Here is a 70,020-nt window from a genome sequence, read left to right on the forward strand (position 1 = left end):
TCGATCCTGGGACTCCAGGATCATGACCTGAGCCGAAGGCAGTCGCTTAACCAACTGAGCCACCCAGGCGCCCCCAAATATATATTTATATCACGGTATCACAGGTCCTCATTGCAGTAGGTCTGTCGAATGAAGGCAACTGTCCTGAGCCTCACCTTGCCCCAAGAGCACCCAGCACTGGGCGCACCCTTGTGGCGGAGGCCATCACAGGCGGGCGGGGGTTTTAGAACCCCATCTCCATCTCGGCTTCCCGTAAGCCCAGCCTTCTCCTGTCGGTGAAAGGGGCATACTTGCACCCCTGGCCCTCAGGCTTGCGAGGGGTAAAGGGCATGGCAGAGAGAGGAAGAGGGGCGGGTAAAGGTGGCCCCCTTGGCCTGCCGTTGGGACACGAACACGAATGTGTGGGGGCTGGTGGGAGGGCCTGGAGGGATGGTCCTGAGGACCGGTAGCCGCCGCACCCCCCCACCCTGCGCCCCGGGCCCAGCTCCCCCTCCGCCTCAGCCAGACAATGGGCCTCCGGAAGGCGGTGACAAGGAAAAGCGTCATGGCGCTGGCCTGGCACACAGGAGGCCTGACACTAGGCGCCGAAGCTGGGTGGCTGGGCCAGCAGGGGCATGGGCGCTGCAGTTAGAGGGGGCTCTCTGCAGGAGTCTGGGGGCGAGCGGGAGCTCTTCCGGGTCCCGGACGCAGGCTCTGGGGACCGCAGGGGCCGGCTCCCGGGGAGCGGGGGGAAGGAGCGCGCGCAGCAGCCGGGAGGCCGAGCGGCCGAGCGGCGCGCGCTCCAGGGCCCGCGCGGTTGGTGCACGGGGCTGCCGGCGCCTCGCTCGCCCCGCCTGTGCAATGGGCGCGGGGACGCCGGGCCGCCGCGCCGGGAAGGGTTTGCAAACCGGGAAGGGCGGGCGTCGGCGGCCCGGCCGAGGCGGGGCGGGGCCGGGAGGCGGAGCTCGGCCTGCGGCCCCTCGGAGCCCCGACTCGCAGTGGCCGCGGCGGCCGGGGAGGCAGCGGCGGCGGTGGCGGCGGCGCGGCGGCGCGGCGGCGACAGTAAGTGCGGGCCGGAGGTCGGGCGTGGACCTGACCCCCGGCCGGCTCTTCAGGCTCCCGGCCGCCCCCTGGGCTCGCGCTTCGGCGGCCTCCCCCGAGGAGCCCTCCTGGGGGCTGCTCCGCGGGAACCTCGGGAGGGGGGCCCACCAGCCCCAGCCACCCCGCTGCGGCGCCCCTCACCTCTCGCTGTATCCCTCCCCGTCGTGCCCCCTCTGACTCCTGCCCCCTCCCCCCACGCCCTGCTAATTTTCCCCTTTCTGGGTCGCTATGCTCTTTCTCCCCTGGATTCTCTCCCCTCCTCTTCCTCCTCCTCATGGATTTCCTGACACGGGACCTCACCGCCTGGTTGTGGGGGGCCTGGGTATGGACGAGTCAGCCCAAAGTATCCAGAAGGTGGCTGACTCTTAGTTCAAACTGGGGGAGTCTGAGGCTGGGGGTGCCTCCAACCCCAAAGCCGATTCTGCCATGGTGTCTGGGTGGCACCCTGTGTTCCCCAGAAGTGCTTTCCCATGGGTTAGCATCACCAGCTCCCCTACCCTCATTTCACAGATGAGGAAATCGAGGCACAGTGGGGAGATTGACTGAGCCAGAGTCAGAAACCTCCTGGGAACCAGGCCCCCAGTTCCAGATGGTGGTCTGCAGCAGCCTGGGCACCACACACTTCTGCCTCTTTGTGGGGGTGCTGCCCCATCCCCCAAGTCGCCCAGGAAAGGAGCCCCGCCAAGCCTGGCAAACTCCTGCAGGTGACTGGAGTACAGGGCAGGCCACAGCCAGCCCACGCTGGGGACACCAGGGCTCTTTCTTAGCTTTCTTTTTCCTTTCTTTCTTTCTTTTTAATCCAAAAGCCAGCAGCTAGCTTTTATAAAGAGTAATAAGACTTTGCTCACTTCAGTGCCCTGGCCTGTGACCCAGGTTAGAGAAAATTTCTGGTTCCTTCTTCAAGAGCTCAGTCAAGGCTGAATGGCCCTGGACAAATAGATGGGTGGAGATGAGAGTGGGCCGGAGTAAGCCGGCCGCGGGCCCCTGCCCCCACCCCTGTAGCTGGAGCATCTGGAAAGAACCACTTGTCCTTTGTCTGTTGTCCTACATGGGTCATAGTTTTTACATTTCTAAACACTAATTGAGAAATGCGTGTGTGTCTGCACCTGGGCACGCACACTGCATGTGTGCTCACACTGGTTAGTTTGTCAGAGCTGGGCTTCCTGTGGAACAAGGCTAGGGAAGGGCGCTGCTCAGCCAGGGGAGTGGAAAATAGACTTGCTGGCTTGCACGCTCGGGCATCTGGCAGCCTCTTGCCTGCCCGCTCCAGGGTACATGCTGCCCCCGTAGGAGGGAATATCCTGGCCACCCAGACAGAGTCCATTCATTCAGCAAACACTGGTGAGGGTGCCCTGCATCCTCTTCACCTCCGCTCACAGCTCACTGTCCGTGAGGCCTTCTAGAAGGAGGTCTGTGCTTGGATCCAGCAGACATGGGTTCACATTGCCAGCCAGCCTCCTCTCCCGGGTGGGCCTCGGACTGCTTGGCTATGTAGCCTCGTCCTTGCCATTTGGCAGCTGTGTGACCGTGGCCAAATGACTGAACCTTCTGGAGCCTCACTCTGCATCTGTGAAATGAGCCTTAGAGTGGTACCTGTCATGTTGTGCTGTTGTCAGGCTCAAGTGCGAGGTGCAGACCTTGACATTGCATGAGCACCGGATTTCATTTTAGCTACTGGGAATTCTTACTATTTGAATGGGGGGCAAATCAACTGCCTTCAAGGCTTCATTCTTTGCCTCTGAAAAAAGGGAGGCACGAATTCCTGTCCTGCTTAATTCCAAGGAATGTTGTGAGGCTCTCCTGAGATACCAGAGAAGGCTGTGTGCCCATGTGACAGGGCATTCCCGTCTCCCCAGGGCAGGAGGGCCTGGCTGGATGCTGTGAGTCTAAGGTTCAGCCTCCGAGGGGGCTGAGCCGAGTTCATTTCTTGATGTACTTGGGGGGGTGGGGGGAACTACTGCAGGAACTACTACAATGTCCCATCCTCAGCTCTGTGGAAGTACTGCTCATTTATCAAGCTGCCGCCATGTGCTAGGTGCTATATAGAGCATGGAAGCAGGCAGACTACTTTGCAGCCATTCAGCAGCCAGCCAGCCAGGGGACAAGCCCAGGATGGCGGGGAAGATGCTCACGTTCCTGCAGCAGCTGTTATCACAGGCCAGGCACTGGCAGCCAGTTGCAGTTATATAAGCATAGTAAAAAAGGCCTCCCTCGGTTTACAGATAGGGAAATTGAGGCTCAAAAGCATGGTGACTTGCCCAAGGTCATGTAGGCATCCCAGAATTTCAGTTAAGTTTTAGGTGCTGTCACAGATTGGGAGTGGCTGTCTCCTGATGGGATGCGAGGGATAGAGGTGGGGACCCGGGCAGGAGCTACAAATCCAGGCTTGGCCATGGACCTGGTCTGTGACCTTCTGCTCTTCAGACCTTGGTTTCCCAAAAATTAAATGAGGGAGTGGACTATTCGATCTCTCAAACTGGCTTCTCCAGGCAGCTCTAGACACCATGGTTTTAGTTTTTTGTTTTAAATGTTATTTTATTTGAATGCCTTTATTTTTATTTATAATTTTATTTCTGAATACATAATCCCTTCACATAGTTCAGAATTCCAAAGGCACAAAAGAGGAGGCAGTGAAGACCCCTCCCTCCCCAGGGGCAACCACTCTGAAATTTCCCGTGGGTCCTTCCACAGGATATTCTCCTCCCCACCCAGCCCAGCCCTGTCTGCTTTTTTGCACAAATAATAACATATTCTATGCACTTTCCTGCTCCTTACTTTTCTCACATAAAGTTGAAAAGAGTTTGGAGAACATGCTTTGCCTATCAAGGGTCCTAATCCCTTTTTTTAAATGGCTGCAAAGACAGCTGAAGGCCTTGAGCTCAGGTTTGCCCTTCTGGATCGATTGCCGTAGGTCCCACTGCATCACATGGCCTTATTCCCGGCCAGCCCACAGCTTGTTGGCTACCTATGTTGTCCTGCATGGGGATGGGGGTGATGCTTTGGTCACTTATAGTTCTGGCATCTTGTCGTTCTCCCCGATCCTTAAACCTGAAGCTCTCGAACCATGCTGTGGTGACCCAGGGTCCGGGCAGAGTCAGCTTTGCGGGACGGGTGAGTCCCTAGCCGGACCCAGCCTAAGCTTCTGATCTCCTGCCCTGTCTCTGTGTCTCTCTGCTCCAGCCGTGGCCATGGCCTCCGAGGATGACTTTCATCACAGTTCAAACTCCACCTACAGAACGGCAAGCAGCTCCCTCCGCACTGACCGGGAAACACTGCTTGAGAAGCTGCTCGACCACCCACTGCCTGGCCTGCAGAGGCCCGAGGACCGCTTCCATGGGACCTACATCATCTTCTTCAGCTTGGGCATTGGCGGCCTACTGCCATGGAACTTCTTTATCACTGCCAAGGAGTACTGGGTATTCAAACTCCACAACTGCTCCAACCCAGCCTCGGGGGAGGAACCCGTGGGTTCGGACATCCTGGTAAGGGAGCGTTCGTCCTGGGAGCCGGGGAGCGGGTGGGGGCCGTGGGAGCAAGCAGCCTGGATGGGGCGAGTATACTTGGGTGTACCGTTCCAGGAAGGTTTGCAGCCTGCTGAGAATATGGATGCAAACCAGTGTGTTGTGTGGAGTACGGTAGAAAGACCTCAGTCCTGAGACATGCTTTGTGTGGTGGGTGAAGCCTCATGCTTCATGTGGTGGGGAAGACACAATTGCAGCCTCCAGCCTGCTTACTGTCTTAACTTGGGCAGAAGATGCAAGTGGTGATTCTCTGCACTGTCCTGTGGTGAGCCCAAGAACCCAGAGGTCATGACTCCAGGGATTTGAGAAGGCGGCTCTGATAGCAGGAAGTTCAGCTATTACAGAAAATTCCAAAAAAAAGCAGTGTAAAACGAGATGGAAGCGAATTTTTCTCTCCTGTTCAAGTCTGGAGGGGCCAGCCCAACGCTGGTACGATGTCCCATGTGGTCAGGAACCTCGTTGCTCCACCATGTAGAGCTTCCATGGTCAAGGTCATTTTGCAGTCCAAGATGGCTGTTGGAGCTCCAGCGATCACGGCAAGAGGAGAAGGAGAGGCATAAGAACATTCCTGGAAGTAACACACATTGCTTCTGCTTCCATGCCACTGGGCAGAACTCAGTCACATGACCACATGAGCTGCAAAGGAGGCTGCAAAATGTAGCCTTTATTTATTTATTTATTTTAAAGATTTTATTTATTTATTTGAGAGAGAGAGGAGAGACAGAGAGCACGAGAGGGAAGAGGATCAGAGGGAGAGGCAGACCCCCCACTGAGCAGGGAGCCCGATGTGGGACTCGATCCCGGGACTCCAGGATCATGACCTGAGCCGAAGGCAGTCGCTCAACCAACTGAGCCACCCAGGCGCCCAAAATGTAGCCTTTAGATGTAGTTGTTATCCCAGAGAACTGTGTGCCCAGCTAAAATGGGAGGTTGTACAGCTGTGGGAGACGGGAAATGAAGACTGGGGGATCAGTAGTCTTGTCACCAGGGGAGGGATCACTGTGACTCAGAGCATGTGGACTAGAAGGGAGGGGATCTTCCAGGTGGGAGGGAAAGCCTGAGCAGAGGCAGGATGGGGGGGACGCTCAGGTGTGTGAGGGGCAGTAAGGCACTGAGTTTTCCTGTATGGGGGGTACACGTAAGGGGAAAATAAGGCTTGAGATCATTGCCTCGGCCCTGAAGTCATTGCTTGGGCCTTGAATGCCAAGGTGAGGCGTGGACATTTTAGTGTTTAGTGACAACAAGCCCCCTCCCGCCACCGGGGCTGCTCACTCTGTGGCGTGACTTTTCCCTTGGTCAGCGGCAGTGTTAAAGACGGGAATTACTCTGCCGCTTGTTAAAACGTAAGGAAGGCTTAACTCAAGATTGTTGCAATAAGAAAGAGAGATCGGGCTCAACTCCAGATACCACAAGACATGTGGGAATTTATAGCCAAGGAGCAGGGTGAGAGCTCAGTGGATGGAAAATTAGAGGAATTAGTGGATGGAAAAAAGAGGAGCCATCAAGGGCAGGGGGATTCTTGCTAAAGGCAGGCCAAGGGCATTGCACACCAGGGGTGGGGGATGAGGAGCTTGCTCAGATATCGAGGATGGCTGCATATCAAGGGTGGGGGGCTTCTCCATAAATGGACTTAGCAGGATTCTTGCTAGGACTGGGCTGGGCAAGTAGAAGACAGGATGGAGGCCAAGGGCAAGGCCGAGTGGAGAAGAGAGCTCAGAGGTTTGGGTAATCTCTATCAGGAGCCTCAGAGTCCACAGCTGATCTAGGCTGGTGTCTGCTCTCTCTTGGAAGCTCATGGGTGGGGATAGTGTGCGCATCTCTGAAAGCATGCCAGGCTGGAGGGTTGCCAGCTGCCCCCTCCTCTAGGGGACAAGAAGAGGGAACCCTAGCAGACCCTAGCCATAGCCAGGCGTGTGGCTCACCACCCCTTGAAATCCCTGACCTAACCCCAAAGAACTTTCCCCAGTTCTGTAGGGATAAATCTAACACAATGACTGGAGCATCCCTGTTGTCTGTCTCTGAGACTGCATATGGCCACACATTGAAATCACACAGGGAGTTTAAAAAAATCCCAGTCTGAGCCCCACCGCAGCGCCTGGGATTAAATTAGCCTGAGGTGCGGAAGGGACAGAGGTATTCTAAGACTTCACACCCCCTCCCCTGGCCTCAGCCCCTTGGTTCTGACACCCTGCTAAGGCCTGTTTGTGTCAACTGAGGGACTCATAGACGCCCCCAGGGCCAGAGCAGCGCAGCGTAAACCCATTTCCACAGCTGAAGAGGTGTCCTGGGAAGGTGGTCCGGGACTTGAGAGCCTCCTACTCAAGGTGTGGTCCCTGGACCAGGCGTCACCTGGGAGCTTGTTAATGATGCAGGCCCCACCCCAGGCCAGCTGAGTCAGGAGCTGCAGGCTACCAAGCCCCCAAGGTGACTGACCGGCCCCTTCGAGTTTGAGAAACACTCCCTAGGGCATGGCTTCCGGAAGCCTACCGCTGGGGCGCAAACCCTGCCTTTACTCTGGTGCCTGGGTCTCTGGCCTCAGGGCTGCGTCAGCTTCCTGGCCCCGAGCAGGAAGATGCTACTAACCACCGGCTCAGCTCCGTAAGGTTGTGAGGGTTTGGTAAATTAATATGCACACAAAGCACTGAGCACTGGCTCTGGCGCCCCCACTCCTAAGTGCTGTGCGAACATTATTATCATTATCATCGCTTGGGGGGATGGGGCACCCAGTGCCGAGCTGCATGTGGCCCTGCTGTATTTCCAGACGTCTGGCTTAGCTGGGGTGCTTCATGATCCACTTTATATACCCGTGACTCAAGCATCCCAGTTCCTGCCAGCCTCGGTAAATTACCCAGCCCACTTGGGCTTCTTCCAGAAGATCTCTGTCTGTCTCGGCCAGCACCCGGCCATGGCGGCCCCCAGGGCTAGACTGAGTGTGCACCTGTCCTGTCCCCTCCTCCGTCCATTTCCTCGGCCCCCGGGGCCGGAGAGGACTGAGTGTGCACCTGTCCTGTCCCCTCCTCCGTCCATTTCCTCGGCCCCCGGGGCCGGAGAGGAAGCCTCGGCTGGTGCCTGGGAGCGGGCCTCGAGCAGTGGAGGTCTGCTGCAAGGCAGCCCCTTCCCAGCTGCAGGCACTTAGCATTCCAGGCCCTGCTAGGATGCTTTATTGCCTCTTTCCAAGTGCTGGCAGGTGCGGCTGCCCGGAGCTCCTGGCTCTTGGCATCAGAGATGAGAGACCTGTCACCCCTCGATTCATGGGCCGGGTCTGGGAAGCAAGCATGCTGGGGCATCTCTGCATTTTGCAGGCCATTTTTCTTTGCCTAATTCCTCATTCCTGCCACCCACCTCCCCAGTTCGTTCCCACTCTCTTCCTGATTTCCCTGCAAGAGGTGGCTGGTCTGCTCTGTCACCTGAGGGCCACTTTGGGGAAAGGAGGGGGAAGAGTCAAATGGGTCTGTCTCCAGCCACCACCTGCAGCTCAGTTAGCTCTGGATGTTGGGGTTTTTTTCTGTACTTGCCTTTTAATATTTCCCAGGGACAGATACCATTGACTGGGGAGTTTGGCTGTGTAGGAGTGTTGGTACAGTCCCCCTTCCCTCCAATTTAGGTGACTTTCAAGGTCACCTCCCTTCCCAGGCTCATTCCCTTCTGCCTAGGACAGTTTGGGGGATGGTTTAGAAAGCATCCTGCTCACCTGCCCCCTCGTCTCTAGTCCCTGGAATCAAAACTTTGAATAACTCCCCCACAGGCCTTTGGGCCCAGAGTCCAGAAAATTCGAGGATAAACAAGGAAGAATTTCTTTGAAGAGGTGGTGCCGTGGGGCGTCATGGTGGCCACCATCTTCTGAGCCTGACTCTGGGCCCACCATGCTGGCAGGGATGTTAAACTCGCCTCTCATTAACTGTTCAGTCAAAAAGCCACGCTCAGAGATTTTCAGTAACCTGCCTCCAGTCACATAGTGAGCAAGGGTGGTAGAGAATGTCACAGAGAATTCAGATGGACAGATGATTGCAAAATTGGTTAAGCTCAGAGAGTGGCATAGAGGGGGCTGCCCTGGAGACGGGACGGCCCCACGCCCTGTCTCCGCCAAATGGAGAGCCTGCCCTTGGTCTGGCCTCCTTTTCCACCCTGGGAGAACAGGTGCCTCCGCTCTACCCCTGGATTCTGGACCCAACTTCCAAGCTGTCAGTGTCCCTGATCCCTTCCCTACCCCTGCCCCCAGGTCCTCCTTTGGCTCTGGGCTCTGTAAGCCGTCCCTGATCCTATGGGGCACTTCTTGCCCTCCACTTGGCCTCTCCTGCAAGCCGGTCTGGGCTGCCCCTGGGCCAGGGAGTATAAGCCAGACCCGCCCCTCTTTCTACCTCTGAGAGGAGAGGGAGCACGCCTTCTCTTAGTCATTCCCTGCCACGAGCCCTCCGTGGCCCCCTCCTTACACATTCTTCTGATGCACCTTGGCCTGTCCAGGGCTCCTCTCTGAGGGGACTGCAGGACATGACCAGGCCATGGGTGGGACCTACAGTCTGACTTGGTATCAACAGGGCCAGGACCCAGGCCTGGAGATCTGCTGCTGCCCATCCATCCGCCAACCGGAGGGAGCCCCACTAGCCCAGTCTGAGGGAGTGGACTCTCTCCTGCTGCCACCCTTCTGAGTTAGGGGGATCCTCGTCTGGGTCCCCAGAGCCCACTTCCCCCTCTGGCACTTGCCACACAATTCATGGTATTGAGTGTCTGTCGTGAGGGGGCCACTGCTCAGGACTCTGCTGGCCTTAGCTCATTTAACCGCACGGCACCTGTGTGAGGCAGGGGCATTAATATCCGTGATGAGAGTACCCAGTTCCCAGATGGGCCTGCCTCCCCCGCTAAACTGTGACCTCTTTGCAGTAGAGAATGCAGCTCTCCTGCTGTACATCCCTGTGCCCTGGGTACAGCTGACACAGTGCCCAGCACATAATAGCAACAAGAAAAATCTGTTGCATTAGTTCCTGTATGGCTGGGCAGGAAACCCCATCACCTCAGTCCAAGATAGGGATGGCATGGGTCTGCAAAGGAGCAGAAAAAGATCTGGGGGTCATAGTGGCCACCACCGTAGCGGCCACTTTCATGTGGGTTGGCATAGACATGAAGTGAGATCTCTTTTTTTTTTAATTTTTAATTTTAATTCAATTAATTGACATATAAAGTATTATTGGTTTCAGAGGTACAGGTCTGTGATTCATCACTCTTGTATAACACCCAGTGCTCATTACATCACATGCCCTCCTTAATGTCCATCCCCTGGTTACCCCATCCCTCCACCCCCCTCCCTGAAGTGAGATTTCTTCTATAGGGAAGGGACCCAGGCTGGCCTGGTTCAGCGTGGCGTTGGGGAGGGGGGGTCCTAGGACATCCCCTCATTATAGCACCTTAGTCCTCGCCCAACCCCTCAGCACCCCCCAAAAAGGCAGGAGAGCATGAGTTACGAAGTCTATCCTTACTAACAAGGGCAGACATCCCAATTCAGAGAGGTGGGGTTAAGAGGAACCAGAATGAACTAGTTCGGAGAAGAGGAAACTGGAAGACAGATTATCAGAGGTCTTGGCAATGACCTGCTGACTTCACAAAGTCCCTGACATGAAGCCCATGCCTACCCGCCTTTGGACCTACCATCTTTATCTGCAGGATAACCTGGTGAGTTAGGGACTATCTTCCCCAGTTTCCTGATGGAGAAACTGAGGCTCACTGACCCATGGTCATTTGCTAGCAAGCGACAGAACTGGGCTCGGGAGCAGTCTGGAGGTGAGCAGAGCCTGTGTTGCTAACCAGCATGCTCTCTGGCCTCTCCAGCTACCCTGGTGGAATAGACTAGAATCTTCTGGGGAGCTTTTAAAGCCCACCCGCTGCCCCAACCACCCACCTGCTTCTGGTGCAGTTGAAGGAGGGGCCTGGGCACAAGCATTTTTAAGTTCCCAGGTGAGGCCAACATGCAGCCACGTGATCCAAGGGAAAGGTTACCTCATGGGGGTAATGAGGAGCTGTTCTCTGCCCCTCACCAGAGCACCCACCCTATGGACTTACATGATGAGAGTTCTCTGGAAGAACTTCCTCCAGGGCAGGTTGTCAAAGCTCCCCTCCAGACCCAGATATCACTGGGAGGGAAGCTCTCACCATGTGCTAAGGGCGCTGGTTCGTTCAGGATTTATTCAACAACCCGCCGTGTGCCAGAGGCTTTATTTTCATTATCCCTTTCCTTACTATAGCTGCAAGGGATAGGTATTATACCCATTTTACAGAGAAGGAAACCAAGGCTCAAAAAATGTAATTTGTTCCCAAGCAGAAAGGAAGTGATAGCTGGGACTCAAACTGGGCTGTCTGAACCCAGACTGTCACATGCTCTCAACCCTGTGCTCCAGACCAGTGCTTTCGAATGTTTCCAGACTGGTTTTGCCCCGTGCATACCTCACCGGCAAGACTTCCACGTCTGTAACAGAAATGGCAGCATCCGCATGCAAGAACAGTCTCTGGCTGGAGTTTTCAAGGAGGAGCCAGTGATCATCCGTGATGACCTTATAAGTGGCTAAAGCCAGCTGGGCTGAGGATGGAGAGCTGCCTTTTGATTTAACCTCTAACCTTGTGTAGGTCTGCGGTGGCCCTGGGGAGCAGTGCTGAGGGGGAGGGGCAGACGCTGGACCTTGCTGGAGGATGGGGGATGGGGGAGGGACCTGGAGGCAGCTTTCTAACTCATGTGAGAGGAACAAGACGGGAGTTCCAGGGAAGTGTGTCAAGATACGGGATGGATTTTCTGGTTTGGTTTTCTTTTTCCTTCAGGAGAAATGGCAGCCAGCTTGTGTACTCGGCGAGTGAGGTCCGTGAGCAGAGGGCATGGGCTCCGGGGCACAGGGAGGGGGGCCCAGAAAAGAATGCAGGTGAGGGGCGCCTGGGTGGCTCAGTCGGTTAAGCGTCTGCCTTCGGCTCAGGTCCCGATCTCAGGTCCTTGGGATGGAGTGCTGCATCGGCAGGGAGTCTGCTTCTCCCTCTGCAAACCCCCCACTTGTGCTCGTTCACTCTCTCTCAAATAAATAGAATCTTTAAAGAAAAAAAGAATGCAGGTGATTCATCCTTAGGAACAGGAGAGAAGGCAGCCAAAGATAAAAGGAAACAAAGCTGTAGTCATGACCCATTAGGTGGATTTCATATTCTTTAGTGGGCTGCAACTGTAATTTGAAAAACCCTGCTCTGCCTGTTTGCCTCCAGCCGGCCACAGGGATGCATTTTTGCCCACATTTGACAGCGGAGGAAAGCAGAAGCAAGAAGTAACTTGCTGATGGCCCAGGGCTGTGAAGCCGAGAGCGGGGCTGTGACCCAGGGGTATCTGAGTCTGCATCATGTTTCCTGGCACACTTGGCAGATGCCCAGATTCCCAGATCCCGCCGTGCTGCCTCCTGCTCTCCACGGTGGGCCTGGGCTACTGTTGCCAGGTGCTCCTGGTCCTTCGGGGAACCACTCCTCTGTTCTACCCGCTGTTCCTTGAGAAGCTTGCACCATTGTGGAACGTGATGCTCCTGCAGACCAATCCTAGAGCCATTCAGGTCCCTCCAAATGGAAAAACATGCACGGTGGACTCCACTTGGCAATCCACTTTTTAAGAGCAGAATTCCAAAGCATGGTGCTAAACCCAAATCAAGGTAGGATTTGGTCTGAGCCCTGTCATCCCAGAAGAGGAGATGGCAGAGACAGTCCAGGGGTCAGCAGGAGGGGCCAGGGTTCCAGGCTTCCTGCCCAGGGCACGGGTGCTACCATGGGGCAGAGAGGGTGGGTCCCTCCCCCGCAGCTGCGCAGTGGCTTGGACTAGCGGGATGGCTGTTCTCAAACCATTTTTAAAAATTAGAACCAAAACTGAGTCATTTTTTTTATTCCCTTGTCCACCCTCTGATTCTAACTGCAGACCCAGCCAGCATGCTGTTCCCAATAAATATACCTGTGATGGCTTTTTCTTCTGTGTTTAGCTCTTGCTGCGTCCTGCAGAGGGAGAGAAAAAGCCCGACTTGAAATGCTGTCAGTCATGCCTTCGGTGGCCTCGACTTCTCAAATTCTCTTTGTATTTTCTCTCTGCATGCTCACGGCCTCAGCTCCCTACCTGCACCTTGCTCCCTGGCCCCCCCCCAGGCTATCGATCGCTCCCCAACCACACACCCCCCCGCCCCGCCTTCGATTTTATTTTCTCCCACACTTGTCCTTGGAATCCAGAGGCGATTTCCTCGACAAATTAGAACATGGCCTGGGCCTTAAGTGCTCAAGTGTCTCCTTAACGTGATTGATTGTCAAGTGTATCCAGAGAGCAGAGCCAGATCAGTCTTTGCCCGGTGCCTTCCTTACCGGGATCATCCTCTGGGAGGGGTCTGTGGTGGTGGCGGGGGCTGGGGAGGGGTCCTAGCAGGCCTCTTGGGGGTCCTCTGTGTGCACACATGCATTCACCTGAGGCCTGTAGCAGCCTGTGAGGCTGGGGCTTTGGCCTCCCTGCAGGCATGTTGGGTAAGCAAGTCCTGTCTGGGTCTTCTCGGGACTTCTCCCTCTTCCTGGTGGATCTCCTGGGTTTCCTTCTATGGAGACTAGCTGGAGCACCCCCAGACCACCTCCTCTTTACCCACATGCCATATCCCTGGGCCCTGTCCCCTGCTCTCAGCCCTGGGACACCGAAGCATGTCGGCCCTCTGGGGGGTGCAGAAGCCACCCCTTCTGGCGAGGGCTGTGTGGGAAAGCGGGGAGTCTCCTTGGAAGGCCTCCTCTTCCTCCTCGCCCTGGCCACATGGTCAGGCTGCAAAAGAGGAAGGACAGCCTGGCCTGAGCATCAGCAGTGACCAAGCCCCGAATCAGCAGTCACTCCTCAGAGGTCGGGATCACTTGCGTGTGGACCGACTAGGCTCCCTGTTGCTCTGACCCCTGCCTCGAACTGGTTCTGAGCCATTTCTCTGCCTGCTGAGGTTTCGGCCTGAAGAGTGGGTAGGGGAAGAAAAAGGCTGAAAATCAAAGAGCAGCTTGCCTTGTCGGGGAGGGGTTTGGTGGAGGGGTGGGGCGGAAGGGTTGGCAGGAGTCATGTTTCCAATTTCTGTGCTCACCTCCGGGGGTAGAAAGACCTGAGGTTCAGGAGAGCTGGTTCTGTTTCTTATTGTGTTTCAAAGTTGCTGGGTGACTGAGGGCTCTGTTTCCTTATCTAAGAAACTAGGTGGAGGTTGGCAGACTTTTTCTGCAAACGGCCAGAAGGCACGTGATCTCTTTCACAGCTTCTCTGCTCTGCACCACAGATAATCCATCAGCAAATGGGCCTGACCAGTTTCTAGTACTTACAAACATGGAGGCGGGCAGATTTGGCCCCAGGGGCAGTCGGCTGCCCACCCCTGGACCAGACACTCCCTTTCAGGTCTTTCCGCACTAGTGTTCTGAGATCTGTTATAGAGGGACCTACCGTGCTGAATTTCTGTTTGGAACTCGGATCGCTGCCTGACATGTCGTTCATTTATTTGTGTATGCATTTGCCGACGGTCTCCTTGACCAGACCATCCATTCCATAAAAGCAGGAACTTGGGGCCTAGACTATCTATTGAGTTCAGCAAATACATGCGGAATGGTGAATTAATCTGTGTTTGTGAAAGACTTGTCTGGTGCTGGACTGGCAAGGAGAGGGAACAGGAGGAGGACCCTGCTCCCAGGGTGTTGCGCCGTGGTGCCACACTCAGGGGTTTGGAATCCTGGTGGGGTTGTTGTTTGGGCACACTTAGGTGACACCGGAGCAGACGCCCTCCACTGCCCCGTTAGCTATACATGCTGCTGATAACAGGTCGGTCATGCCTGAAACTTTGGGGTCCCCTTTGTGTTGCTCTGTCCACCCCCACGCTCAGTCTGTCAGGAAGTTTTGTTAACCCCACCTCCGCAAACATCTCAAGTGCCTCTGGTTCTCTTCTCCACGGCCGGCACCCCAGCCTCAGCCTTGCTGGCCGCTGGCTCCCAGGGCCCCCCCCTGCAAACCATTCTCCATTAGCTACAGAGGTGGTCCTTTAAGACGTAAAATGAAGAGGCTGTCTACTGCGCCAGGGAAAGGGACAAGCTCTGCAGACAGAGAGCTGGGTTTGAGCTGCGTGACTTTGGGCGAGTGCCTGACCTCTCTGAGCCTCAGTTTCCTCATCTGCAATAGGACTCATCCCTGGGAGGGGTGCTATAAGCATCAACGGAGTGAATACATGAAAAGCACTCAGAACAGCAGAGTGTGGGGAGGGCTCCATGACTGCACCAGCACCAGGTTTCCCAGCCACTTAGGATCCGGCAGTGGCTTCCCGTTGTACTTAGAATAAGGTCCAAACTCTGACCCCAGCCTGTTCACCCCAGCCTGCCCCTGCCTCCAGCCTGGTCTCCCCACTCTCTCCCTTACTCCCTGAATCCAGGATCAGCCTGGTTTGCCAGGTGCTCAAACACACCAAACTCACTCCTGCCTTGGGGCCAACCACATGCTGTTCCCTCTGCCCAGAATGCTTTTCCCCTCACCCCTTGCATCGCTTATCCTCGGGTCCAAACATCAGCTCCTTTAAGAGGCAGTTGCTCACCACCCTCGCCAACATCAGCCCCCCCCCCCCCCCCCCCCACTGCCCTGGCTATATTATAGCTCCTTACTTGGTTTTCCTGTTCATTGCATTTAATGTGACATGCAGTCTTTTTGTTTCTGAACTTGCTATTTACTCCTTTTCCTGCCTCCCTCACTAGAGCCCCACGGCCTCCCAGGCTCTAGCACATGTTGGCACTTACAAGGTGCTCAGCTGTGACTGTTGAATAAGTGCGTGGCCTCTAGCAGATCAGCTGTCTTTACTGTGTCTTAAAGTGAAGAAATGAATGGATCCATCCGTGGCCACTACTACCTGCTCCCCCTCGGTTCCTTCCACCCTCCCTGGCCAGGGGACCCCTCTGTGCCCAGCACTGAGCATGTCCGTGCTGTTCAGAAGCCTTCTTCCATGGATCCCCAGTTCCTCTGAGACAAGCACCCCTCTTCAGCCTGCTACTTGACACCATCCGTAATCTCCCCTCCGGGCCTCTCTTACCTCACAGGCACCCTCATTTAACCAAACTGGAGACCCTGGGGTGTCCTGGAAGGGGGCCAAAGAAGGGGGACCATGCACCGAGGAGACTGAGGAGGGCCGAGGGGCGAGGCTGCGTAGAGAAGCAGGGCATGCAGCGGGACCCTGCGAGGCAGACAAGGACCAGACCCGTGTGCATGGCTTGGGGTCAGGGAGGCAGAGGGTGGCCAGGCCCGAGGAGACGCTTGAGTGGTGGGAACCTGGGGAGGGGCTACAGCCCGGGGTGGGCAGGGGAGGAGTCCCAGGAGTGGGGGTGGGAGCGCGAGCCACTCTCCTTTCCTAGGGATGTGGGGACCAGCAAGTGACCGACCTGGGATGAGGGTGAAGGAAAGCAGAGAAACTTGGAGCAGGAGCACTGAGGAAAGGGAGGGCAGACCATGGAGCCTGGGGACAGGTGGCTGGGGGTACTCTCGAAGGCCTTTGATTAGGGAGCTTGGAGCTGGGGTTCAGCAGGCCACCTGGGTGGCAGGCAGTGAAAATTGTTCTGGAGGCAGGGACGGATTCAGGTACGGGGCTCACGGAAGCCAGGGGAGATGAGCTTCCCAAGGCAGGAGTATGGTGCAGGAACGGAGGAGACTCAGGGTGGGGCTCAGAGGCATCTCTGGTGGCAGAGTGCAGAGGTGGACCAAGCTGCCCTGGAGGAGGAGGAGGGGGAGGAGGAGGAGGGGTGGCGTGGGAGTTCAGGCGCGGAGCGCTGGAGGGCAGGTGTGGCTGGCTCCTGTGGCTGCTGTGTTGAGGCGCCCAGACCTGGGTGGCTCAGAACAACAGCATTTTATTCGCACGTTCTGGCGGCCAGAAGCCGCAAACAAAGAGGCCAGCAGGGCCATGCCTGCCCCGAAGACTCTAGGAAGACTCTTGCTTGCCTCTTCCAGGTTCCCGGGGCTCCCAGCAGTCCTTGGCATTCCTTGGCTCCTGGCCGTGTAATTCCGGTCTCTGCCTCTGTTCGCATGGCTCTCTCCCGGCCTCCATCTGCATGCCCTCTCCTGCTTCTGAGGACGCTAGTCCTTGCATTTGGGGCTCACCCTGATCCGGTATGACCTCATCTTAACTGGTGATATCGGCCAGGACTCTATTTCCAAATCAGGTTACATTCGGAGGTTCTGGGGAGACATGAATTTGGGGGAATACTGTTCAGCCCGCTATAACCGGGCGGCCGGGGGTTGCAGTGGTGTCAGGAGCCTGACCAGGCCTTAGTAACGGCTGCAAAGAAGCCCCTTGGAAGGAGTCTTTCCCACAGCAACCCGGGAGGGGTAAGGTGTTAGCGTTGAGGGCATGGGCTGCCTGTCTAGGGGGTTTGGGGCAAAGGGAAGGAGGGGCCTTGTGGCTGGAGGCCATGAAGTCAGAGAGGTTTTTCTTACCTTTCCGAGAAGGTAGGCCCAGCAGTGAAGGAGAGAGAAAATGCAGGCAGGGAGGGTGAGCATTCATGGTGCAAGTCTCCTGGAGGTCAGCATAGGCTGGGGGAGACAAGGTGTGCTCCAGAGGGCGCTACACAGAGGCAGGGGAAGGTAGGGAGGCTCATTCCAGAAAATCTCAGCAACTCTGCTTATCTTCTGGCAGGGATTCCAGGGAGATGTGAAAAAGGATTGCAGGCTAAGGAGGGCCTCTGGGCCACTAAAGAGCAAGATTTTAGTGGCCTCAAGGAGCCGGGGCCTGGAGATGGCCCACGAGGCCGAGCATCAGTGGGCTACTGTTAGAGCCTGGAAGCCGTGCACACAGGTCTGAAGAGGGGCCCGTCCTTAGAGTGGCTGGGTCTATCTGGCCGGCATCCTTCAGGGCCTTACGTGTCTGACTCTGACCCGCCTTTACTCTGCCCTTGGGCCCCTGGCCACCTATCACACCTGGGTGGATCGGGTCTCCTATGTCCCTCACCTGTCTGGACCCTGGAACAGGTATTGTCCAGCTAGCCCTCCCAGCTCATCCACGACCCCCTCAGCTTTCCTGGGCCAGTGTCCCTGAACACGGGGCCTTGGAACCCACAGGCAGGACGCCAGCTGCACCCCTGGGGGCCACCTGCCCTCTGGTCCCTTCCTGGCCGATGCCAGGGCGAGGGCGCCTCTCCACCACATCCCAGGCTCAAGAGCTTGGCGATCAGAAAGCAGCAAGTTTGCAGCAGCAGACTATTCTTGGCTCCAGCCCGCTCGCTGCTGCTAATTTCATGCCCCTGTGATCCAGGTAACGCTTTGCTGCCTCGAGTTGCCACCCCCGGGCCTGAATCGCTTTTTCTCGCCCCGCAGGAGCCAGCTGCCTCTGCTGCTGTGCTCTTGAGGTGGGGGCTGCACGAGGCTGCCGCCGAGCCTCCCGGCAGCCGGGCTCCGGGTTAGCCTGCCGCAGCTCGTGGCTAATTGGCTGCACTTATTTCAAAGTGCCCAAATAGCATTCAGGGGAGAAGCAGCTTACCCGGGGCCTGCCAGAGATAAATGGGCTCATTTCGGGGCCTCCCTGCCCGAAGAAACCTCTTTACCTGGATGCTGAGCCTGGAATTAAATTCTTCCAGAAGAGACGCTTAGCACGGAGCCGCTCAGCGTGGCGGAGGAGGGGAAACGTTCCCCCTCGTAAAATGGTCCTCACATCTGGCCAGCTGGCTCTGGTGGGTTTTTAAATTTTGTTTGAAGAGCAGCTCTCCCCTTTGCTGGTGTTTGCAAGCGGGGCCAGAATGTAACAGATGATCATGACTTTCCCATCTCCATCACCAGGGGATCAGGCGCCCCGCACCCAGGCCAGAGCGGGGCTCCCCTACACCTGCCAGGCACCCCGGATCTGGGTTTTGAGCCCTGCCTCCACTGGGCCTGGGAGGCAGGGCTCTGCGGGAGTCCACACAGGTCAGGGGGGAAGCTGGAAGCCTGCCCGGCTCTTCCCAATTCTCATGTCCTCTGGACCGTGCTCTGTGCTCGTCAGTGGGCCGTGTCCATCCATTTCGGGTGGCTGACAGAAACGAGGGCTCTTCTCCAAATCCTTTTTCCTTTAACTCTACTCAGAATCACCGCCCTGTGGAAATGCCCTGGGGAATGGACCGTGGGTTTTAAGGAGCAGAGAGTTAACTGCAAAGGGGAGAAAAATCAAACCCTGTTGTTTGCTGGCTTGGGCTGAGCCATGTGTAAGGGCTGGGGCAGAGAGAAGACGCTGCCCTGATGGGACCTCGGAGTCTGCAAGCCGATTCCTACTCACTGCTGGGAAAGCACATGGACTGCCAGTGCTGGCCACTGGGGCGTCCTGGTGACATGGTACCATCCCAGGGACAGCGTTTGGGCCTGTGCATCTGTGAGGCAGGCCACCTCAGCTAGAGCCGCTAAATGTCCCCCCACCCCACCCCACCCCTGTCCTACATCAGAAGATCTGCCACCAGCATGTGCCAGGTAGGCGCCTCTGTGCAGCTCATCCACCTGTTAGCCTCAGGCTCCTTATCTATAAAATGGGAGCAAACTCAGCTCTGCCTTGGGCTGCATTAAGAGCAAAGGGACTGGGGTCTGTGCAAGCCACATGTGAGCGGTTTTGCTCACTGGCAGTTACCTGGTACTCGGCGGGGCTTCTGTGCCCCCATGTGGCTTACCTGCCCCATGCCAAGATTGACTCTGGTGTTACCACTTCCAGCGTGCTGAGCCCCCAGTGATTGAAGCAGGCAGGGAGAAGGTTGAGGGCAGGGAGCTTAGAGGAGAAACACGAGGAACAGAAGTTTTCCTCTTTCTTCCTCATCTGGGCCTCGCCTCCCGTCAGGTTGGTGAATTCAGAACGGTGACCGATGGGGCCGCTGTCTCCCATCAGCACCCTGAAAGAGAGGGGTGGGTGCCGTGGCTCCATGACCGCCTCTCCTGGGATGTCTGGGCGGGATGCACAGCACAGTGCAGTTGATTCCTGTCAATGCCGAGGAGGGCCTCAGGGAGTCTGTTCCAACAAAGGGACTTGGGTCCGAGCCATAAGTGGCAAAGAAGCATCCCCCGGGCCTTTGCATGTGCTGTTCCTGCCTCCTGGAGTGTGGTCTCTCTCCCTGCCAGCACCGCCACCTCCCCATATCCTTCTGGCAAACTTCCCCTGACCTTTCGGGCTGCAGTCCAAGAGGGCCTCCTGCAGGAAGCCCCCCTGGGCCCCTCCTTCCCTCCTCCCACCATGCCTTGTGTCCCCTGTACTCCAGCTGCAGGACGGTGCCAGGCTACATGCTCCCAGAGGATAAACACCAAGCCACCAGCACAGTGCAGGGCACACAGGGGTGGCCACAGCTTCAGGGAACAAAGGAGTGGGTTGCTGGTTGGATGGGCAGCGGCCGCCGGCCAGGCGGAGGGCCGTGGGATTACCAGCCTCTGGGGCTCCCGACCTCTGAGGCAAGAGAACCCTGTTCCGAGAGGCCCTGTCATCCCATCATGTCCTGCCCTGCTGCTCCCAGCCGTCTTCCAGCCCTGCCTGCTTGCTGAGTCACACAGTCTCCTACCTACAGGAATGACTCCCCAAGATGTAGGTTTTCCGTGGACTGTATAAGCAGGCCTACCATGTGGCACAGCCGTGAGGGGCTTCATTCATCTCGTCGCTTTAGGATTGGTGCTCCCTGTGGGTGTGCAAAGCACAGACTCTGCTGTCCCCCGAGGTGGCCCAGTGCCACTGCCCGGGGGCTCTCCTCCTCCCTCCACTCCTGCCTGGCCGGCGCTGGCCTTTGGGGTCTGGAGGTGGAGGCCATGTTCATCAATCATGTTGTGGGGCACCTGGTATGGTAAATAACAACGGAGCCTCTTGAGGGAGCTCCTAGGAACCAGACCCAAGTGCAGGTGAACTGTGGCATGAATCATCCCCACACATTGCATGACATAAGATCGCCCTATGGGATGGAGAGGACGGATTGCTTTGGAGGGGGCAGGACAGTTGCCAATGTGCTTGAACCAATATTCAAATGTTCTTACATTGCCTGGAGTAAAATGGGAGAAGGGGGCCCCAACATCCCTTGCAGGCAAATGAGACAAACCCAGGAAGGAAATGCCCACTGCAGGTCTGCAAAGGGCGTAATCCAGGGTGGATAGTAGGGCCTTCACTGCTGGATGTTTCTTAGAAAGGAGCCCGAGGCCACCCGTTATGTGTGAACCCCATCTCAGGGTGAGCCGTCCTAGGGAAACAAGAGTGGGGGAAAAGGGAAGTGAGGCGGGGGTGGGAGAGAGCAAACGCAGGCTGGCCCCAGCTTTGCAACCAAACACAGCTGCTGGCTGCTCAGGCACCCAGCATGAATCCAGAGAAGTCACATGGGGCCACCACATTTTAGACCAGGTGGTTGGGGGAGAAGAAAGTCAAGAAGTTTATCTCTTGTCTCCTTCCCACTTCCCGCCTCTCATTGGTCAAAGCCTATGTCATGGGGCTTTTCCTCTCCCCGATTTCAGAGAGTGTCACCTGACCCCTCCCACCGTCACCCAGGGAGCAAGAGCCTCAAGGGTGCGGTCCGGCAGTGTGCAGCACAGGGCTCTGTCCCTCGCAGTCGGCTCCTTCTCTGGGGGCAGTGGCTTTATGTCCGTGGGACTGAGTAGCAAGGCAAATGGACCGCAGGGCGGGCAAGGTGAGCAGACTGGGGTGGCATGTAAGCTAAGTCCTGTTTCTTGGAATCGGCACAAAATGAACCTAATTTCAGCAAAGGAGTTGATGAGGAAAGGCTAAGGGGACTGATGTCAGCAAGCATAGCCTTTGTTTCCCTCACGGGCAGATACACTGGTCTTCATGTCTAGCAAGATCAGGGTCAGCTGTCCCTGTTTTCATCGAGAAACCGAATGTAAACTACAAGAAGGCAGCAAGATGCAGAAAAACCCTGGATAGTAGGAACTCAGCTGTCCAAAGCCCTTGTTCATGAGGAATGTATTGCTGTGTAACAAAAAGCTGCACGCTTTAGCGGCTTAACACGACACACGTTTATTTTCTCACAGTGCCCATGGGCCAGGAGTCGGGGCATGGCTTGACGGAGTCCTCGGCTCTGGGTCTTACACAGCCACAGTCAAGGGCTTAGCCAGGGCTGCGGTCTCCCTGGAGGCTCGGCTGGAGAAGGATCACTTGCAGGCTATTTGGGTTGTTGGCAGAATCCAGGTCCTTGCAGTCGTAGGACTGAGAGCTTCAGTTTCTTGCTGGGTGTTGGCCAGAAACCTCTCTGAGCAACTAGGGGTCACCTGCAGTTCTTGCCACTTGGGGTTCCCCAGGATGCCCCTTGCATCCTCTAAGCCATCAAGGGAGGAAAAAAAGAGTCCAGGAAGACAGGTGCTACCATCTCACGTAACATTATCCCATACACATTATCCTGTATGTCTGCCCCTTTGCCGTATTCTCTTGGTTAGAAGCAAGTCACAGGTCCCACCCATACTTAGCAGAGGGTGTCACATACAAGGGCGTGAGCACAGGAGGCTGGGACTATGGGGGCCACCTAGAGAGTCTGCCCACCACGTTTTGCTAGAACTCTACTTACAGGCAAAAGCATCAAATAAGTAACCTCCCTCCCCCCCCATCAATATGTTTATATCAGGAACTAAGTTAAAAAAAAAAAACAAAAAAAACTCCACGAGGTGTGCTGAGTCAGCCTACGCAACCTTCTACAGCCCCCAATATGTATCAGTAGGAAAATGGTCCAGGGTCCAGTCCATTCCGCCCCTCCTGCCTGCTCTTTGAAAAGCCAAGAAAATGGGCTCCATCCACAGAAAGGGAGGCAGAGCCTTACTCCGTTGTCAATATTTTAAAACGCTTTCCAACATTAAAAGGACAATTTTCTGCTTAAATATCAACAAACCAGAACATGCAATTACCTAGGAAATCCCCATTCTTAAAATGTTCAGGGAACCTGAGCCTGCTTGAAAAACAAAGGCAGAGATTCTGCATCCCATGCAATAGTCGTTTGTAGGCTTGCCATGGAATGAGCAGCCACTGAATGAAGGGAGCCCCGTTAGGGGGCTCGGATTTGGGGCCGTCTTGGTTGGCCCCCCACCTGCGGCTGTCTCTTCCTCGGGGCCTTTCTCCGTGGCTCCTGCCTGCCGCCTGCCTGGCCTCACGTAGGCTCAGCCACTGTGTCAAGACGTAATTGACTGAGTGCCTCGGACCAGTCCAGGCTCTACTGAGCCCATCAGGGCAGGAACAATGAGGTGGCACCTCAAAGGAGGAAGGCTATTTCTAAGGCTCATGGTTGACGGACCGCACTCACTGTGATTACCATTTTAATGGCAAGGCCACCACCACCTTATATTCAGGGTGCAGATTTCAAAGACCACAAAGCACTCTGCAGGCTTTAAAAAGAGACCCTGGAACAATCGGTTTCAGACCAGAAGGAGTACATTATATCTTTCTCTTTTGGGCTCCACGTTGCAATCAGACTGTTTCAGAAAGAACAGCTCTGACCCTCTGTGTCAAGGTCTGACTCAGATCCCACCTCCTCTGGGACCTTTCCCCAAACCCATATTCACTCCCATTCTCTCATGTGATCCTCCTCCCTGGTCCCACTCCCCCACCCAGAACCCCTTCTAGAACTCACCGCTCCTACCTCTGATTTGGCAAAAATAAAAAACAAAAAAACCCCACAGAATTCTGACATCTCTTCCCGTGGTGTTTTGAGATGAAAATACCTTCACACTCTGTATTACACTCCCAGTGGGATGCTTCCTTCTTAGCGGGCAGGAAGCGTGTCTCGTTCTCTGTCGTGATCCCCACAACTGCCACCGTGCTCTCACATTGGCGAAGTTTTTGCACGCATTGTCCCTTGCGCTGGGCACATTTGTAACTCAAAATATCACCTCAGTTAAGTCCAATTTTGTGAGCTTTCCAGACTAGAATGCTCACAGCTTCTCTTTTATTTTTCAGATTAAACAACATACTTAATATAAAGCTCTTGTATCAGGCACACAGGAAATGCTTCATACGTGTGATCTATTCTCACGGCTTAACACCCATAATCATTACCAACCTGGGGTTCATGGTTTGACATACAATGACCAAAGCCAAGATATGTCAGCCCTTTTTGATTTTTTTTTTTTTAAGACAGGTATATTGAGGAATAACGGATATGCAGTAAAATCTATCCTAATGAGTGGACAGTTCTCTGAGTTTGGAGAACCAGGTGCAATTGCCATACAGTTTCTTTAGCTGTAAATTCCAGCACGTTATAATCTGGTGCTCTTCCTCGTGTGGTCTCATGCACGCTTCATCAAGAATCCCCTGCAACTGCTTCCAGAAAAATACCCTTTTCCCTCCTCTTGGCTAGTCTAGGAGCCATTTCCCAAAGTGGACTTGACCTTGGGTAGCATCTCTCCGAGGAAGCAAATCCAGAGTCAGAACAAAGTTTCCCCACAGTCATCAGGGTTGGTGTATTTCTAAGAGGCCCCACTTGGTTGCAAGAACGCGAGAATGTGGTTGGGTTATAACAAAGTGCATTTGGATAATTGAAATTTGGCGGGAGGCAAAGCAGGCTGGTAGGGCACAGTCTCTCTGTGTGCACACGCTCCCAGTTGAGTCCTGTCCCCATTGGCTCATCTGTGGGTGGGACAGGTAGAGTCGGGGGGAGCACGGGCTGCAGAGCATTCGGGGCCTCTCTGAGGGCAGGGACAATGTCTTATCCTAACTTACGTCCCCAGCAGTTCGCACAGCTCATATTGGTATCTGTTGAGTGACCTTGTAAGTGGTCGTAGGTCGCCATGGGGTGGGACCATGCCGTCTTGGAGCAGACCTGTCCATCACTCATTGGTTTCTGAAGACAGTGGGGAGAAGCCCCCCAGGAGGAGCCCTGTCTCCGCTCTCCGGGGGGCCCTCCCGTCCACCCCCGGTGACATCAGCAGCCCCCTCACTTCTGTGCTTGCAGAACTACTTTGAGAGCTACCTGACCATCGCCTCCACCGTCTCCTCCATGCTGTGCCTCATGGCGAACTTCCTGCTCGTCAACAGGTAGGCCACGTTCCTTCCTCCGCCAGCCCCCGCCCTTCGCCTCCAGCCATCTCCACGCGCCTCTTGCTCCCAGCTGCTGCTTTTCTGCCTGCTCCAGGGGCAGCCCCCCAAGTAGGAGGCCTACAGGGAAGACTGAGAGGTCAGCCCAGCGACCTGGGGCCCCGCCGAGGGAAGCCGGGGCAGGGAGCTGGACTTTCACTTCCCAGTCACACACTAGGACACTGGGTCAGCAGCCAGCGGGAGGCATGTGGGGACCCGGCTCTTCCTCCTTTCCCATCTGGGGTGCCTGTCTGTCACCAGCTGCCTGGGCTGCAGACGGGGTGGCCCAAGGCCAGCATGTGGATGGCGGGGTAGGCCCGGGGGGGCAAGGCTTGTGGAAGCTGGTCTTCCAAGCATTTTTTTTTTTTTAATTTTTAAAGTGTATTTATTTTAGAGATAGGGATGGGGAGAGCCGGTGGGGCGGGGAGGAGCAGAGGGAGAGGGACAAGCAGATTCTGCACTGAGTGCAGAGCCTGACACAGGACTCGATCCCACGACCCTGAGATCATGACCTGAGCTGAAACCAATAGTCAGACACTTAACCGACTGAGCCACCCAGGCACCCCTCCAAGCATTCCTCAGTGTGGGAAGTTAAGAGCCTGGCACCCCACAATTCTGGCTCTCTCTCCATGGAATGGCTCGTATTGACTGCTCACAGAGGCTCAGTGGGGACCTCCTGACACTGTGTTAGAGCAGGGGCTGGGAGAGAGCCCCAGAGCTGCGCTGTGGAAGAAGGAATGATGTAGGAGACAGCCGGGGAGGTTGGCATGGCCCTTAGAACCCACCGGGGAACTCTTGCCATCCATTCTCAATTTAGGTTTGCAGGAGCACCAGCCCTAGCTACTTTGCCCACATTTCCCCTAAGCTACCGCCAGGAACCTTCTCTGGGCACAGCTGCCTGAAACCTTAGATCCCTGATGGCAAATCAGTTCAACTCCACTAACTTCGCAGTGCCGGCCTGGATCTCTGGGGGAACAGGACTCCAAGGCAGGTCTGGCCTCAGGGAATGTGCTGCGATTGAATGGTGGTGTCTGCTCTGAGCATAGGAGGAGAGAGGACAGCATGTGGGCTAAGCCTGGATAGACCGGTCCTTCCAACCATTATACTATGGGGCTATTGCAATTATCTGTCGTGGCAGTCAATGATCCCCAAGCGTGGTCGTGGGTTAAAACACTAACAGTAATGAGTATGTCTCATGCTCTGGGCATCATCAGGCTCAGTTGGAAGCTCTGACTTGCTGTCTCTGATGTGGTTGCAGAAAGCTGGGCTGGGCTGGAGCTGCTGGCCCTTCTCCAGCACCCATCTCTTTCTCTTCTCTTCTACTCTCCCCTCCCCTCCCTGTGGTCTCTGGTACGTTGGTCTCAGGTAGTAGGACTTTTCGTCTTGTGGCTGAAGAGCACGTGCTCAAGAGAGCAAGGCAGAAGCTACGTGGTTTTTGTAACCTAATCTCTGCAGCCACATGGCGTCACTTATGCCCGACTCAGCTGGGCAAGCACTCCCCAAGCCCACTTGGTTTCAAGGGGACATAGACCCACCTATCAATGGAAGGAGAGGCAAAGAATTTGCACCCATTTTAAAACCAAAGTGCAGGCTGTAAGGATGAAGAGCAGAATGGGGCCCAGATGGCCTGAGGGCCTTGTGACCCCAATCATAAACCAGCTGACCCTAAACCCGCCTCTTCGTGCCTTCCTCTGGCACACAGGACTACCCTCAGTGTCCTTGAAGGTGGGGTGCAGAGCAGGGCCAAGTGTTCTTTCAGCACTGCCGGTCCCTGGAGGGAAGAGCTGTAGGAAAGAAGGCAGGAAGAAGGGAAGGGGACACAAGGGGAGGAGGATGAGGAAGAGGCGGTGACAGCTGAGGTGGTGGAGGGCCCCTTGGTCTCTCACCACCCCCCTCCTTTCCAGGACTCTCCCATGATCCTCTCTGTCCACTCACCTGGCTGGCCCTGGGGACACGGGTTTGTCCAGCAGGGACAGCCCAGCCTCGTATAAGTGAGAGCCCCCACCCCTTCTAGATTTGGCGTCATTGTCCGAGCTACAACAAGGGGTGACGCCTGGTGACACACAGTAACCTGAGAGGGAAGCCGTGAAAGTCAGGACTACACCCAAGACCACAGGACCAGTGAGGGGAGGCCCAGGCGACGTTGTACCTCCTCTGTGGTCCTGAGATCCTGCAGCTCAGAAGCCAGCCTGGGACAGTGGTCAGCAGGGACAGGGAAGGTCGACCCTCAGGACACTGGAGTAGCGCTTCCGAGCGCTCGTACCCCTTAGAGCTTTGTCTCCTCTAATCCTCCCAACAGCCGGAGAGCAGGCGACTCGGTACCTGTTTTACGGATGGGAAGATAGGCTCACCGAGGTCACGTGGCCACTAACAGGGTGAAGCCAGATGGGAACTGGGACCCTTCTCACCCCACACTTGTACTTGGAAACTCTGGGTCCCCCAGCTGCTCCCTGCGTCCAGAGCCACATCTCAGAGCCTTCTGGTGAGGGCCTCTGCCCTGTCTTCAGGCAGCTGGAAGGAAGGAGGTAGTAAAGGAGGTCTAGGTCTGTGGCCCGCCCAGGCAGCCACCCTCCCAAGGTCAGGCAGGCTGCTGGCTCTGAAGGCTCAGCATTATAGGGTATCTTCCAGAAGGTTCAGCCCACCCCAGGGCCTACCCTTGCCCTCTCCTGCCTATAGGAGAGGGGTGAAGGCAGTGTGGGGAACGCTTGTGGGCCTCCGTCTGTTTCTGGGTTGTGGGAAGATGGTTTGGGGCTAAGCTGTTTTTTATTTAATGTGCGAGATTGAAATGTCTCCTTTTTTCCCCTCCTGGAGAACCCTGGCTTTCTCTGACTGGCTCATCCATAATCTCCAAGTGTTTTATTATGTTAAATCTGTAGCATCATAAATACTTATGAGGAGGATTTACATTTGAGAGACTTATGAAGAAATCAGCCCCCTGGGGTCCTGAGCCCTCTCTAGCAAGGGGGTGGGGAGCCGGCAGCCCTCTCCCAGAATCTCACATTCGTGTGGCCTGCCCCAGGGTCCCAGGGGCTGAAGCAGAGTGAGGCCAGCATGCCCCCATTACTGCGTGTGGGGTGGGCTTCGTGTGGCATGTTTCATAAACCCTTGTCGGCATTGAAGAGAGCCCCACGCAAGATCCCTGAGGACCTGGGGCCCAGAGATGAGGCTCAGGCGCAGAATGGGTCACGTGGCAGGTAATTTGCGGGCAAGGAGGAGGCCTGAGCAGGCAAGGGACCTGTGGGGCCTGTGTTGCTCCTGTCCTGCCTTTGGCACTTACCTCCTCACCTCCCACCACCCTGGGGGTGCTGGGCGAGAAGTCCCCCAGCTCTCTCCAGAGCAACCTTCCTGTAGGGACAACTAATTACCTTGTTGTGACAGGCCCCAGAGAGCTCCTGGGATGCCATCAGCATTCCTGGCGTGGACTTCGTCTTCACCAGGGCTGAGAGGAGGTAAGGTTAGAGACAGAGGCTACTCCTAAGGCTGGCTGGAAAGAGCAAATGTTCCCAGTGGTCTCCCTGCCATGCTTGGGGGGGGTCAAGAAGCAGAGAGTCTCCCTGCATTGCTAATAGCCCTTGCCTGTCAGTTTGTGCATCCAGCGGATACTCATCAGGTCCCTCCCAGGCCCTGTGTCCGCCCTGGGGCGGGGGGAGAACAAGACAGGAGAGCACTGTCCTGGCAGTACTCCTCATGTCTTCCAGTCTGCCCTGGGCTGCCTTCTTGCCCCAGGGGTCTGGTAAAGCTTTTTGGCCTTGGTCCCCACCCTCTCTCTCCGCTTGATTGTCTTAATATTTATAATTGTAAATGGGAACGTTATGTTGACCCAGGCTCTGGGCCCTTGCTGGCTCTTATCTTTGGGGTATCGGGCAGCTCCAGCTGCTGGGAGAGGGTGGAGGGCACTGTGTGACACGGTTGAGTGTGTAGAACTACCCAGAACGTCAGAGGTAGGCCTGACCACCAGCCTCCAGGGCTCCTGGTGTGCATTTACACCGGATCCTCTGGGCCCCCAGGGGTCCAGGTGCTCTACCTGGCTGCCCACCAGCTCCTGCCCAGGATGAGGCCCCTGCAGGCCCTGGGAAGATGCATCGTAGTGTGGGGTTCCCCAGAAACAGCCCCTGGAACAGGGATTTTAAGTGTGAGCAGTTTATTTGGGAGGTGAGGGTAGGAGAACGGAGAGGGGGAAACGAGAGGGGAAGGCAGCCAATAAAGGATGGCTTACCAAACCAGCTCCCACAGAGAGAGACCCAGCTTGACCTGCCTGGGGTCTCTGGGACCCAGTGTGGAACACACGCCTGAGAGGGAGGGAGCTGGAGTATTTATCCACCCACACCCCCATCACTGGTTGAAGCCTGCTCTTGGGAGTGTTAATTACCTGTCACTTGCAGCCTGCTTCCTGGTAGAGGGAGGGTGCATGGACGGTTCACCCACCAGCTAGAAACCTTGATGTGCCTCTTTGTGTTAACTTGTACTCTTGTAACAGACAATAGAGACACAAAAAGGATTTTCTCATTCTTTACGTGGAAAATTAAAGTCAGGGCTGCCTCCACACATTGCTGGATCTAAGGGATTACATATGTCTCCAGGGCTGTCCTTCTCTTGCACTGTCCCTGGGCTCCGTGTGTGTCTGCCTGGCTTCATCCCAAATGTGGTCTCTCTCCATGCACCCGGCCAGGTGGCAACCAGCAGCCCCCAACACGGTCGTGGCAGAGAGGGCACTTCTCTCCACCTTTCAGCCCTGGAGAGCCCTCCCTGGCCCTGCCTGGCTCACATGCTAATCCCTGACCTAATCCAGCGACCCGCCGCATGGCATGGGACACTCCAGTCACCCCAGACCCAGTCATCATGTGTCCATCATCTGTGGCTGGGTCAGGGGTGGACAACGTGGCCGGTCACCTCTCCAGAACAACTTGGCATGGAAGAAAGAGTGTTCCTCAGGGAAGGGATGCTGGCAGGCGAAGCCCACACGCCCACCCTGGACCCTACTCTGAGGGTCAAGCCTTGGCACTTAGCAGGTGGACCAGGCCCTCCAGGATAGGGCTCCGATTCCCTCCAGCTTCTGCTCTCAATCTCACCTGCAGCCTGAGGCTAGCCTCGTTCCCTCTCACCAGACGCGTGCACTCACATCCCAACACACCTTACACTCCAGCTTAGGTGCCACCCCCAGAAAGACTGTGCCACCCCCAGAAAGACTGTGCGACCCCCGGGCTGGGTTCTGTGTCCCCTCGGATGCCCTGAGGCCCTCCCGCTGCAGCACTATGCACACTAAAGCAAAATGCCTGGCCCTCGTCTGGCCTGGGGCCGGGTCATCCCACACAGTGCTTGACACACAGGAGTTGCCCAACACACGCTCGTGGAACAGGCGCCGGAGAGAATGCATGTTGGCAGACAGCCCTGGGCGGAGGTTCAGCAGACCTGGGTTCTCCCTGCTCCCCACGAACTCACGCTGCGACCTTGAACTGCCTCCTCACATCCTCAGGCTTCCGTCTGCCCCTCACACAGCAGAGGCTGACCCCTGCTCTCCCTCCAGCAAGGATCAGAATGAAGATCAGAGAAAACTCAAGGTAGCCTGGAGCCACAAAAGCACTTTGGAAAATCCTTGCTTCTCCTGCTCATCATTTCACACCTATTTATGTACATATATATGTAGGTACTTTTTTTTTTGCCTTTCAGGTCTTTCTTTTTTATCAAAAAAAAAATTTTTTTTTTTGCATCTATAATCTGGCTTTTCTCCCAGCCCCCACCCACTGGTTAGCAGGAAAATTAACCAAACATCCAATCCGGCTTAAAGCTTAGTCTAATCTGATGATTTAAACAGCCCCTTTCAATGATATTCTCTCTCCCTGGAATAAAAATGTGCTGTTTGCAGGAGAGCCAGCCTTCTCGCTCCTCCCTTCAGGGCAGTGTCTGGGCGGTTGGGGGCTGGGAGGGGCGTATGGTTTGTGCTGCTGGTGTGGGGCTGGGGCCGGGGGCCGCGCCAGCATCAGCGGCTGCCCGTGGCGACTGAGACCATCACAGGAGAATCCTTCTGCCCTGGCCTGTTCTGGACTACCCATATTCCCTTCCTTGGGGTATCGGGCAGCTCCAGCTGCTGGGCGAGGGTGGAGGGCACTCAAGGAAGCAGAGTGTCCTTCTGAGAACACAGACTGGAGCCAGCCCTCTCGGGGTCACAGGGAGTGACCTTGAGCAAGTTCTTTAGCATCTCTGACCTCAGTTTCCTTCCCTGTATGTGCGGGACAGGTAAGAGGGCCTGTCTTACAGGGCTGGTGCGAGAATGCAACAAGTCAGCATGTAGAAACATTCCGAAGAGTACTTAGCACAAATTAAGTACTATCTGGGTAATTGCTATATCATGATGATGATGAAGATGATGATGATGATGATTTTCTGCTCGTCTCCCTCCTCCCCCCACTGCTAAGTTTTGGGAGAAGGAAGCCCCGAGGGTGGTTGCTTCATTGAAACACTAGGCAAAGCCAGTGGGAGCTCAGCCCTGTGGTGGGGGAGCAGGGGCTTGAGAGCCCTCCTGTCCTGTCCTTGAACCTCACAGCAAGATGAAAAGAAGCAATATCCGCCGAGCATTTGCCCTGAGCTGATATTGCCCCCTGCACTCTGCACACTCCCCTGCAGAGACCCTTACAACCACCCTGCAGGTGGATCCATTCTCCTCCCTGCTATACAGATGCAGAAGCTGAAACCAGAGAGATTGAGTCACTGACCCAGGGTCACACAGCTAGTGAGCTAGGAAGGCAGGATTCAGGCACAGGCCTCCCGGCTGCAGAGTGTCCCTTAAGAACCTTCACCACCCGTGGCCCGGCTTGGGAGGCCCAAGGGGATCTCTGACCGCTTCTGGCGTCCCTCCCTCCCCGCACAGGGTTCCGATTCGTGTCCGTGTGCTGGCCTCACTGACTGTCATGCTGGCCATCTTCTTGGTGATGACTGTGCTAGTGAAGGTGGACACCTCTTCCTGGACCTCTGGCTTCTTTGCTGTCACCATTATCTGCATGGCGATCCTCAGCGGCACCTCCACCATCTTCAATAGCAGTGTCTTCGGCATGACCGGCTCCTTCCCCATGAGGAATTCTCAGGCGCTGATATCAGGTGAGAGCCGGACTCCAGACGGCCCACCAGGTCAGGCTACCTGGGGGTCATGCGGAGGAATCAGAGGTGAGAATGCAGCGACCCTTCCAGAAAAGGCAACAAGTGTTAGCTATATTTCCACTATCTATTATTGGGTAACAAAGCACCCCAAAACTTAGTGGCTTCGAACAATAGCAGTCAGTTCTTTGGCTCACAGATCTGCAGTCTGGGCAGGAGTCGGCAGGGACAGCTCTCCTCTGCTCCGCACGGCATCAGCCGATGGAGCTCAACAGGGCTGGAGACCCGCTCCCGAGAAACTCAGCCAGGCTGGGTCTGGGGCCGGGGCGCTCCACTTTGCCGGGTCTCGGCATGGCTTGGTGGGCTTCCCTGAGGCATGGTGCCTGGGTCACCAGAGCAAGCATCCCAGGAGACCCAGGGGGGAGAACACAGACCCACACGCATCAGCGGGAGAACATGAAAAGCATCCTGTAGGAAGAGCAGGTGGGAGGGAAGCCCGTTGCAGCCATTTTCGGCACAGACATCTGTCTACCAAGTGCATCTCCTAAAGCAGCATTCCTTTCTTCCCTTTCTCCTCGTCCCCACACCTTCTCCTGTCCCCTCCCTTCTCTTTCCTTTTCCTTCCTCTTAGCTTCTCCCCCCCTTTTTCCCTTTCTCATTTTATAGAAGTCCTACTATGTGCCAGGGATACAAAGATGAACAAGACCCAGCCTCTCAGGAGCTGATAGCCTAGCAAATAAACACCTCCATGACCCTGAACTTTGGCATTCTCTGGAAACACAGATGCACGACTTGGGCCAACCCCTTTGGCTGAAGTTTGATGCTGATCCTGAGCCCGTGGTCCAGGCCTTTAGCAGCTCTGTTCCCTCGCTCAGATGTCCCAACAAGATAAAAAGGAGGTGGGTCAGTAAGAATCTGTGCTTTTGCAGAAGACCACCATCCCTTAACGCCAGACTGGGGACTCAGCTGCTGTGTTCGGCGTCCGGGCACATCCCTGTTGCATGAAGGAGTGCTGTAAGCATTTGTCCACTTGAGAAGAATTTCACTAGGAATCTCTTCTGTGTCCATGAATTAATAACACCAGGCCGTATGTGGCAGGGATGACAAATACCTGGACAAGTGTGCAATCCCCGCCCCACGCCCGCACCAGTGCCAGACATCACTACTAGATCCGTATCTTTCCTCCTGAGCCTCCTGCCCCTTCTCAACTCAGCCCTGGAGCTGTTCCTACCTGCAGATCAGAGTTCAGATGTGAGCTCAATCTGCCATTTTGGACATAAGATTAGGCTTCTGGCTCTACCCGGGGAAATCCTTGGGTCTAAAGTAAAATAAAAGTGGACCCATTGCTAAGTTTCTTGAGTACAATCAATATGCCCCTAGCAGGGCTTTGAGAAGGACATGCCTAGCCTGAGGGAAATGGCCCGCGAGCATTGGATGTAATCTCTTCTGTCACCCGAGTCTGAGAGAAGCTCTTGTCCCCTCAACTCCCTCCATCCTGCCAAAGGATGTATTTTTCATTACAACCACATTGCTGGCTACATGTCTAGGAGCCAGGGACCAAACACCATTTGTGTTGGCAGGGGGCCCTTCGAGTTCATCTGGCCACCTGTGAATCTTCTCGAAAAGGGGACTCTCCTGTGAATGTTTCAGAAAGTCCCATTTTTTAAAAAGTTGAAAAGTCCGGCTCTTGCACTTTGGTATTGATTACCCCGGGGCCCTAAGTCAGTGTCCTCACTCTGCGGGGGCCGGGGGGGAGGGTTGGGCGCCCCCCACCCTGGAAAATCCGAGGTGGCCCCGGCTCCCAGAGGCCCCACCGCCACCGCCCCAGCCCCCGTCATTTCTCGTCCAGAGGAGCCCATCTGTGAATTCTGCACGTGTAGGCATGGGAGGAACAATTCATTTGTTTTGTGCTGGTGTTTTTTTTAAACCCCTCATTTGCATGTATTTCCATAACTGATGAGATAAAAGTAGGGAGTCATGAAAGATGAGCTCCCGGAGGCCTGGTTTGTTGTTGATGATAATATTGTAAATTCCCTACAAGTTGAGGAGAGAGAGAGGGAAATCAATAGGCAGTGATGTTAAGATCTGTTCCTCAGGGTAGCCGGCAAGTGTCTTTACTCTAAAGTTGAGCTCCAGTTCTTACAAAACACCCAGGTGGGATTACAGCGTCTCCGAAGTTGGCACCCTCTTGGCAAGGAGTTTACCCTGTCATTGCTGCTTTGATGTAGGAAGGACAGAAATAGCCGAACACCTAATTGGGGATCTGAGAGGATTCATAGGCCCTTCTGTGTGCTGGGCACCTTTCTGAATGCTTTCCGGCTCAGAATCCTTTTTATCTTTGTAAGAGCCCTTTGATGTGGGTATTACTAATATCCCCACTTTACAGATGAAGACATGGAGGCACAGAGAGGTTCAGTGACTTGCTGAAGGCCGCACAGCTGGAAGCGGTCGAACCAGGATTGGATTCAGATGTTCTGGTTCCAGAGTCTGTGCTCTTCGTCATCACTGTGCTAACTTTGATCTCTCTGCCATCCTTTCAAATCCTGATGCCGGGCCCTGCCCAGGCAAAGGAAGCTCAGCCACAGCGCCGTCGGGCAGAGTGTAGGCGAGGCCCTCAACCGTTGCTCTCCACCACTGCTCGTGCGACACCAGGCAGAAGGTGCCGCCTGGTCAGAGCTGCATGACAATGACAGGGCCGTCCCTGCCCACACAGACCAGTTTGCTGTTTGCTGTCTGCAGTGAGCCACCTCCTTGTCTCCCTGAGAATCAGTATCCTGGTCCTCGAATGCGGGCAGACGCATCCATTCAGCCCAGCAGTACAACATACTCACCAGGCCTCGGGGGACGGAGAGGACAAGTATTAGCCCCATTTTCCAGGCAGAGAAACAGAGGCGGAGAGGAGTAAGTGATCTGGGGGCATGCACAACATGTCTGACCTCTTAGTCTTGCCCAGCACAGGTTGACTAGCCACGGGTGTGAGGGTTCAACAGAAAAGTAAGGCCCACCCCCCACCCCCCCGCCTCCCAGAAGTGACGGTGTGATTGTGGCAAAGAAGGGGACCGGTGCTTGTTGAAAGGCGACTGTGTGTTGGGCCCTTTCCGGACATTCAGTCCTCAGAGCAGCTATGCAAGGCAGGGCTTGTTAGCCCCATTTTATAGACCAGCAAACTGGGGCTCCAGGGAGTCACATTAGCCCCCAAGTGGCAGCTAGTGAGCTGCAGGGTCAAGGGTCAGATGTACATCTGTTTGGCGCCCAGAGCCATGGATCCACTAGGTTGTGCCACCTCCTCTGTTGGTAGCAGTGAATGGTGGTGGCACGGAGTCACGTGGATCACGTGGCAAAGCCCTTGGCGAGAGAGAACATTCCATGTGGGAGGGCGGTTGCATGCATGTGCGTGTGTGTGTGTGAGAGTGTATATGAGAAAGCGTCAGCGCGTGCGTATGTGCCACACCTCCCGTGGGGTACAAGGTCAGTTCCGTGAGCTCGCTGGTGGGCCACATGGCGGTTCTGTAAGTGACGAGGACTCCTTGGATGGGATAGTGTTGCTCCGAGCCACAGGAGGGCCCGTGCTAGAACATTCCCTGAACGTCCGGCCCGCTTCGGTTGGTGGTGCTTTGGGCTGAGGGCCCGGGAGAGGAGCTCTCCGAGAAGTCCCGGCCCTGAGTCTGAAACTGCTGACTCCACCAGAAGGGCAGTCAAGAGAAAGGGAGGGTCCAGGGTCGGAGGTGAAGGAAGGTGGGCCCACTGCCCATCTCGGTGACGGGCCTGTGCTCTCGGCAGGAGGAGCCATGGGGGGCACCATCAGTGCCGTGGCCCTGCTGGTGGACCTGGCGGCGTCCAGCGACGTGACGGACAGCACCCTGGCCTTCTTCCTGACGGCGGACGTCTTCCTGGGGCTCTGCGTCGGCCTCTACCTGCTGCTGTCGCGGCTGGAGTACGCCAGGTGAGGCCCGCCTTGCCGTCGGGCGGCCCCCCGGCTCTGCTTCTACCGGCCGGACCTGCTTGCGATCTTCCCTTATCTGACTGGGTGGCCAGGTTGCTTTCTCGCTTACTGTGCATCTCCCCACCGGGGAGAGAGCCGCTTCCCCCCCCCCCCCCCCCGCCCACCACCACCACCACCACCACCAGGGCAGAAATGGTGTGGATTTTGTTCACTGCCGGGCCCCAGAGCCTCGGGCTATAGCTGGCTCGGTGTAGCTGCTCCGGGAATTGGCCGGGCCTGCAGATCCGAGAAGCCGGCTTTGTGCCGCAGCCCCCGCACGCCCCCCAGCAGCTGGAGTATGCCAGGTTTTGCACAGGTGGTGGGGGGGGCAGGCGCCCGAAGTGGGACTGAGGAATAATAGTGATGAAGAACAGCTCCATTCGCGGAGCGCCTCTGCCGCTTCTGCACTGTGCTCAGCCCAGCCTGATGGGCCATCTCTCATCCGGGGCTCAGGCACCTGTTCCTCGTGGGGTGCGGCACTAAGGTGCATCACGGCCGGCCCCGTGCACACACGAGGACCCCGGCTTGGCTCCGCGAGGTCGAACGACGTGCCTGAGTGCCTCCCTGACCCCAGAGCTGCGTTGTACCCACTGTCTCCCCAGGCCTCCCTCCCCCAGGGGACCTTTTCTCTCACTTCAGCCTCTCATGCTTTCTCTCTCTCATCCCTCTTTCTTTCGTGCTTCTTGCTTCTCTTTTAACAGTAGCCCCTAACTTTGTCTTGCATTTTATTCTTTACAAGGCATTTTCCGATCCACGTCGTATTTGGTGTAGGAGAGGGAGGAGTTATTTGCCCCGTTCTACAGGTGAAGAAGCGGAGCCAGAGAAGGCTGCCCAGTGGGCAAGCCGGCTGAGCTGGGGAGGCCCAGGCCCTGGCTCTGCCCTTTCCCACAGGGACCCATGTTGTATGGTGGCGCTGAGCTCAGCGGTTTATGCCTGGGTGTCTTTTCTTCACTTCTCACAACTGTGTGCAGTTGTTACCATCCTTCCCCATTTTACAGATGAGGAAACCGAGGCTTTGTAAGTTAATAGACGTGCCCAGGCTGCTCCCCTGGTGAGTCGCAGACCGGGGTTTGAACCCGGATTTGTTTCCACAGCTGTGCCCTTTACACCATGTTTGAGTCATGGAACGGACAGAAGGGGGGGGGGGGGGGGGGGGTCCCAGCTCTCCTGCTGTTTCCCTGTGTCCTGTTTCATGGGACTTCACATGGGTCTGTCTCCAGTGTGTGGCCAACCTTCCCCGTTCGCCTGGGACTGAAGGGGTTCCCAGGATGAGGGGCTTTTGGTGCTAAAACCAGGACAGTGTCAGCAAATGGGGACAGTTGGTCACCTTAGTTTCCAGTCTCACTTTCCAACTGAAATCCTCACAAAATCCTTCCCAACTGAGCCAGGGGCTATGCTGTCCCATGGAAGCTTCTCCTTCTTTGCTAATTAACACTTTGGTCAAGACTTCTGGGTTTACAGAAACGCATCTGAGGAAGGAGCTTTGGAGACAGCCGTGCTCCTGGGGCTGCTCAGACTAAATCGTAGTTAAAAGGGAAGCCCATGGGGGCTGCCCCCAGGAGGAATGGAGCCCCAGGCCGTGTGGGGGGCTGCTGGCTCGGGGAGGGCGACATGAGACAGATGTGGAAGAGCTTGATGAGGAAGAGCTTTGACCAGGGCACCTTGGGGCGGAGCCCTCTCAGAGCTGGGTGTCTCAAACATGGTGCAAAGGGCACAGCTGTGGAAACAAATCCAGGTTCAAACCCCGGTCTGCGACTCACCAGGGGAGCAGCCTGGGCACGTCTATTAACTTACAAACTGGGACCTGCCACTGAGTAGTGGGGGAAGTAAGAATACTCCTTTCCCTAAATAGTGGTTTTGGAACAAGACAGAGTTCAAGGCTGCAGTGCCCAGCTCAGCATCACACGGAAAAGTGGCTCGGAGGAGGAGCCCTCCCACCAACTCACTTATTACCCATAGGCACTTAGGATGGGTGGCTTGGCAGGGGGCTCAGAAGCTCACAGCTGCAGCACCCCTCCATCTTACAGAGGAGGAGACTGAGCCCAGAGAAGGGCGTCCCTGGCCTAAGGTCACATGGGGAGACAGAACGGGGGCTGAGACCAGAAGCCAGCCATCACCGAGCTACTGTTCTCCCAACCCCACACCAAGCCTTCTGTGTGAGGTGTGGTCATGCAGTCAGCCTATGTGTCTCCTGGCTTTCAGCATCTGAGGCCCAGAGAGGTTGAGTGACTCAGGCGAGGTCACACAGCAAGACGGTGAGGCCAAGTGACCCAAGTGTCTTCTACTGTGGTCAGAGTAGCAGAAATGGAAAATATTGATAATATTCAGTGTTGAGGATATGGGGGGAAAGACACCTTTATAGACATGCTAGTTATAATTATGTTTTGGAGGGTTACTCTGTGCCTGGAGATTTAGCTGGAAACAGGGAAACATGGTCCTTCTATTGAAGGAGCCAGATGATAAACCAGAAACTAACTCAATGGTTATAATTTGTGGTCAGTGTTTTTGAAGAAACCAACAACCGTGTAGAGATTAACAGGGCAGGTGACTGGAGATGGGGCAGGTGAGTGGTACAGAGCAGAGACAAATTGGTCCGACCTATTTAGAGAGCAATTTACTTGATAGCTATCAAAATTTTACAGACACAAACGTTTTGCTCCAGAAGTTCCTCCTCTAAAACTCTGCTCTACTGAAGTACATACAGGTGCAAGGTTGTATGTGTGGGACTACTCATCGCACCATTATTTGTAGTAGAGAGAAATTGGAGCTAACCTTAATGTCCGTCAGTAAAGGAATGGTTAAATTGCATATGCATACAATGAATATTAAATCATATGCATACAATGAAATACGCTACACAACAGAGGGGCACTGAGACATGTGTCTCCACGTTAAAGGTTGGCCACGAGATACTGTTCTAGACGCGATTATGTGCATGCATGTGTATACCATCGTTAAGGATGTTATTTGGGCTGTTAGGTAATGCATTTATATACTGTATTTAGGAATTGTCCTGTTGCAGAAAGTTTTACAATGTGTATAGTTTGATCCCACTTTTGCTTAAGAAACAGAACTAGGAAGGACATGTGGTGGGGGAGGGGGGTGTATGCACATCTGTAGAGCCACAGCCACCAGATTTTTAACCATCAGGACCCCTAAGGAGTGAGACCGAACAGAGGGGGCAGTTAGTGCTGCTTCCCTCTGTCTCTGCTCGTGGCCAGCCTTTCAGGCAGCACCAGGATGGGCAGGCCAGGGACCGTGGGGGCCTCCCTGTGGCCGCCCCGAGACACGCATGTCTGAGGGCTTCCTGAGGCTTTATGCACCAGGCCTGTAGGTCCCCTGCCATGTCCCTGGAAATCCCAGGTGAGCCTGCTTTCCGGGGCCCTCTGACCACGAGCCCTCTCCACCCACAGGTTCTACCTGAGGCCTGCTTGGCCAGCCCACGTGTTTTCTGGGGAAGATCAGGCACCCCAGGACTCCCCCAGCGCCCCTTTGGCAGCCCCTGGGTCCCATGACCCCTCCATACCACCCCTCCGCCCCATCCTGAAGAAGACAGCTGGTCTGGGCTTCTGTGTCGTCTACCTCTTCTTCGTCACCAGCCTCGTCTTCCCCGCCATCTCCACCAACATCGAGTCCCTCGACAAGGGCTCGGGCTCGCCGTGGACCACCAAGTTCTTCGTCCCCCTCACCACCTTCCTCCTGTTTAACTTTGCCGACCTGTGTGGCCGGCAGGTCACAGCCTGGATTCAGGTGCCAGGGCCCAGGAGCAAGGTGCTCCCTGGGCTTGTGCTCCTCCGGACCTGTCTCCTCCCCCTCTTCATGTTCTGCAACTATCAGCCCCGCGGCCGCCTGCACACGGTGTTCTTCCAGTCTGACCTCTACCCGGTGCTCTTCACCTGCCTGCTGGGACTCAGCAACGGCTACCTCAGCACCCTGGCCCTCATGTACGGGCCGAAGATCGTGCCCCGCGAGCTGGCTGAGGCCACGGGGGTGGTGATGTCCTTCTACCTGTGCTTGGGCCTGGTCCTGGGCTCGGCCTGCTCTGCCCTGCTCGTGCACCTCATCTAGAAGGGGGGTGATGGCAAGAACCCCGGTGCCGTGCGACAGACCCTTGCGAGCCCTGGTGAGATGGGGAGCGAGTGCCGGGAGGGCCGGGGCAACATGCAGAAGGGAGCTGCAGCTGGGCCGGGTGCAGAGCCGAGCACGCCCGGGCCTCCCCTCTCCCCGGGGAGCAGGCAGCCATGCCAAGCACACATTCCATGTGCAAGAGCTCTCCTGAGACCTTTGAAGGAGACCAAAAGACATCTGAATGGGGCACAGTGGCCACAGTTACTCAGGGGACAGTGGGCGTGCCTATCACTTTTCTAGCCGCTGGTTACATTCTACCTTGTTTTATAGCCTCTTGTGACCTTCTTCACCAGTGTTGACTCCAGGCTGTTACAAGGCCAGTGCCAAAACCCAACCACAGGCCCTTTGCCTCTCCCGGTCTTGCTCCCTCCAGGGGACAGCGTGATGTGACAGTTCCCAGCCCTCCCTCTCCAGGGGGTTCCCCTAGAATGGAAATCCCCTGGAGGGACACCTGGCGGCTCAGTCGGTCAAGCGTCGGACTCTTGATTTCAGCTCAGGTCTTGATCTCAGGGCCCTCTTGTGAGTTCGGGCCCCAATTAGACTCCACACTGGGTGTGTGGAGCCTACTTAACCCCCGCCCCGCAAAAAAGGAAATCCACTGGAATGGCCAATTGTCAGGCCCAAGACCCAAGGCTGTGTCAGACCCCTGCTTTCTGTTGTAAGAGAGTACCTGCCAACCAGACGGGGGACCCCAGAAAGACGGGCCTTCTAGGAATCCTCCATTCCCTAAACTTGGGCTCTAGAAGATTCCCCTGTCCTAGAGACTGAGGGGGTCAGGCCTGGGTGTTCAGACAGGGATCCTCGAAGTGGTCTATGGCTTGTGCCAGGGTGGAAGTCTTTTCATGTCCATGTTTACAATATGTCAAGCACATTGGTTCCAGGGCGTAATGAATACCTGGATATTTAATGAGAGCCTGATTGGTGGCTGGATTAGTCAGGGTCTTGGCAGGAAATGGCATACTCCAATTGGATAATATGAGGATATTTGAAGACAGGGTGTAGGAATCCTATGGGGTTGTGCTTTATATTCCCAGAAATAGTAAGGCCCTTCTACCCCTAACCAGGGCTAGGGACAGGGGGCATCTCCAGCCTGCTGTGACCCACAAGAGGTAGACCCCCTTCATCTTTCCCTCCCTCCCATCTCCTCAAAGCCCCTGTGGACTGAACCACAGCCAAGGAGCAGGCAGAGAGGTGGAGCCGAGACTTGGAGGGGCAGCAGGTGTCCCGAAAGGGGCCACCAGCCTCCCGGTCCCATATGCACATTCGGATAGCTCTGAAGCTTTGGCCAGCAGTACCGGGTGGTGTTCTGTCCTGGTTTGTCCTGGATTAGCTGTGTATTTTGAAGCTGATGTTGCAGCAGGCAACCCTCAGATTGTGTGCTCCCCGCAACAATGGTCTGACATGAGTAGTAATTTACATTTCTTCAGGTTCCTTGAAGGCTTCTGCAGCGCTGTTCCTTGGGGGAACAGGCTGGCTTGGAAATCCAAGAGAAAGGAGCTAGATCAGACCCAGGAGTTCTTTTTCGAGAGTCATGCAGAAAGAACAGAGCTTGCCCCCCAAGAAGCAGCAACCCCAAGAGCCATAAATCCACCCGCTCCTTCTCGGAAGAGCTCGGGCACCCCGGTATCCTGCAGACATCCGATTAGCCAGGGAAGTAATCCACCCAGTGGGAGCACCTTACATTCCCCACCATTTCAGGCTAGGATACACTCCCTCTCTCCGGCCACAGAATTAAAAAAGACACTCTTGAAAGGTTTTCTGAAACTTGATATCTAGAAGAAAAAAAAAATTTTTTTTTTAAAGATTTTTTTTTTTATTTATTTGACAGAGAGAGACACAGCGAGAGAGAGAACACAAGCAGGGGGAGTGGGAGAGGGAGAACAGGCTTCCCGCGGAACAGGGAGCCCGATGCGGGGCTCGATCCCAGGACCCTGGGATCACGACCTGAGCCGAAGGCAGATGCTTAACGCCTGAGCCACCCAGGCTCCCGAAAAAAATTTTTTTTAACTAAAAATAAATTCTCCTGTCTCCCCTCCCCTTGCAGGAGCCTGAAATCTCTCCCTTGGTTTTTCCACCAACTCCAGTGCTGGTGATCATTTGGTGGCAGTGGTCTGGGTGGTGACTCATCCCAACCTCAGGTGTTTTACAAACGGGGGGCATGTCTGTTTGAAAGTAAAGTCATCACTGCACTTAGAGATGGGGACCACCTCGGAGCAGAGTAGAGGGGGCCTCACACGCTCGGTTGAAGGGAGGTAGTGTTCAGAAGTAGAAGAGGTGTCCCTGTGAGTGAAATGATTTGAAATGGGTGTGGAGTGAAGGGGCAAGAGGGTGGCCAGCTGTGAGGATGCAGCCCGGGGGGGGGGGGGGCAGGGGGAACAGGCCAGCTTCCTGGAGGAGGAGATGTCGGCTGCTTGGCTGGTGGGAGTTATCCAGACTTTCGCTCACCTTCGTGGGCATTTCACAAAGGATCGTTCCTTCCTGGGGAGGCAGGAAGGAAAGTAAAAACGCATCTTCCAGCAGAAGGACAGACAGTGGTTCAGACACGGCTGTTCCCACGCACTGGACTCACTCATGGGGTTTGTCTCACGTGACGCCGGCAGGCTTGTGGAACTAGCTCATGTGCTTCGGGGAGTGAACAAAACTTGCTGAAGAGAAGGATATTTTTCAGTGTGAGGGTGGGGGAGTCCCCAAGAAGCTGGCTTTGCCTCATAGTCTCTGATTCAATCCCAAGGGCCAGTTTTCAGTACATGCCCTCGTATATCTTCTAGACCATACACATCTTCATTCTCCTCCTGTTATTCAACAAAGAAAGCCAGAGGCGGCCACCGGAGCTGACTCTTCAACTAGCGGGTGACAGGTCCTTCTAAGAAAATGCTTGCTCCTACAAGAGGGGCTGTCATTAGCCGAAGACTCCTCATTCTGCTATCTTCGGCCCAGTGCTCCTTAGAGAAGATTCGGGGCCCCCGCATCAGCTTGGACATGATGTGGGGGGAGGTCACTGCAGGACCCCGGCTTCTGAGATCATGTAATGCTTTTATAGAGAACTCCAAGTAGAAGAGAGAGGGCCAAAAATCAGCTGAGAGATTTCATTCCATGGGCAGTTACGTGTACAGCCCAGGCTTACCTTTGTGGGCTTTCTGAGCAAAGCCTCTAGTATCTGTCACCATCCTCACTTCCTTGGTGGCAGCGTTGTCGGGGCCTGAGTCAGTGCAGCCCTCCACCCAGTGGCTGAGGTTAGCCCACTTCCCTGTTCAGCTTGGACCCTGGCAGGATCCCAGAAGGAATTTCGGCCCCACAGCAGGTGGAGGCTGGGAGTAGTCAGCAGGCCAAGACCCAGGGTCCAGCCTTTCCATCAGCCGCCCAGAACCCCAGCCCGGTGCTGTCCTACGCTAAGGTCTTCACCCCAATTATTTCCCCATCTGTAGATGAACACAAGGAGGCTCAGAAAGGTTAAGTAACGTACCTAAGGTCACTTAGCTACCAAGTAGCCTAGACGAGTCAAATCTAGCTCTCCCTAAACTCAAGAGGTCCTTGCCCACCCTGCCCGCTTGCTCCCCTGGTTGAACCTTGGCTTTCTCCTTGGTTCTTGACACCTGTCTCCCCGACTCCTCACTCCATGGCCTGGTGGGAGTGTTGTGCCAATTAGATGGATCGCCCAGAACACTGGCCCCGGCCTAACTGATCAGACCAGTGCGGCTGACCAGTGCCCGCTGGACTGGGTCCTCATGGGCCCTGGCATAGGACTTGGGCTGCTTCCAGGCCTTGCCCTGTCCAGTCCGATCCCCAGCCCCTGCCCTCCTGGTCCCCTCAGCCCTTCCTCTGCCACACCAGCCCCTGCCGCTGAGGTCGTCCCAGCGTGGGTGCTGCTGGGCCCGTCTTTGGACACAGGGTGTAGGGCGCAGCACATGGTTTGGGAGTCAGGAAGCCTTGGCCCCAGCTCCACCAGGCACTGGCCCTGAGTGACATCGCCTTTAGAACCTCACTTCCTCATCTCTAAAGGGGATGACAAGTTCTGTAATGTGACTGTCCAGGGTGCCAGTGAGCCAACCCGGCACACCCAGTCCCCCCCCACACACCCAGCCCACGTAGGCTGAGCTCCACCAGGCCTCATGTTGTGCGTGGCAGGCTGACCGAAGGGCACAGCGCCCAGCCTCAGCCTGACAGATGACCTCAACTTCAGGCTGCCGTAGGCTTGAATGCAAAGGAGAGTGACGGAGATGGTCACACTCTCTGTGCTTACCAGACTCCAGCCAGCTAATGCACTGGCCCTGTGCACCCCCCTGAGAACATGTTGTTCCTGCCCTTGCCTGCCAGCGGGAGGGACCTCCAGGCCTGCAGTGTATGAGGGGAGGGAGGCTTTGGGCACCCAGCTCCACGTGGGAGTTCTGGTTCTGCTGCCTCCTAGTTGGGTGCTTTGGCCCAGCCTTGCTGTTACCCTCTCACATCTGAACTGAGAAGCCTTTCAGGGCTGCTATGAGAGGTAAATAAGCCCCTGGGTTGTAGGCAGAAGTACCTAGCAGATAGCAGATCCTCAACAAACGTGCTTCCTCCCACTTTCCCCTGCTGCCCACAGCAGACCCCGCGCCCAGTACCCATCCCAGCCCGGCCTGATGCCTGCTCTTTATGGCCTTGCTGGGACCAGTCTAGACACGCCTGACCTGGGGGCGGGATATGTGAGGAGGAAAGCTGGGGATCCAAGGCCCCAGGCCACACTCTGCCCCTCACTTTGACTTCTGGGCTAGCCACATCACTTTGTTGGTAAGCCTCAGCTGGAAAAGTGGCCACCTCCGCACCCATCTTGCCTCCCTCATCAACAGGTGGCCAGCTACACAGACGCCCTGTAGACACTGGTCGTGTCTCAAACTGGTTCTGAGCTCTGGAGGCCGCCAGCCCAGGTTTGAGTCTCACCGCCTCCTTGTCCTTGCACCACGGGCAAGTTCAACCTGACTGGCTGTGGTTGTTCCAGCCGTGCAGCTGGCTGTTGCGTGTGGTAAGTGGCATGGTGGTAACTCATAGAAAACCTTGAGAATTGAGCCCGGTGTAATCAGCACTCATCACCGGCTTCTGGAAGGCTGTGTCTTCGCACCTTCCCGATTTACCTAACGTGTCAGGACGAACTCATTGACCTGGTCTCTTTCCCTCACTAGATTCTGGGCCTGTCCCCTGTACCAGCTGTTCAGCCCCTCCCCTGCCCACCTCTCAAAGCCACATCTCCCAGTGCGGCCCACAGTCGGGGCCAACGGCGTCGGCTTGGACGAGCTTCCCCGGGAATGTGGCTCGATGGTGCTGCTCACCCAGTGATTGTTTTACAAGTCGGGGTGGGGGGGAGAAGAGAAAAGACAGGAGGGGAAGTATGGAAGGGAGGAAGGAGGAAGGAAGCGAAAAGAGAGGAGATGAGGGTGGGCTGGGAGTCGGGTCTCCCCCCAGCTCCGGGAGGCAGGTGGTTCGGTGAACGGGAGTGAGAGGATATCCTATAAAGATTCCAGCGTGGCCACTGGCTCTGTCTTTAAGGCGCAGCTGTTTTCCTTCCCTCCCCTCCTCACCTGCCCACCTTGGGATGGAGGCAGCTGGAAAGGTGTTTCTTGACACAGGATGACGCTTCTGCCTTGTTACGCCCAGGCAAGGTTTGGTGACTTTAACCTTGGAAGAACACTCGTGGACGAGGGGTGTCTCTGCTTCCACGCTGGGCTGCGATGCAGAGATTACAATTGTAGCGGGGCTCTGCGAGGGCTGACGGGGCTGGGAGCCTCGGCACAGGCCCAGCTCCTGGCATCACAGTAAAGGAGGGGCCGATGGCTGAGTCCCTGCCACTGTGCCCACGTACGACAGCCCTGCCAGGTGGGGCGGCCCCATCTTACAGAGGAGGAAACTGAGACTCAGAGAGGTTAAGTCAGCAAGAGGTCAAATTGGAATTCAGCCTGGGGCTGTGAGATTCCAAAGCCTGGCTTCCCTCCGGGCCACCCCGCTGCCTAGAAGGCTTCCTGATGGGAGGCGCCTGGGCCACATGCTGGGTGGGCGGCGTCCGCTGTGGAGCATCCGGCCTTCCTGCGGCCGGACTGACCTGTCCTGGGCGAGGCGTAGCAGCACCCGGCCTGCCCTCAGTGCCTCTGTGGTGTCTGATGCGGTCACTGGCCCTTGGTTACCAGGGCAGCAGGCTTTATAGGCACCTGAACGTAAAGCGCGCAGAGCCAAGGGCCAGGTTTGCGGAGCGTGTGGGTCCCGGGCAGGGAGCCTCGCTGCCTACACCTTACATGGCAGATGCCTCGCGTGAGTCTTCTCCAGGGTGCCAAGGAACTGGGGCGGGGGGGGCGCCCACCTTCCCGGACACTGAGCAGGCTGAAGTGTGAAGTCCTCAGATGCCCACACCTCCTGTCCCTGACTTAAACACACCTAGAGCTGGGAGGGGTCTTGAGGTCACCAAGTCCCCCTGCCTCTTGGCGGGATGACACTTGGGTGGCTCGAGACAGTCAGGCACCCGGCCTGTGCTGATCAGCAGATTCTTCCAGACTGAGTTCCCAGAGGCCCAAGGAGATGGAGCATCTCAGTCCTGCTCTTCTGCAAACAGCCCCGTGTTCCCAGCCCACTTCTCACACACTTCACCCTCCAGACAGAAGGACTTAAAACCTCCCTGCCACCGCCACAGTCTCCCCCCCCACAGCCCCACCCCTGCTGCTCCAGCCCCAGGCCCACCCTGTGGAGCGTAATGAGGGCAGAGCATGCTAGTGACCCTGGACTTCTTCTGTCCTTCCTATTTCCTTCCAAGAGCCCTACGCAGGTGTTGCTTAGGCCCCTGGGTGCAGGGAGAGGCTCAGGGAGCCTGAGAGCGTGTGCAGAAGTTCGTGTGCTCCTGGGCAGAGGGGCCACATACATCTGTCAGGTTAGCAGAGGAGTCCGTGGCCTAAGGTTTCGGATCCCCTGGATGCCAGTGGCCTGCCCTGTTTAGATGGTGTCCCTGTAGACAGCACCGTGCTGGAGGGTGGGACTCTGGAGCTGGCCTGCCCGATTCCGCATCCTGACTGGGGGCAAGTTTCTTAACCTGTCTGTCTCGGTTTCCTTATCTGGGAAAGTGGTTGACAGAGCACCTACAGTCCCCCGAGGAGGTCTGCACGCTGCCCTCAAAGGTGGGAGAGTTTCCTTTAGAGAAGTTGGAAATCAAGCAATCTACCAACATTGTCAGTCCTGGTCCAGTACTAAGAAGCAGGCACAGAATCACAGGGTGCTGGAGGTGGCTTTAGGCATGAGTCAGAAGCCACACGTCTGAAAGGGCCTGCCATGTGGCCTGCAAGCATGACCAAGGAGGCCTTCCTGGGGTTACCCTGTCTCATCTGACTTCCAGAGAAACAGAAGAGCGACCGCCCATGGAGCCCTATAAGCAAGCATGTCGATGCATAATCTTAATCTGTTCAGCTCACCCTAAGGAAGTCATAGTATGCCCATTTTATAGGTGCCAAAACTAAGACTCAGACACACAGCTGCTAAGGGGCAGAGCTGAGATTCAAGGCAGGTCTGTCTGACTCCAGGACACCAGGGCCTGAAGGTGACGTCCCCCAGGAGACTCACCTGAATCGCTTAACAACACGCAGATTGCTGTACCCACCCCCAGAGTTTCTGATTCCCGGGGTCTGGGGTAGGCCGTGAGAATTTGCATTTTTTAACAAGTCCCCAGGTGGTGCTGATGTTGCTGGCCCGGGAATCCCACTTCGGAGCCACTCTGCGAGACCACCGATGAGGGCTCTTCAGGAGCTCACACCTGGTCCAGGGAGAGAGAGCAAGGCCTCCGTCTGCTCCTGTTCCAGTTGAGGGCTCAGGACTGGAAAGCCTTTAGAGAAGTGAACGCATTGTTGACAATCATCGTTCTTTAAAAGTGATCACAGATCCAGGGCAGAGCCTGTGCCCGTTAAGAGCCAAACTCACGCTCTCTGCCCGGGGGTTGGCATCCTGAGACTTTACTCCTCGCTGCCTCTTTCCCACCTGCTCCCTCCACCATAAATATTCAGGAGGGAGGAGGGAGAAAGGGGGAAGCCTGATGGGCGAGGCGTCCTGCCCACAGCTTGGAGTTGACAAGTCAGAACGAGCTGTGGCCTCCGTCCCTCCCGTGTTCTGTAATTGGGGAGCAGCAGCGTGGGGGTGCAGAGCCGCCTCCTGCCAAGGGCAGGGTCACACTTCCTACCTGTTCTCTGGGCTCATTAGCTGCTGAGGTGGTGTTAACTGTTTTTAATTTTGCTGAGTCTTTGCTGAGACTCAAAAAGGGAAATGAGCCATTACCAAAGAGCGACGCTTTTTGCAACAGAAACTGAAGGGGCTGCACTGTCTTATAACATTTTGTGAGCTGAGAATGCAGAAGTCTCGCCTTGCTTTATCTAAGTTGTCTTTCAGAAGAGAGCAGTCTGTGGCTTACCTTCTGCCCACAAAACTTCGTGGGAACAGGAGGGGTCAGATGCCAAAATGCGCTGGGCCTGCTAACACCATACCAGTTGGCCTCTTGTGACGCCATCAGGAAATGTCCCTTTACCTTGCTTTGTGCTGCCTAAGACATTCGGCTTCTGCCATGTTGGGTAAGGACTAGCCACCTGAATTCTTCAAATAGGGAAGAGCTCAGGGACAGGAATTACAATCAGGGGACTCTGGGCAAGTCCCTAACCCCTGTCAGCCTCCGTGTTCTCACCTGTATAATGGGGAACTAATCTTGCGTATCTCGAGTTCTGATCAGCTCGGGGTGCCTTGTAAACTGCAGAAGGTATCAAACAGTAGCTCTTGTTATTACTGCCAAACTAACTGCGGGCCCACCTGTAACCCATCCCACGGGGGCCAGGAGGCTGTAGGTTCAAGGGGACTTGGTAGGGGGGAGCTCACACCTCCTTCCCCCTTCTGAACCATGCTCCAGGTACCCAGGACTCCCAAATCCCTTGCCTAAATGTGCTTAAACTTGCCAACAGGGCCGGGTGGGCTCTTTCCTGCTCTGTCCTCCCATGGGCAGATGGCTCGAGGTGCTTCTAGACCCAGGGGACGGCTGCGTGCAAGCAGTGCTGCATTGGGACATACGGTTCGGCATCCAGTTTGTGCACAGGAGACCCCTCTACGGGTGGGGGTGAACCATCCCATTCCACAGCAGAACTCTAAGAAGTCAGAGAATTCCAGATGCAGACCTGAGCTTCCAGAAGGAAGAACATATTTAAGTTTGCTACTTGACTTCTAACTCATATATGGAGACACGTGGTATACGGGCCTCGATTTGTACTCTTGAGCCGGGGCCACACATGTTCCTTTTTATTATTAGAAGGTTAAATTCCACTTCCTTTGAGCCAGACAGACCTCTTATTTTCCTCTTTCTCTGTGCCTCCTATTTCCTCTCCTCTGTCTTCCTAAATATTCAAAGCCTTGCCTTATTTGGAAATGTAGCCGGACTGGGAGATGTTTATTGAGATTGCAGGGGCTCTCTTCTCTTCCTCACACCACTGCTCACCCCCCTAGTGACACACAGGACAGGGATCCCTGGGTCCTCCCTGGTCGGTGGCTGCCTCCCGGCCTCCTAAGCAGTTTGCAGACAGTGGACGTCTCTGCTTCTTCAGGGGAAGACAGAGCTCCATGCTGCTGGTGCTATGGCAGCCCCGAGGCCACAGGAACTAGCTAATACCAAGAAAAGCCATGGGCTCCATCCTGGGGCTGGAGGAGGCCCTGGAAGCCTAGACTTTCGTATAGGGGGCAACTATAGGAAGAGTGGTCCTGCCCAATGCTCCCCCACCTCCATCCTGGAGGGTGCAGGCCCTCAGCTGGTAGAGGGGGTACATCAGTTGGTGAGAGGTGGCAGCCAACGACTCTCCACCAGGAGTTGGGGCCCCCTCTGGGTTCCCCTAACTCTCCCTTGCCTGCTGACGAAGGCGTCACTGTCCACATTCTGCTCCACAGAAAACCCTTTCTCAGCGTCCCCTTCCTGTTCAGATACCCTTTGGCAGTGCAGGGACCCTGATCCGAAGTGGGGTTGCTTGCCTCTGTGAGTTACGTGTTCCCACCCCCAGAAGGTTAGACAGGAAGAGCGGCCCCTCCCCCTTGCCTCCTGCGGTCCTGGGAAGGTGGAGCAGGTGGGTGAAGACTTGGGTGCACACCAAATTCTGCTGAACGGCTTCACCTCCCCTGTGCCTGAGGGGGCGAGACGCCGAGAAGGAAGGGCATGAGGGGACAGCCTCACGGCGCCCTCATTGTGGAGTATCTCCTGCTCCCCACCTGCCCCGCACACCCGAAGAGAATCAGAGCGAAGACTGGATGTTAGTGACGTTTAAACTCCACACAGTGTCCTGGCCACTGTGTCTTCAAGGGCGAAAGTGAGCCACTGATACTCTGCTAGGAGGTTGGCGGGGTCAAGAGGCAACATCTCAGCCTGTGGGGGTTCTTCCCTTCCCCAGGTTCTTTCAACCTGATTACCCGCAGGAGCCACTTTCAGTTTAGTGCTTGAAAGTCTTCAACGCCTCGCTAAAACTCGCCATTCTCCCTTTTTAACAAAATGAGAGCTGCCCTCAGCTCAAGGTCTTGCCTGCTAGTATTGGGATTGTTTTGTTTTTATTTGTACTTCCTTATATGCTTTCTTGCCTTTTCTATTTATGACAGGGGATACTGGTTTTCTGTTAAATAGTGATAATATAGTTTGCTTTTTTGCTTGTTTTTATTTTTTAAGTAAACTCTACACCCAAAGTGGGGCTTGCACCCATGACCCCAAGATCAAGAGTGACATGCTGTACTGACTGAGCCAGCCAGGAGCCCCCTATAGTTTCCTTTTTATTTATTTATTTTTAAAGATTTATTTATTTATTTTGGCAGAGAGAGACACAGCGAGAGAGGGAACATAAGCAGGGGGAGCAGGAGAGGGAGAAGCAGACTCCCCGCTGAGCAAGGAGCCTGATGCGGGACTTGATCCCAGGACCCTGAGATCATGACCTGAGCCGAAGGTAGATGCTTAACCGACTGAGCCACCCAGGTGTCCCTATAGTTTGTTTTTTAAAGTAAATGTAAGTAAAGAAACTGAGTTAAAGAATATTAAATTAAAAAGATACAGGTGACATTCGCATATGGCAAATATCATTCAAGTTTATCTTTTTTTTTTTTTTTTAAAGATTTTATTTATTTATTTGAGAGAGAGTGAAGGAGAGAAAGAGAACACATGAGAGGGGATAGGGTCAGAGGGCGAAGCAGACTTCCCGCCGAGCAGGGAGCCCGATGCGGGACTCGATCCAGGGACTCCAGGATCATGACCTGAGCCGAAGGCAGTCGCTTAACCAACTGAGCCACCCAGGCGCCCCAAGTTTATCATTTTCAAGGCAGGTAAACTGACATCCAGGCAGGAGTCCCTAGATTCCACAATGAGCGTCTTGGACATTTAAGAAGAATACAGACATCTGTGTGCCCTGAGAACCACAGTGTTCTACTTGGAGGTCAAGGGCTAGGTAAGGCCCCCTTTTAACTTTAGGCCCCATTAACTCTCCTCTTGTGGCTGTTTTCATATTAGCCCATAAAAGTGAGAACTTCTGAAGTTATTCATTGTTCCCTTTAAACTCAGGGCACAAACGGGGCCACTTTCAGAGGCAAAGGGCTTCAGCCCTGAAGCTAGCAGTAACTGGTAAGAAGGAGAGGAAGGGGTAAAAATAGAAGTGGAGAGAAATGTAAGTAGGAAGTAGAAGACACAGCGGCTTCAGCATTTTTAAGGACTTGAAACTGGGGTAGGGCAGTTTCGTTTTCCAGACTGTCCCTGTCCCACGTGGACAAAGCAATATGTCTCTGACAAAGCTCTGGCCACAGTCACTCTTCAGTGCTGATACGACTGTCATTACTTGTTACTATGAATCTGATGATCTGCCCACTAACCTTGCCTGAGCACTTAGCAGATGCCTGGCACTTGGCTAAGACTTGACATCCTCTCATCAATCCTCACAAGAAGCTTTTAAGTTAAAAATCTTGCGCTCTGGAGTTGCACTACCTGGGGCTGGAACCCTGGCCCTTTGGAGCTGTGTGACTGAAGGCAAATTAAATCCCTCCCTGAGCCTGTTTCTTCCTCATCTCTCCAAAATGGGCATAATATAAATACCTATCTCTTAGGATCAGAAAGCGTCTATGATAGAACGCTTATCAAGGGTAAAAAATAAGCAATCCGTAATAATGTCACTGAGTATTAAGCACTATTGATATTATCAGTACCAGGAAGACAAAGAAGCTTCTGGGGGTCCCTTGCCCCAGATCACAGAGCTGAACCAGCTTGGCTAGGCTGGTGGGCCAGGCCCAGGAGTGTCCGGTCCTCGGGGCCCAGAGCCGGGGTGGCGTGGCAGGAGCTGCTGCAGAGGGACCCGGGCCGCGGGTGCTCTAAGCTGCCTCCTGGACTCCGCCCCGTCTTCTCGGGACTCGGACCGGCAGGAGACTCACACCGCCAAGCGGGAGGTGGCAGATCCTCAGCCCCACGAGGCCGTCCCACCCGCTGACTTGCGGCGATGCCGTCTGGCCGCGCTCAATTCGGCCGGGAACGGCTCCCAGCCCTGGGGCCTCACGGCCCACGCTGGCCTCTCTGAAACCACAGCTGCCACCCGCCGCGAAACAGATGGCCGAGAGCGGCTTCCGGGAGCCGCGGGGCCTGCCGGGAGCCACGCCGCCCAGCCAATCCTCGTGCGGGGGCGGGCAGTGGTTGCCCGGCAACGAGCCGGACGCCCAGGTGAGGGGGCGGGGCCAGTTGGGCAAGGGAGCTGGTGTGGTAGCAGGTTAGGTAGGCGACCTGCCAATCCCGAAGGAATTTTTCAGTCCCTTCACTCCTACCCGGACTTGGAGGAAAGAGACGATCATCAAGGCAAATGATAAGAGTAAACCTTGAGGACTAACAATAATAAAAAAAAGATACTCATATTTATTGCACATTTACTGTGGGCCTGGCTCTTTTTAGGGATTATTTCATTTGATCCTCATTTGATCCTGAAGGGAAAAAATGATTGCTGTTCTCATTTTGTAAATGAGTAAACGGAGGTCTTAGAAAGATTAGGCAACTTTTCCAAAGCAACTCAGCTAGGGAGTAGCAGAGGCGAATCGAATCTAGGTATTCTTGAGCCCAGGTGGTCTGTTTTCTTTTTTTCTTAAAGATTCTATTTATTTATTTGACAGAGAGAGAGAGAGTACAAGCAGGGGGAACGGCAGGGAGAGGGAGGAGCAGACTCCCACTGAGCGGAGAGCCTGTCGTGGGGCTTGATCCCAGGACCCTGGGATCATGCCCCCAGCCGAAGGCAGACATGTGTCTAACTGGCTGAGCCACCCAGGCGCCCCAGTCTGTTTTCTTGAGTCAAGCAGTGGACACTCCTTTCAATTCAGCAAACGAGTCTGTGTTCGTATTAACCCTATCTACAGGGGCCACCCCAGGTTCTATGGCCCCTGAAACTTAGATAACTTAGGAGGCCTCTTTAGGAAAAAGAATTACAAATTGCAAATTATAAAATTAGGTACAAAAAGAATACTGGTGTAGAATGTTAAAAGAAATCAGAACAAAATACTTGCTAATTTTACAGAAATCTATGATCACATGTACACATTGCTAGGGCCCTACACAAAGGCATCCTTGACCCTTAGTTCCCACTGAAGTCCATCAGTCAGACACCAAACTGCCTTGCAGGCTTCTCTGCTATTCCTTTCCCTCCCCTGCATCTAGGCTACAGGCCCTTCCCCGGGGCGGGGGTGGGGAGGCTCTAGCAATGGGTTTAGAAGGCTTTCTGGCTGTGGCGGCAGCGAGCTTGAGTTGCCAAGTGAGTAAGCTGAGGTTCCAGAGAGCTAATGCCCTCGGAAGCAGTTCTCAAACATACGGACACAGAGATGGCGGCCATCAACCCTCAGGTAGGATCATGCTGAGATATCTTTTACACTAATGACTCTTAGATGTGGTCCCCAGACCTGTAGCAATCTATATCACTTGGGAATTTGTTAGAAATGCACATTTTCAGATCCCACCCTACACCGAATGAATCAGAAACTCTAGGGGGGTGGGCCCCAGCAATTGGTGTGTTAATAAGCCCTCCAGGTGAGTCTGATGCACAGGAAAGTTTGAGAACTACTCTTCTACCACCCTGTTTCCCAGGATTCCCTGTGGGCTGGAGCTCCAGATGTCTACAGTGGTAACCTACTCAATAGCACACCTTTTTTTTTTTGGTTCTCCTTCCTTTGCTTGCCTCACTTGCTCACTCTTCGCCTGGGGCTTGTTGGGATCACCTGCAATAACCTACCTGTTCTTGAATCCTTGTCTTGGGTCTGCTTCTAGGGAAACACCGGCTTAAATGAGAGCAGGAGGAGGTGTCATTGCCCAGTGGGGAGGAGGATGGTGGCTGGCACCCACTGAAGGCCGAAGGCTCTGCTAAGTGCTTTGCCTTCCTTGTCTCATCCCCCCACCCCTGGACCCCGAGGAAATTGGAGATGGGAGGATTTGAGTGGCTTGCCCAAGGATTTGAACCCAGTTGTGCCTGAGTTCCGAGGGCAAGCTCCTCACCAGTGAGGACAAGGCTGGCCTACATCACATTCCCTCGTCACTGCTACCCTTCACTCAGCAGGCAGTAATCCAGTTTTGTTGTGAGGAGTGCTACAGTCTGTGCACTTCAGAGAAGTCCAGAGTGCTGGTGCGGGACACTGCTGGTCTAAATGGCGGGGCTCTTGTCCCTCCCAGTGCCTGAGGTCCCTTCACACCAGCACTGTCAAGGCTGGTCCCTGTGTCCAGCGCATATGCCCTTAACCCAGAGTTGGGGCCTTCTCTGTCACAAATACCTGGAAATTGAGCCGGATCTGGAGCTGCCTGGGGGGCAGGGGGTACTTATCCCTGAACTCTGCTTTCCCTGATGTTCAGAGGCCAAAGGTTGCCTGGTTCTGCACATTTCCAGGAAATGACAGCTCTCAATCCTTCATCACCTGCCAGTTCCTGTGACCTGGGAATGTTGGCTGTGTTTCCAAGTAGGGGGTGGATGGGAGGGACCCTGACAAGAACACAGGCTTCGATTTTTGGCTCTGCTGCTGACTTTGGGTCAGTCTTTTTGTTTTAACCCCTTAGAGCCCTGTTTTTCTCATCTGTAAATGGGGATTCCTACCCCACTCCCCTGAGATTATTCTACTATCGCGGTGCTCATGGCAGACAAGCAATGTACACACAGGACACAGGCATGAGCAGTGATGTCTACAGGTTTGCAATGGCAACCTCCCTCTGCTCCTTCCATTACAAGGATGAGTACTTGGGGCTGGTCTTGGGCTCTCCAGGACCCTGGTCAGCCACAAGGATGCGGTTGACACCCAAAGGCTAGAGCCTCTCCCCAGGACACTGCCAGCCCACCTGTCAGGGTCGGAAGTGACAGAAAACATTACTTGGGTGATCACTAGGTTTAAGAATGCCCCAATACCTTGCCCCGTCAAAAATGATCTCTCCCGACTCCCCAGTTGAAATCTGGGTGATTTCGAACCCAGATGGTCTGTGTTCCTAATGAGTCAAGCGGTGGAGACTCCTTTCAATACAATTTCTCACCATGTCAATTGCTTTTTCTTCATGGCACTCATCCCATGTTATAATTATTTACCTGCCTGTGTGTTTTTTCAACACTTTTTTTCCCAATGGAAAATTATAAACATGTACAAAAGAAAACAGCTTGTACCTATCACCCAGCTTCAAGAGTCACCAACTCAGGGCCAACCTTCTTTCACTTTTACCTTCACTCCTTCCCTCCCTCCCTGTATTAATTTGAGGCATCATATCATTTCATCTATAGATATTTTGATATGTATCTCTGAATGATTAGGGTTCTTTAATGAAATATAACCACAATACCATTATTATCCTTAGAAAGATGAATGACAATTTCTTGATATGTGATTATTGTTAAATGTCTGTCTCCCTCTACTACGCAGGGAGCTTTATGAGAGCTTTATCTCATTCTTGACTGTATCCAAAGTGCCTGAGACCTAGCAGACGGTGGGTAAGCATCTGTTGGATGGATGGATGGATGGATGGATGGATGGGTGGACGGGAGAAAGGCAAGGATGCTGGGACCCAGCCTGCTTTCTGTGGATGCTGCCCCTGTCCTTCAACACTGGGTGTGATCAGGGCCTTGCAGCCCCAACGTCATTCGCCCCCTCCTCCTCCCACCGTGGAGCCATAAGCCTCTCAGTTTCTCACTCCTAGCCTGCCTTCAGCTTAATCGGGCAGCAAGTCACTAATCCTCTCCCAATGGCTGCAACCCACTCCCCCTGCGCAGCTAATTCCATGTTCCGACTTAATCATCATACTTAGCATTCTCAATAAGAGCTTTGCATCTTCAGAACCTGCTCAGGCATTAGCTGATTACTATAATCTGTCCAACTCCCAAGGTGTCCACCAGGATGGCAGGGGAAGGACCGCTTTCCCCTGTCCACCCAGACCTCGGTTTTCTCATCGGTAAAATTAGGTTGACGTATGTAACCAGCATGGCTGGTGCAGGGATCAAGTAAAATGAAACACATAAAGTGCTAGTCCCACAACACAGGGGACTCACTCAGGAATGATGACCTTTTCCTGGTGTAATTCAAGGGTGCATTCTCATCGGAGAGCCAAACAGATCCTGATTGGAATCCAGCTTCCTCCACTTAAAGTGTAAATCCCTGAGCCTCAATTTGCTCATCTCTAAGATGGGAATGACAGTGCCTACCTTACCTTTCAGAGTTTGCTGAAAAGACCAAACCACATGACAGGTGTCTGTGATGTGCTGGGTAGGCACAGTACTGGGGGCCTTGTACAGGATGTTATTACCATCCCCACAAGGAGATGGAGCCAGGAGAAGGAGAATGCTCTGGTGCCCTCTGGAAGGTGCCATTTCATCTTTTCTCCCCTGTTTCCTCAAGGTGTGCAAGGCGGCAGAAGCTGAGCTTTGTGCTCACCATCATATCCCCTGCCCTTTGCCCAGGGGTGTGCTCAATTAACGAATAAGTGAACGAATTTGGTCAGGTGGGGATGGGAATAACGTGTCTGAACAGGACTAGTCAGTTTATAGAGGACTTTCAAGATCTTTCTTTACCTTTCAACCAATAAATGGGCCAGGGATTATGCCCCATGTGTTGCAGATGAATTAACTGGGGGCACACAGAAGTTGTAATTAGCTTCCCCAATGGGTCACAGAGCAAGGAAGTGGCAAGGCTGGGATACAAACTCGGGCCTGGCCTGGCTCCAGACCCCACTGTGTTACCTCTAGTTGTAACCTGCATTTTGCAAGGGAGGTAGCTGAAGCCCAGAGAGGGGTAGTGCCTTGCCCAGGGTCACACAGCCAGCTAGTGGCTGAGCAGAGACTGAATCCAAAAATCTAGACTCTCAGTCCCAAAATGAGTCCATAAGGGCACCTGGCCTATCAGTTAATATTTGTGGTAGAAGCAAGTCTGGGGAGAGAGACCTAGCATGGCTGGGGATAAGGGAACTGGACATTTTCATCCAGGTCTGTAAGAGGGGCTAGTTTCCCTTCAACAGCCGGGCTGGAGGGTAAGGCCCCGGAAGGGCGAGAGGTGCCATGCGGTGCCTCAGCCTCTAGGTGGCGCCCCGCACTGCAGATCTGGACTCCCTCAGGAAGCCCAGCCACGGGGAATTGGTCTGTCCCTGGGCGATGGTTTGTCTCCATAGTTTTCAGGATGCCCAGGATGGCATCTGAAACTGTGAGGAGTGCTACAGTCTGTGCACTTCAGAGACTCCCGGGAGCAGCTCCCCTTCTGCCCCAGGCCGCCTCTGCCAGGGCTTTGGCAATGAAGGGTTGGCAGGACCCAGGCCGGAACTCACACGTCAACCTGGTCCTCCCTCACCAGCCTTCTGATGACCCCTGGGTGAGAACCTCCAGAGGGACTTGGGGAAGGGCGGGCATCCAGATGCTTCCCATATGCTTGACCTTGGGCAGTTTGCTCAACCTCTTCTTTGTGCCTTACTTTCCTCATCTGTAGAGTGGAAGTGGGTTTTGTTTCCAGGATATTGGAAGAATCAGATGGAGTATTTTATGGCCTGTTGCAGGTGCTCAACAGATGGGAACTATTAGGATTGTTCCTGTGGACAGTGGCTGCCTGATGTTATTCTATCTGGCTGCTGTTTCTTCCTGGTCTTTCTTACCATGTAACGCCAGCCCATCACGCCATCACCAACCTCTGTTACCCGTCCCCTGTGGACCTGGTACCGCTTCAGAGACCATATAGAAACATGATGAAACAGAGGTCCTAAAGTCTCATGATCTGAGTTCAGATCCTTGCCTCTCCCACTTCCGGTGTGGCCTTGGTCAAGTTCCTTAGCTTCCGTCGGCAGATTCTTAGTGCTCACCGCTCCATCAACCAGCCTCCCTGGTAGTTAGAGTGGAGCCATGGGATGAACTAGTTCTGGCCAAAGAAATGGGAACAGTGGTGTGTGTCACTCCAGACCGAAGCGGAGAAGAGCCTGTAGATCTCTTCCATCCCTTTCCTTGCCCTGTCACAGTGACCTGTGCGTGGCCACGGGGACAGCTGTTCAGATAGTATAGTTGTAAGATGGAAGGGTCTGGGTCCCCAAGCACCCTTTGGAGGAGGGCCACCCTCCAGCACTGCACTATATATAAACAAGAAGTAAACGGTTATTGCCACTGAGAATTCAAGGTTCGTGGATGCCACCCTATAACCTAGTTTAACTTCACCAATATGGCTTTCCTGCACCTCCATTTTCTTATCAGTGAACTGGGGACGACGATAGTACCACTCGTGGAGTTGTGAGCATTAATTGAGATCGTGAACACAACCCTCTTAAGATACAAAATCTGACTTTTTACCACTTCCATAGGAAAATACAGGAAAAGGTGAAATGACCTGGGATTCTCAGAGCAGGAGGGATCCTGTGACCTTGAACTCACTCTTCGTGGTTAGATGAGGAGATAGAGGCTCAGGGGGAGAAATGCTTTGTTCAAGGTCACTCAGGCAGAGAGTGGCAGAGTCAGGGCTGAAGCCAGAGTCTTCCAACTTCTGTCTGGAGCTCCTTCAGTTACACCTCGGTCCCTGCTCTCTGGGAGCTTCTGATTTGAATGGAAACAAGACAGACAGAATACCAAAAGACCGCTGGGGATTCCGTACTATGTACAGGTGTGGGGAGTCATCCAGAGAGGAAGGATTCTGAGGGTTGGTGGAGGACCTGGGGATCTGGGAGGTGGTGGGAAGGCTTCCAGGTGATGGTGGGACTTGAAGAATGGCTTTCAGCAGAGAGCAGGGGAGGACGGCGAGCAATGGCAGTAGAGAGGACAGTGCAACCTAGGCGAGGGGATAGGGAAGTCCAAAGAACGGAGTGGCCCATAGGACAGATGAGTCAAGGTGCAGCCTGTTTGACCAATCCCCTACCGAAGGATATGTAGGTTTCTCCCTGTCCCCATTAGAAAGAGCGCTGCGCCGAACATCTTTGTACCAACCTCTGTGTATCTGCGTATTTTGCTGGCTGAGACAGAGACTTCGCAGGGAAGCAAGGTTGGGGTGAAGCCCGAAAGAGATGTTGGGCCTCATTTCTTAGGATGATAGGGCTGGGCGCTCTGAATGCTACACCGATGCTTCCACGTCATTCTTCAGGTCAGGACCTCCAATTTCAGCCACTCGTTGGCCACACTGACCAATTCTGGCCTATCCGTGTGCCAACTATACTATCATTAGCTCAGTTTTGATTTTAATCCCTCCCTTTTCAACTTGTCTATTTACTTTTAAAAATTTATCACCACCATAAATGAAAAAAAAAAAAAAACCAGTGCTAGTTGCGATAAATGAAAGATAACTATAAAAATAAATCCAGCAACAACCATGCTATTAAATACAGCCAGCCAGAGTTGCTGGCTAGAGGTTAAGATGAAGTCTGATCCCCTCGGGTTCAAGGAAGAGGGATTACGAACTCTTAAAAGACATAACGGCACAAACAGAGACAACCTTCTGTACATGCTTGCATAGACTACCCCAGAACGGACGATGGAATAACTTTCTCTCTATGTGATTCCCAGAGATGACCTGAAGAAGGCTTGTGTCTAGCAGGAAGTGACTTGCAGTCTATCCCATATGGGACCCCCTGAAGACTGTCACCAGTATGGGAACAAGATCTTTTCTGGGGTGGCTTGACTGGGCTGCCTCTCTCTTTCCTGGACATTAGGTTTTCTGGTGTGTGACGAATGGGGCTAGGCGGGGGCTCAGAGCCCGGACAGAGCAGGGCTCGCCTATGGCTCCCCAGCCTGGGCTGCAGACACATCCCCAGGCACTGACTTCCCTCTGCACCATTGTCACAGTCAGGGCTGGCTCTGTGGGCGTGGGTCCTGTGCAGTCACACAGCACCCCATGCTTGGAAGGGCACAACACTCAGTTTCATGCTCTGTTGTCACCATGATTCTGTGGAAGGCAGGCTGGCAGATTAAAGAGAGGAGCCAGACCCTCTGCGTACCAGTATGGAAAGAGCTGCAGGACGTATTTTCACAGAAAAAGTCAAGTTATAGAACAATATGTGAAGTATGACTCAATTTATAAACAACAAATAATTCTTTAAATACACACGCGCGTAACTTTATTGTTCCATTTTCCCTTCTACTGGCTGTACATCCATCTACCATTCTTCTAGGGTTAGCCTAGAGATAGACAGGGCATCCTTGATTTATTAACGTGTCCCATACGTTCCCATTTTTACCCACTTCCTGGACAATGCAAGGACCTTAGAACATTCTAACTCCATTTACCCCCTTCCTGACTCATGTGCTATTGTGTCGTGTATTTTAATTCTCTCTATATATTTTAGACATTAGTTTTATTGTTTTATACAACCAAGATTCATTTGTATTTACCCATATTTCCCTTTCTATTGCTCTTCTTTCCTTCCTGAATATCCAAGCTTCCATCTGGGACCACTTTCCTTGTGCCCGAAGCATACCCTTTATATTTAGTTTTATATTTGAGCCATTCATATGGTTCAAAATTCAAAAGTACAGGAGTGTGCCATGATAGATGTCTCTCTCTCTTCCACCCCTGCCCCCAGCCAAAAACTATATATTTCCATATGTGCATAGAACATTACTTGGAAGGATACACACCAAACTGAGCACAGTGGTTTGTCTATGTGGTCTGAGATGTTGGCGATGATAATGTATTCCTGTCTCCTGTGTGCAAACAAAAGGAAAGTCGGGGCCCAGGACAGGTAACCAGGTGGGCGATCTTTCTGACTGACAGCCTCTCACCACGCCCCACATTGCACACAGCCTCTGTTCTTATCCGCATCCTCATTTGATCCTGGCCACGGCCCTGTGAGCCAGGAGGGGCAAGGTTCCCCATTCCCAGGACAGCCAACGGCCATGGCTCTGGGGTACTATTTTATATTCAGCCACTGACTCAAACCTTGCAATTCTTGTCCCCATTTTACAGATGAGCAAACTGAGGCAAAGGGAAGTTAGATAAACTGCCTAAGAGGCAGAGCCAGGATTCCAAATGAACCCAAACAGCTTAACTCTGGAGCCCAAGATACTACTAAACCCATTTTACAGATGAGGAAACTGAGGCCGCAGGAGGTTGAGCCATATACTCAAACTCACAGTCAGTAGTAACAGAGCAAGAACTCACATCCATGACTTTTGGGATCAAAGTCCAACCCCCTGCCCCTGTCCCCAGACAAGTGGTTTTCCTTTGTGCATTAGAATTGCACAGGGAATTTTCAAGAGGAGAGTGTCTAGATGTCAGTCCAGACCAATCAAAACTGAATCTCGGCCTCTATTTTAACACCCCCACCCCACCTCCCACGACCGTCTGAAGTAGAACTGGGGCTGAGAACTGCTGCGCTAGCCTATAGGATTAGTTTAATTCAGGCTTTGCGCCAGTGGCCTTGGGCAACTTGCTTTTACCTTCTGTGCTTCCTCAGTTTCTTCATATGTCAGAGTGGATCATGACAGCGCCTTCTTCGTGGGAGGATTGAACGAGATAATCCGTGCAATGTCCTTAGAACAGTGTCTGGCACAAAATCAGCCTTAAATAAATGCTAGCAAGATGATTGCTGTTATTATTATCCATTAGTATTTGCTGTGTAGCTGTATCGAGAGCCTGGCCCTCTCTGGGCCTCAGGTTCTCCACCTGAAGGCATCGTGTTGTGTAGATCACATGGTCTTGAAAGGTATCTTCAACTCTGATGTGCTCATGTCAGTGATTAGCTGGTGGGATCTCAGGCCTTTCCCATCACCTCGCCCCACCCCTCTGGAAGCCCAGCCCAGCCCTGCCCTGCCCATTTTGTGCAGGGGCTGCGGTACGCCCGTGCTTGGAGAACCAGGGATGTGCTTTTGTGGGATGAGTCTAGCCTCCACGGTGTTGATGCCTCTCACAGCCAGGACACGCTGGGCTGTGCAGGAGAAAGTGCCTTTGGGGAGGTGGTCGCCGACAAGGCTCTGGTTGCTCCCAGAGAAAGACAGAGGGCCCAGATGGAGGGCCCCTCGGCGAGGCAGGGCGGAGGTGGAGGGGGGAGCCCGTTGGAGCTGGGGGTCCTGTATCCACTTCCTGCCAGTGCCCAGGGCACTTGGTACCAGTCCTTGCCACCACGCGCCATTCTGCACCGATGCATAATTCATGCCCCCGTGTGCCAATCTGTGCCAGCTTTAATTAGCTTCTAACTTTTTGTCATTCATTTTGCTATGAACACCTTATAAATAAATGATGGGAGAGGGGGAGCAGGGAGCAGGGCAGGAATGTGAGGGCAAGAGCCACGCTCCGCAGGCTACGCTGGGGAGGGCTGAGCTTCCAAGGTAGGGCCCGGGGAAGCCGTGCCCCTGGGGGTTTCCTGGGGCCCTTGACTCCGCAGATGGGTGGCCCCAGCCCGCCTTGCTCGCCTTCGGGCCTCGTTCTTCCGAGGGCTGAGTTGAGCCGCCACAGCTGTGCCAGGCTCCAGGGGCCCGCAAACCAAACTTCGGAGCACACATGTTTGGTTTATGGTGGCAGACACTGTCCCCGGGAGAGGGCCAGCAGGTTGGGGACGCAGACAGGAAGCAACAAACAGCTTTTCAGCAGCTCAGGGCTGGGAATGGAAGGGGACTAGGAGACGGTGCTTCGTTGCGAGGCGGGAAAAGGGAAGCTGTTATGGAGGACACCCAGAGGACGGGTGTTTATGGGCTTTAAAAATAATAACCGACCCTCGTGGGCAGGAGGGACTTGTATGTAAGTGTTGTTTTGTTTTCACAGTTTATGAAGCACTTGCATGCGTGTGTTTTCTCCTTCCACCTGAACGGCATCCTGGGGAGGCGTTCAGGGAGCCTGGGAGCGATCTTGCCCAAGTACAGCCGAAGAAACTGAGGCTCAGACAGGTGGGCTAAGACCCAGGTCTAGTGAGCCCCGCAGCATCCGTTCCTGGGGAGGCAGCAGAAGCACAGAGCTCCCCAGTGGGGGCAGGGGACAGACGCAGAATACAATCCAAGCCCAGGTGACTTAATAGGCTGGACAGGTTTAAAACAGCATATTTGGATTCCCTCCTTCCTTCCTTCCCTCCTCCCTTTCCTTTGAGAGTACCAGGGGACCAGCTGATTATTTGGTGCTTGGGGACACAGAGACAGTGAAGGCGTGGTGGCCCTTCCTCCGAGATGCCAGCCCAGGGCCACGTGGGACAGCGCACGTTCTCTTCCTGTTCACCCTTTCACTCCTCCTGCCTGCCTCTGTTCCTGGGCATCTTCACCTCTCCACCATCAGCATCGCTTACTGAGTGACCCCAAGGCCCAGCGTGGCCTGCCACACCCTTCTCTGTCCAGCCCTGGTCCATCTCCACCCTCACCCCTGCCCAGGGCGCCCCTTTGCACACCTCAGATGCCCTTGTGGCCTTATCTCGCCAGACACACTCATCTTTCAAGACCCTGCTCAAGTGGGCCCTCCTGTGCTGTCAGACTCCTTGGTTGGGGTGGACTGCAAACTTCTCGGGGGCCCTCTGTCACTGCTGAATCTGGTCCTGGTCTCCAGAATGACATTATCCTATGCTTCCTATTTATTTCCATGTCTGTCTCTCCAACTGTAGATTCTCTAAGGACCAGAATGACATCATACCCTTCTCTATGTCTTCAGCACCCGGTCCAGAGCCTGGCACATGTGGACGCTCCAGGAATGCCTGTTAAATGAAAGAGCAAAGACACAGTCCCTGCCTTTGAGGATCCTAAAATGGGGTGTATCTCTGAGCTAAAGAGGACCTGGAACCCACTACAGAGAGGTGGTCACTTCTGGAAGAAAATACCTGGACAAGGTGTTCTGATACGGAACGAGCCAGTATATCATCCATCCATCCTCCCTCCCTCCCTCCCTCCCTCCCTTTTTTAAATCTGGAAAAGAGGAGGTAGAGGAACTCACCTATGCTGACCCCATGTTGCACTGGGGTCCCCTACAATTGTCGGGAGAATCATCATATGGTCCATACTGGGTAGGGTTCTCATGGTTGCCCGCCACAGAAATGAACTCCGGCTAACTGATGTAGAAAATGAATTCCTTACTTAGATGAGGTGGCGGGGAGGTGGGATTGCACAATCAACCGGAGGGCTGGAGGACAGGCCCAGAAAACAGCAACCCGAGGAGACTGGTGGCCCAGAACGCAGCGGAGAATGCAGCCCAGGTCAGGCCCCAAGAGCTGTCTGTGGGGGCTGATACTTTCCATAATGTCTAAACTATTCTAAACTATTTCTAAACTCTGTGACTCTTCAGGGCCAACACTGAGAGTGGCACTTCTGATTGGCCAGCCTAGGCCACGTGACAGGACCTTGGAGGACCTTCCCTTTAGCTGTTGCAATTAAAGCTGAGCCTGGTCCCTCCCTTACCTTATACAGTGGGGCGCACTCCTGGCCCCCACCCAGTAGGAGAGGGGTTTCACGGTGCTGGGGCCTGGGCGGTGAACATCTGTGTGGTTCTTTACTACTGTCAACGTGCTTTCACACTCCGCCCCTGGAGGAAGGCTGGCCAGGCTCCAGAAACCTGAGCTCAGAGAGGTTAAGCGATTAGTCTGAAACCACATAAGGGGTGAGAGGTGTCTCTTCATCACACTCATCCCCCTTCCTCCATGCTGCAGGGGCTTGGAGAGGGGCAGATATTTTCTAAGGAAAGGAGGCGGGGAGAACCCCAAGGGGTGTGGGTGGGCAGCCCTGAAATGCTTTGACGGAGGGCAACCCCAGCCAAGGAGAAATGCTAACATTCCGGGCATGAATTCAGCTGGTCCAGAGGACGGAGGCTGGGTGGGTTCTTTCCCCAGCTTCGAGTCTCCTGCAGATGCCTTCGGCTCCCTTTGGCTGCTCCTTGTGCAGAACAGCAGCCCTGCTATTCACCTCCAGAATCATCTTTGCTCCTGCTGTTGCCTCCACCTGGAAAGCCATTCGGCTTTTGCTGCCTGAGGAACTCCTGATCATTGCAGCAAAACCAGCTCTGAGGTCTCCTTGTCCAGGCAGCCTTTCTGGACTCAACTTTCCTGGATGTCACTTTGCTCCCCTTTGGGCTACCTCTCTGCTTTGCCACTTGATTATAATTGATTCCTATGTCTGCCTCTCTCTTAGACTGGGAGTGCCTCAAAGACAGGGACTGGGCTTTATTCACATCTGTGTCCCCAAGGCGCGGTGCTGGCTTGTTCCCCTCACATCCACGCCCTGCTGCAACCCTCAAGCTCCAGGGTCTGCTGGCTTCTGGCTGGCGTCAACCAAAGGGAGGCCCTAGTGGGAGGCCGGAGGGCTGGAGGAAGAGAGAAGCCAGGACATCTCTTCTTCACACTAGGCCTTAAGCCGTGTTTGGACAGTAGCGAGATCCTCAGCCCCCACCAGACATGTCCACTGAGGTACCATCTTCCACTGGGTGACCCTGAGCCTGGTGACACTGCTTCCTCTTTTTGTCCCTCCGGGCCAGGGGTAATACAGCAACTTCTTGCTGTTGCTGCTGACGTCTGGCTTACCTTGCCATCCCCTGTTTGAATTCTCAGCTCTTTCCTCGCTATGTGGCCAAATTCGCTTTATGGGCTGGTTGCACCACGAAGGACATCCCAGTTCCTAGCATAGAGGTCCTATGAAAAGAATTATGGTGCCCACATCAGAGGAGATGATGGTCTCTGTGAGCTCAGTGCTTTTTTTTTTTCACGTGTAAAATGACTACAGACAGTTTGGGGAGTCAGCTTAAGACAGATGGTAGCAAACCAGAAAGAAAGGTTTTAGGATTGAAGAATCTCTGAAGAACACCTCTCCTAGCACTTTCATTTTATGAATAAGGAACGTGAGGTGAAGAGGGGTCCAGTGTCCATCCAGCTAGTGAGCAGTCTTGCATTCAGAACCCAGAACCCCCCACTTCTGGCTCCATCACCTTGTCTAAAACGTGACTACCTGAGACCTACCATAGCTCCAGTCCCGCCCTTTCCCCTCAAGCCCCAGGCTCACGTGTCCAATGGGCTGCTTGACATCTGGGCTCCGTCATGGCATAAGCCTCTCACTCACCACGCGCTCATCCCGCCCCTCCCCCCGCCGTGGTGGCCTTCCTCTGGCAATCCCCATCTCAGGCAACAGCACCCTGTCCATCTGCTTCCACAAGCCAGAAACTGGGGTCTCCTTGACATCTACCTCTATGCCACCCCATGATGGCTCCCTCTCCTGGTTCTGTGGATTTTTTACCTCCTGAATACCGCTTCTCTCCACTTCTGTCACTACCACCCCGGTCCCAGTCTCTGTCACCTGGACAGCTGTGATGGGTGACAGAAATGTGAGCTCTGGGAGGGCAGGGATGTGTGTGCATGTGCATGCCTGTGCACGCACGTTTGCATTTTGTTCACTGACATATCCTAAGTGTCTAGATTCACTGGGGTCAGCCAACCTTTTCTGTAAAGGGCCAAATAGTAAATATTTTAGGTTTTGCAGGCTGCACAGTCTCTGTTCAACCCTTTGACTCTGCAGCAGTAGTTAAAGGGAGCTGTAATTCGATGGGCGTGTTTGTGTTTCACTATAGCTTTATTTACAAGAAAATGGGTAGCAAGATGGATTGGACCTGAAGGCTGCAGTTTACTTACCCCTGACCTAGAAAAGTTCCTGGCACATAGATGATAAGAAAAAAAATTTTTTAAAGATTTTATTTATTTATTTGACACAGAGAGAGAGACACAGCGAGAGAAGGAACACAAGTAGGGGGAGTAGAATAGGAGAAGCCGGCTTCCTGCAGAGCAGGGAGCCCGATGCAGGGCTCGATCCCAGAACCCTGGGATCATGACCTGAGCCAAAGGCAGACGCTTAACGACTGAGCCACCCAGGTGCCCCAAGAAAATATTTTTAATTGGTCTCTTATCATCTATTGCCTCCCAATTAATTCCCCGTTTTTCCAATTATAAATCAGATCATGGCACTCCCATCCCTCAACTTCCACCCCAGCCACCTGCTTCCAAACCTCTACTCTTAGGATAAACATCAAACTCCGATGAAGGCCAATGCGCACTGAACAGTCTGGCCCCCGCTCCCACACTAGCTTTACATGCTCTCAGCACTCCAGCTCTCTGGCCCTCCTTCACTCCCTCAAGATGCCAGCTCCCTACCACCACAGGGCCATTGTGTGTGCTGTTTCTCCTGCCTAAGACTTTCTCTCTCCTTTGCTCATCCTACAGATCTCAGCTCAGTGTTACCTCCTCCAAAAAGCCTTCCCCGATCCCCTACGCCAGGTGCCATTAAAGCACTCGTCTTTCAAAGCACTGATGCTGGCTGTAGTTTTACCTGTTTCTATGTTTCATTGACCAATGTCTGGTTCCCCCATTAGAAGAGCTCCTCCACCAGGCCCAAGGACCAAGCCTGTCTTGTTCCCCATCGTTTTCCCAGAACCTATTTCAGTTAGCACAGAGTAGCAACTGTGAATGAATGAGTGAATGGTAAAGATTCTGGGTTCAACGCCTGATTCTACCACATGGGCAAGTCACTCACCTCCCTGAAGCCCGTTTTCTTATTGTAAAACCAGGCTAATGACAGGACCTGCCAGAAAGGCTGTGTTGAGGATAGAAGAGTTGAGTCTCAGCCCAGAGCCTGGCTCCAGGCAGCCATTGTCAGTATGCTGACTGTGATGGTGACAGGTCCAGAAATCGTGTCATATGATAAACAGTTCAAAGAATTCAGAATGTTTAGTCTGGTAAAGTAGAGATCAAGGTCAAGGAATGCCCCTCTTCAGCTACAACACCTGAATCAAATAGGACTCCTCCCCAATCCGGGTGTCTGAAAAAGTCATGAAGTCTCCATCCCATAGGTGTGCAAAAAGAAACTGGGAGACCATTACTGCAGAAGGGTGTACTGCATAAGCAAGGGTGTTCAGGTGACCTCAAGGCCCTCTTCCAATCCGGGGTCCTCCATTTGTAAGCACGTGGGGGCATTCTGAGCTCGAATGAGGGAGAGGGCGCAGGTGGGAGCACACGACTGGTGCGGGCCAAGGCAGCCGGCTGAGCCAAGCGCGGCCAAGCTGCCTCAAGGACTTAGAGGGACCGAGCCCCACTCGGTGCTCCGCGATTCTGGGAGCAGAGAGGGGGCGCTTAAAGCCAACAGATGGCGCAGGCTCACCTAGGCCGTGTGCCGGCTTGCTCGCTCCGGCTTCCAGGAGCATGTCCCCCGCTTGGGCCCGAGGCGCGGAGCCGGCAGGTGCCGGCCGGGCCGCCACCCCTCTGCGTGCCCCTCTCCGGGAGGGCGGGCGGCCCTGCGGGGCAAGGCTCCAGCACGCACCTGGGGCCGCTTCCGCGGGCGTCCTCCCTGGCCCTTGGGGGGATTCGTCGAGTTGCCACAGCAGCCGGTGCCATGACATCGGCAGAGGGCAGCTTCGCCAGCACTGAAATATTCATGCCCTGAGCGCCCGGCCGGGCTCGGCCGCGGCTCCCGGGGACCGGAGCGGGGCCCGGAGCGGGGCCCGGAGCGGGGCCCGGGCCCGGGCCACCGCGATCCCCGCGCGCAGGGTGGAGGGGGTGGGCGGGGAGGCGCGGCCCGGCCGGCGGGGGCTGGGGGGGAGGGAGCGCGGAGAGGAAGCGTCAGGAGGCGGGGTCTGGGTGGCGGGGGCCGAGTGGGGCGGAGGAAGCGAGGGAAAGTTGATCGCAGACTTGAGCGGCGGCGGCGGCTCTGGCGAGAGGGGCGCGGGCTGTGCGGCGCGATGCTCCGCGAGAAGACGCGTCCGACGGCGGCCGGGCGCTGAGCCGGGCGGGGCGGGGCGGGGCGGTCCCGGGCATGGAGCGCGGGAGTGCAGAGCCTCGGGACGTTTGGGGCGCGCCTCGTCCGAGCCCGCGGCGCGCCTGAAGTTGCAGGCGGCCAGCGGCGGGCGGCGGGCGGCCGGCCCAAGGGGACGCTGGAGAGGCCGGCGTGCCGCGGGTGAGCCTTCGCGCGAGCGGCGAGACGCGGCGGTGGCCAGCAGCGGAGCAGGCGGCCCGTGGGGGCCGACCCGGAGGAGAGCAGAGCCGGAGGCGCGACGCGGCGCTTCCCCGCACCCGCACACGGTACCGAGAGCCGCGCACCTCCCCTTCCCTCCCCGCTTCCCTCGCCTTCTCCGCACCGTTCGCCCGCCACGAGCCGGGAAAGTTGGAGCCGTGGGGTCGCGACCGCAGCCGCCGAACCACTTGCTCCCGGCACGGCCATCGCCCGCGGCGAGCACCCGGGGGCCTCCTTCCATCCCCGGCCCCTGGCCCGGGTCGGGCGCCCGGCTCGCAGCCAGCGGCCAGACGCGCGGCAACTTTGATTCCCGGGAACTCGAATTCTCGCCGGGTTGGCCTCGGGAGGACAGCCACTGTACTCCCCACCCGGTTCCTGGACATTCGGTCGCTTTGCTCTCCGCGCCTTAGAGAGGGTCTGGTTGGGTCTGGGGTGGGGAGAATTTCGGCGGTAAAGAGGGCGTTGGGATCCCAATCCTGTCCCCTTCTGCGCTGTGGGTCCCCATTTGGACAGTGGAATGGGGTGGGGCGCACCGCCACCGGGGATGGGCATTGGCGCTGGAGGAACCTGCAGTCACGTAGCTCTCCCCTACCCTCATCACCTCTCGGTGCCGGCGAGAGACCCCAGAGGACCCTCGCAACCTCCCCAAACCGATCAGGCTTTGGGAAAACGCACCCCTCGCGGAGCAGGGAGCCTTGTGCGGCTTGCACTTTGCTTCCCCAGTCAGTCCCCTGGCAGGCCCACCACCGACGGTGCTGGCTGGCCCTGGAGGCCTGCGCTCGGGATGGCTGGCCCCCATCTCCCTTGCAGGTCAGCCCGGGACGCGTGCAAACCGCGCGCGTTCCAAGGTGGTG

The 70,020-nt window shown here is 54.9% G+C and overlaps 1 protein-coding gene across 1 annotated transcript; it reads left to right on the forward strand.

Moving 5' to 3' along the window:
- Window positions 1-614: 614 nt before the first annotated feature.
- SLC29A3 (solute carrier family 29 member 3) lies at window positions 615-41,643 on the forward strand. Its single transcript, XM_034986954.1, has 6 exons — window positions 615-1,041; window positions 4,261-4,562; window positions 24,483-24,565; window positions 31,470-31,696; window positions 35,474-35,636; window positions 39,089-41,643. Exons 1-6 carry the CDS (start codon window positions 615-617, stop codon window positions 39,741-39,743), a joined length of 1,857 nt encoding a protein of 618 aa, XP_034842845.1. The 3' UTR covers window positions 39,744-41,643.
- Window positions 41,644-70,020: the final 28,377 nt, after the last annotated feature.

The sequence above is a fragment of the Mirounga leonina genome, unplaced genomic scaffold (assembly GCF_011800145.1).
Source record: "Mirounga leonina isolate KUSES-001 unplaced genomic scaffold, KU_Mleo_1.0 Mir_114, whole genome shotgun sequence".
In the NCBI taxonomy this organism is placed as follows: Eukaryota; Metazoa; Chordata; class Mammalia; order Carnivora; family Phocidae; genus Mirounga; species Mirounga leonina.

Bases quoted from the DNA above. Each gene is read 5' to 3' on its own strand.
- SLC29A3 (XM_034986954.1), top strand. From the start codon at position 615: ATGGGCGCTGCAGTTAGAGGGGGCTCTCTGCAGGAGTCTGGGGGCGAG. The intron at 24,566-31,469 runs GTAGGCCACGTT...CTCCCCGCACAG, and splicing joins AACTTCCTGCTCGTCAACAG to GGTTCCGATTCGTGTCCGTG. The intron at 31,697-35,473 runs GTGAGAGCCGGA...TGCTCTCGGCAG, and splicing joins TTCTCAGGCGCTGATATCAG to GAGGAGCCATGGGGGGCACC.